Consider the following 72,089-nt stretch of genomic DNA (forward strand, 5'->3'; position numbering starts at 1 on the left):
TTATACAAATAGTTCAAATAGGGTTTCTTGAAACATCACCAGGAAAGCTTTTTTTTGTCTTCGATATCAAACTGCCAGGTATAGCATTGCTGCTAGTTGCTGGCAATTGTTTGGAAAAAATGCACCGTGGTTTGCACTTTGCAGCACAGATTTCTGTGAATCATGGATCTAAAAAATTATTTCTGTGAACCACAATTTGTTTCGTTTAACTGAGCCTTCTTCAGCCTGGTCGCTTTTGTCAGTTGTCACTCCTCTTTTGTGTAGTTTTCACTGCTTGTACTCTACTGTCCCTGATTTACAAGCTTTTGTTTGTGGTACATTAAGAAGCTTGACACAATGCTGATGTAACATCATTAACTTGGTGGTGAAATAATTAGTCAGGAATCGGTAGCAATCCTTGCTTATTACTTGTGGATTTTAGTGTTTTTTTTTTAGATCCTTGTGGATTTTAAGTTGTGCATGGCTTGTCTCCTTCATTGCCTAGTATGCTGGTGTGTAGGTTTGGTCCTTGTCTGATACATGTGCCCTTTTTCTTGCAGGAACTGCTTTGGTTTCTGTTGGGGATGATCTCCCCGCCTCCCCCCCCCCCCCCCCTCTTCGGAGGATAGCTCGAAGTCTGCTGAAAGATCCGCATGCTTGTCACTACATGTTCGTTCCAGAAACTGCATGTGAAGGTTACGAAGATCGCGAAACACCATCGGTTGAAGGAATAGGCGCGCCCCCAGTCCCGGCTTCCCGTATCGGCGAAGATGGTGGCGAGCCTTCGGCCGAACGCTGAGGTCTGTGCCAGCAGTTCTGATTGACCGCAGCGGGCGAAGGTAGCAGCCGGTCTTCGCTCTGAAGCTGAATGCCATCCACAGCAATGGAATGGAGAAGACTTCGGCAGATCTCCGGAGCCGAAGATCACGACTGGATAGCAGGGCCCGCTTTGGTCGCCCGGGGCAGAGTTGTGATTATGTAAATATGCTTAATTGTACCATAATGCCCTCGAATATTCTAAGAATGTAGCAGGTAAGGGGGTAGGAATTGTAAACCATATCTGGGGTGGTCGAGTACGGGCTATAAATAGTGTCATCCTGTACCCGAGAGGGGGCATTGAAATAGTTCCACCCCAAACACGTGTCACCCCGAGGACCATTCGGCATTTCCGTAAGCGAAGGTCCACCTTGTCTGGGATTTCGGTACCAACAGTTGGCGCCGTCCGCGAGGACCGAAACCTTCAACGCCATGCCACCTAAGAAGAAGACGAAGCCAACTGGTATAGTGGAGGCGTTGCTGAAACCTTTGGTCGTGGTCGGGGCTTTGGTCGAAAGACCCCCTTCGGCGCTGCCAGGGTCGAGCAATGCTTCGGCTGACGAAGCTTCGGGCGGACACGAGCAATGCTACAGCGTTGAAGTAGCACCACCAAGAGGCAATGATGACAGACACGGAGAAGCCGTCTAGATAAATGCGGAGCCGGTGCGGGTCATGGAACCAAGCGATCGCGCACACTTCGAGCCTTCGACAAAAGAATGAGGGAAGGTGCGAGACGAAGAGTGGGAAGACCTCAATGACTTCTCAAAATATGAAAACGAAGATGAAACACAGGAGGAAAGGACAGCCAGGCTAGAGGCCGAAGAGCTGGAAAGGCAGATTGCGCAGAAGAAGCGCATGTTAGATAGACTGGCAGCGAGCCGAAAAGACGCAGAATATCACAGACGGGCAGATAAAGCTAGGAAAACATTGGAAAAAATCCAAGAGGAAATCGTTATGCTACACCAAGCGGAAGGAATGTCTCACCAAGTGACACCTCCCGGAGACACGGCACAAACTTCGCAGGACCTGTGGCAGCGGTCGTTCGCGGGAGACCCAGAATCTCTGCTAGCCATGGATCTGCAGAACCAGCCGTGGCCACCGGGCTTCAAGATGCCCAGAGTGGTAATGTTTGATGGGGAGTCAGAACCAAGGGAATTCGTAATGAGCTTCGAACTGGCTGTCAAGTCTGCCGGAGGGGACGGTGCAACATTGGCGAAGGCCTTCGTATTGGCCGTAAAAGGGATAGCAAGATCTTGGTACTCCGCGTTGCCCCCGGGATCCATATACTCATGGGAGCAATTGCGTTATGCCCTGTACAGCAATTTCTAGGGAAATCGGGCAGACAAGATCACCGCGAGTGTCCTATTCGCACTGAAGCAACAGCCAACAAAAACATTGCAGAGCTATATGCGCCGCTTTGTGCACATACGTTGCCAAGCGAAGGGGCTGAGCGAAGATACAATCATCAATGCGGCAATACAGGGCATCAGAGGAGGATTATTAGCAGGAAAGCTCGCAAGAAAAAGACCCAGGAGTATACAAGAGCTGCTTAATAAGATGGAAGAATACGCGAGATCTGAGCTCGATCATCTTCAAAGGAAAAATGAAATGGTAGCCTCCAAAGTAAAAACAAATACATCGGCCAGAGAGGCAGGTACTAGCAACCCTAGAGACAAATGCCTAGAGTAGTAATGTTTGATGGGGAGTCAGACCCAAGGGAATTCGTAATGAGCTTCGAAGCGGCTGTCAAGTCTGCCGGAGGGGACGGTGCAACATTGGCGAAGGCCTTCGTATTGGCCGTAAAAGGGATAGCAAGATCTTGGTACTCCGCGTTGCCCCCGAGATCCATATACTCATGGGAGCAATTGCGTAATGCCCTGTACAGCAATTTCCATGGAAATCGGGCAAACAAGATCACCGCGAGTGTCCTATTCGCACTGAAGCAACAGCCAACAAAAACATTGTAGAGCTATATGCGCCACTTTGTGCACATACGTTGCCAAGCAAAGGGGCTGAGCAAAGATACAATCATCGATGCGGCAATACAGGGCATCAGAGGGGGATTATTAGCAAGAAAGCTCATAAGAAAAAGACCCGGGAGTGTACAAGAGCTTCTTAATAAGATGGAAGAATACGCGAGATCTGAGCTCGATCATCTTCGAAGGAAAAATGAAATGGTAGCCTCCAAAGTAAAAACAAATACATCGGCCAAAGAGGCATGCACTAGCAACCCTAGAGACAGATTGCACCACACGTGGAAATCCGAAGCATCTGACTATACAAGGCAAAACAAAGTCAATCAGATAGACTCCAGCGCATTTGAAGTCACTCAAGTAGCAAGCGAAGCTCATAGTGCGGCTACTTGAGGAGGCCGAACCAGTAGAGGAAGGAGCCGCGGAGGCTGAGGTGGACGAGTCCCGCAGGACCCGACAACGTTTTACTGCGAGCTGCATGGTGAAGGATCCGGCCACAGGACCAAGCAGTGCCCGCAGGTGGTGGCCATGAAAGAGAGCTTGGCGAAGCAATCTCTTGATCACGCAAGAACCATACACTACGTAGTAAGTTTCAGGAGAAGCAATGCGTGGAAAAACCCCAATCAGAACATGGTGTTTGCCAACCAGTGGCGACCGATGCTGGCACCACAATATGCACCTACAGCCTCGGCTCCGCTGGATCAAATGAGGCAAATGACCCTCCAAGGGGAGCTACCTCCGCCACCACCAAGGCCTGTGATCGAAGCACCACCAGAGAGCAGTAAGTCCATGAACACGGTAAATCACAGATACAATGTGGTGTTAGCTATCTCAGGGGGATCAAACCAATAGACAGAATCTAAGAGACAGCGGAAAGAATAAATGCGAAGGGTCAACCACATCGGTGTCGGACCAACGTACATCCATTCAAGGTGGTCAAATGTTCCTATTACATTCTCGCAAGAGGACATGAGGGTCTTAGATTACCCACACACAGATTCCTTCGTTATCAGAGCAAACATCTCGAGAAATGAAGTGCATAGAATCTTGATAGATGGAGGAAGCTCAGCGGATATCATCTTCGCCGATGCGTTCGACAAAATGGGTCTGCGTCGAAGCGACCTGAATCAAGCTGGATCACCATTGCTAGGCTTCGGCGGGAATGCAATCAACGCTCTGGGAAAGATAACAATCCCAGTGTCGTTTGGTGAAAGGATGAATTTCTAGACGGAAGATATTACCTTCGATGTGGTCAACATTAATTACCCATACAATGCAATATTTGGTAGGGCAGTCTTGAACACATTTGGAGCAATACCGCACCATGCGTATTTGTGCATGAAGATGCCTGGTCCTAAAGGCGTCATAATGGTGTTTGGAGACCAGCAAGTGGCCCAACGAATCGAAGTGGGAATCACTCCAGGACGGCGAAATGTCCACATGGTGACAGAACCTTCGGCAAATCGAGAGGAAAGTGATATCCAGCTGAAGATAAACAAAGCAGCGAAGGTCGTACCGGAGGGAGCAACCAGAATAATGCCGTTACATCAAGAAAAACCAGATAAAAAAGTCACCATAGGAGCGAAGGCCCCAAAGGAGGACCAGCAACAACTCATAATGTTTCTCCGTAGTAATGAGGATGTCTTCACTTGGTCTCCGAAGGACCTACAAGGAGTAAGTAGGGAAATCATTCAGCACAGCTTAAATGTAGATCCCAGTGTGAAGCCAAGGAAGCAAAAGCTTAGAAAAGCTTCGAGTGAAAGGGAAGAAGTAGCAAAGGCTGAGGTAAAAAAGCTGCTCGATGCCGGAGTTATACGTGAACTATTGCACTCAGAGTGGCTAGCTAACTCAGTGTTAGTCAAGAAAAGCAACGGAAAGTGGAGAATGTGCGTCAACTTCACAGACTTGAACAGGGCTTGTCCGAAGGATGATTTCCCATTACCTAGAATCGATCAGCTGGTGGATTCCGCGGCTGGTTGCGAGATGTTAAGTTTCCTAGATGCATACTCGGGGTACCATCAGGTCTGGATGGCAAAGGAAGATGAGGAGAATATGAGTTTCAAGACCTCCTTTGGCATATACTGCTTTGTGAGGATGCCCTTCGGACTCCGAAATGCTGGCGCAACCTTCACTAGGTTGGTGCAAGCAGTGCTAAGTTCATAGATAGGGCGAAATGTCCTAGCTTACGTTGATGACATAGTGGTCAAAAGTGCCAGAAGAAGCTAACATCTTGAAGACCTGCGTGAAATGTTTGGAAGCTTACGAAGGGCGGGACTAAGATTGAACCTAGAAAAGTGCGCCTTCGGAGTACAATCCGGAAGGCAATTAGGGTTCTTGGTGTCAAAGAGAGGCATCGAAGTGGAACCCAAAAGATATATGAGATAATAGATATGAAACCTCCACAAAACAGAAAGCAAGCACAACGCTTGGCAGGGAGGTTGGCGGCACTAAACAAGTTCATTGCAAAATCTGCAGAGTGAAGTCTACCTTTCTTCAAAATGTTGAAAAGCTCCGACCCATTCAGATGGGGCGTGAAGCAACAAGAAGCCTTCGATGAATTGAAAAACTATCTGACGAAGCTCACAGCACTTTCCAGCCCCGATCCAGGCGTAGATTTGTTATTATACATAGCGGCATCCCCTTCGGCAGTGAGCGTTGTACTCGTGCAAGAAAGACACGAAGATAACAAATTATGACAGTTCCCAATATACTATGTGTCAGAAGCTCTCGCAGGCCCGAAGAGGCTCTACACAGAACTGGAAAAAGTAGCATATGCACTAGTCATGGCATCTCGCAAGCTTCGCCATTACTTCACAGCTCACAAGATCGCAGTACCAACTTCCCTGCCCCTTCACGACATGTTTGATAACAGAGAAGCTATAGGAAGAATGGCGACATGGGCAGCGGAAGTCGCCCCATTCATGATTATTTTTGTGGCAAGAACATCATTAAAATTGCAAGTGTTAGCAGACTTTGTAGCATAATGGACTCCGCTAACCAAAGCCCCAGAAGAAGAACCGTCAGAACCGGTCTGGATCGCAAATTGCGATGGGGCTTAGGGAGCTACAGGAGCAAGCGTGGCGGCGGTATTATCCTTACTTTTGGGCGCAAAGCTGAGATATGCCGCCAAATTAGAATTCTGGTCTACGAACAATACCGCGGAGTATGAAGCCGTCCTCCTCAGACTTCGCAAGGTGAAGGCTTTGGGCACCCGAAGGGTGCTGGTTAAACCAGACTCAAAGGTAATAGCAAGCCAAATCGACAAGACGTTTCAAGTAAAAGAACTAGAATTTGTTAAGTATAAGACAGCAGTCCAAAGAATGGAAAAGTACTTCCTAGTCAAGAGTATATCAAGAAATAACAACTTCGAAGCAGATGAGCTAGCCAAAGCCCCTACGCAAAATCTGCATATGCCATTAGATGTACTCTACCAAAAGCTGACTGAACCAGCCGCCGACAACACTTCGCGACCAACGCGTTCCGTTGCTATGATCGAAAGCGAAGATTGGCGCTCTCTGATATTGGCTTATCTTCGTGGTTATCACAAGCCCGAGGATAATGTTAAAGCGAAGCGTATGGCCCAAAGAGCTAGAAATTACAAAATTGTGGGAAACAATTTGTACAAGGCCGGAGTCTGTGCACCATGGTTGCGATGCATATCCCAGGAAGAAGGACAGAATCTGCTAAAAGAAATTCACAGTGGACTGTGTGGTTCACATATGGGTACACGAGCCTTAGTTGGAAAAGTATATAGACAAGGCTTCTATTGGCCGAAGGCGATCAGTGATGCGGATCACATAGTCCGAAGTTGTCAACAGTGTCAATTCTGGGCGAAGGGGTCAAACAGACCTTCGGCGAAAACACAGCTAATCCCACCAGTTTGGCCATTAAGGCGAAGATATCCGAAAAGAACTTCGTCCCCGGAGATTTGGTGCTGCGAAGACTCAGTAATGCCTCACCAGTGGGAAAACTACAGAGCAAATGGGATGGTCCTTTCTTAGTCAAAAGGTCATTAAGACCCAGCTCATATCACTTGGCTAATATGGAGGGCAAGGAGCTTCCACATACTTGGAATGCAGACAACCTTCGCAAGTTCTACGCCTAACAGCGATTGCGGCCAAAAAGAAGCTTATGTAATTTTTCTTTATACAATTTTTCTTTTCATTTAATCAAATTGTACGGGAACTGCACTCTTTTCCTCAAAAGGGGGACCTCTTCGTTAGGGCGTGAGGTTTTTAATGAGGTAGGAACCCTTGTAAACATCGATATAGTAGAAGTACCCCCTAGAAAATATTGCTTGTTCTGAGTATCGGTAACTTGTCGTTGAAGTGCGCCAGCCTCAGAGCAGGGTGGCACACCAATTGACGAGTGAAGGGTCCCAAATAGACGGCACAACAAGAGGTGCGAAGTGTCAATGAAAAAAAACGTACACTTTCAACCTTAAGGAAAAGATAAATAAAAAAAAGAAGCCGAAGTGTCGCTCGACCTAAGAGAAGGCGACGCACTTCGAGCTAAAAAGTCGGGGGCTAAGAGTGTTTGCCTTCGCACCGAAGGAAAAACAAACCTTCGGAAGAAAAGCTGAACTGTCGCTTGACCTAAGAGAAGGCGACGCACTTCGAGCTAAAAAGTCGGGGGCTAAGAGTGCCTGCCCCCGCACCGAAGGAAAAACAAACCTTCGAAAGAAAAGCCGAAGTGTCGCTTGACCTAAGAGAAGGCGACGCACTTCGAGCTAAAAATTCAGGGGTTAAGAGTGCCTGCCCCCGCGCCGAAGGAAAAACAGACCTTCGAAAGAAAAGCCGAAGTGTTGCTTGACCTAAGAGAAGGCGACGCACTTCGAGCTAAAAAGTCGGGGGCTAAGAGTGCTTGCCCACGCACCAAAGGAAAAACATACCTTCAGAAGAGAAGCCGAAGTGCGACCAAAAATCGAGGGGGGTGGTGTTCTCGAAAAAGCACTTCTTTGGAAGTCGCAGGTAGCTGCGGCAAAAAATTAGGGAAATGGTGTTATCCAATATTAAACATCCATCGTTGCCGAAGCGACGCCCCAAATAAATAATCGAGAATATCATTCGTCGAAGAAGGCTTCAGTCGAGTAAGCGACAAAGCGTTCCTAACATCCGAAAACATTGCGAAACGCCAATATGTCACTTCAAGCGTGATGCCGCCGAAGTAAGTGCCCAAAAAGCAAAGTAATAATATTGTAAAAGCAACCTTTATTCCGCAAATCGGTCAACATCAGGATCAATAAAATCCTTATACCATTGACTAAAAGCAAATTGAAAGGCTATGCCTTCACTTGCATGAAAATGCATGGTTGGGACCAAAGGGGACCCAATATGAGTCGCAGCCGATGGAGACACTCGAAGGGCATCTTCGCCTCCGGTGTGTTCAACTAGTTGCGAAGAGGGCCCACGGCGATAGCAAAGCTGCAGTTGGCAAAGTGGGAGCATGTCATCGTCTTTGGGCTCAATCTTCGGCTCAAGGAGCAAAGGCGAACGCTCGACATCTCCGCACACGGTACGGCACAAGTTGCACTTAGTTCGGTGGTTAACTAACGTCGAAAGGCTAAAAGATTTCCAAAATGCTTTAATCCTAGTATTCATGGCATCGTACGCCTTACACTTCGCATGCTAGTACCGCTCAAACTCAACATCCGGATGACGGTGGCGAAACGATTCCCAGCAAGACCAAGACACAAAAAAATTGTCCCTCATCATGGTAACGGGGACAGCCTCTTCGGCTACCTGCGCGGTGTCCGAAGGGATATCACACCCGATTTTAGAAAGGGACAAAACCAGATGTAAACCACATGTATGCCAGGATCAAGTTTCATACATGCAGCGACTTCATCAGTGTATCACACACAGTGTCATTATTACAATATTTAACTAGAATAAATAAAGAGACCAAAAAGTCTTAAACATAAGCACACAACTAAACTCCGCAAAATTCCAACTTCCACAGGCATTAGACCAGGGGAAACGCCAGCCTCGCAGTCTTCTTCTTCATCAACGAAGAAATCTGGATCTCCTTCAATGTCTGAGCAGTGCTTGAATGACATTTGGGGTAAAAAAACAACAAGTGTGAGTACAACTAGTACTCCGCAAGTGTGGGAAGATAAAATGCTATGCAAGCTTCAACAAGGAACAAGCTGTAACAGTTAAAGTTTTGCATAAAAGCCAACTGCACTAATGAAGTATTATGAAAGCATCCTACTTATCTAGGTGATTCATCATTAGATCTCCAACCCCTGGACAATTTTTACCATCCACCTGAATCCCACATTAGGCTCCCAACAGACCAAAACAACCCAAACCCATTTGGCTAATCATGTGAGGATCCAAGTCTCTCATAACCGTGAGCACGGCTGTTATAACAGTTTTACAATCTGCAGAGGCTGTCCAGCTTTCCCCACAAGTCGTGATTTTCCCTTATTGCCCGGAAAGTCACTACAAAGCCGTTACAAAGTTTCATCCAGTATGTACATGCCCGCTAGGTTTCACCGCCATCAAAGTGGCATTCACACCACCCAGAAGCCCCTTTTGCACCTTGTAGCTCCAGAAAGTTTTCACCCTTTCTTTCCACTATACATCCCATACCACTAACCAAATAGTTCTGGCTTTTGCCATCCCCACACATCCACTCTTCCATTTGGCACGCACAAAAACTGAAATCCACTAATTAATAGGCTAGGCCTATCCCATACCAAGTCTCGTGGTTGGTATGATATTTCTTGGGTTTTCGCTCTACGAACCGGTCCTTACTTAGGTTACTTGAGCAAACACTATACCAATATCATAACTTCATCATCACTGACCCAACTTTGCTCAAGGCCAAAGGTTCTATGTTGCTAATGCCATCATTAATACTCCCAGCTCATGATTGCATTAATTAGTTAATCATGTTTAACCCTTAACCCTTCAATCCCCTTGTGCGAAGCTAAGCATGACTACCCATCATATCCTCTACTATCAACATGGCGACAAGGAATTATATGGAACAGGATACTATAAGTACATAGGATTCAAGATTAACAGCATTCATGTTGGAAAAGAACACATTTTAAACAAAACTGGGATCAAAATGTTCAAGGACACTTGCCTCTCCCAACTTGCTGCTCAGACTCTTCAAAAACTTGGTCCTAAAGGTTCTCGAACTGCTCTTCGTCTGCTTTCGACAAACACCAGAAAAACATACAACAAAACCAACTAAGAATAGTATACCAAACAATAGCTAACATCTATTAAAAAGGTACTACAAGATAGTACACATTGCTACGAATACGTGAGTGCGAAAAATCATCTAAATCGGAGCTAAAACGAGAAAGTTATGCTATAAATAAGATTAGGGTTAAATCTAAAAATAAAAAGGGCTTAGTTTAAATAAAAACAAAGAGGTTAGGGGCCTTTTTGCAAAAATTGAGGGACCTATTTGTAATTAAGAAAAAGTTTAGGGGCTATTCTGCATAATTACAAGGGCTTTTATTTAAATATAGGAAAGTCCAGGGGCTTATTTGCAAAACTACCATTACTCCCGAATTAAATCAAATAGAAAAATATGACTGGAAAAGGTGTGCTGACGTGCCACTGCCACATGGGCTAAATCGATGAGGTGGCCGGCTTATGCAAGCGATGCCGTGGCCTGATTTGCTGACTAGGATTATGTGGCCATGTGGCAGCATGCGATTGGACGCCGAAAGGGTATGTGAAGCTTTTAATCACGGCCATCCAAAACAGATCTAACGGTTGATGGTGGCGGGCCTAGTTGACCGGCACCAGAGATGAAAGCGGCGGTGGACAGCTCGGTGCGGCGGCCTTATCTCCGGAGAGATGGCGATCCTTGTCGCCGGGCACGGGGGTCAACGGCGAGCGGGGACGGAGGGAGAAGTGGACAAGGGAATTCCATTTTAGCGCTTACCTTGAGCGGCGGGGCACCGAAGGCAGTCGGCGGCGGGGTAGACGGCGGCGGTCTCGGGTGAGTTACGGGGAGGGAGCTCCGGTGGCCAAAACTCATTGGTGAAGACAGCAACGGGTGCGGTAGACGGTGGAGATGCTCAGGTGCGGCTCAGCTACGGCAAACGGGTGACGGATTTCACCGGGGCGGAGTTGAACCGAGCAGCTATGGCGACGGCGGAAGAGCTCGAGTTGGCACGAATTTTAGATGGGAAAACCGAGGGTGCTCGGGTGCTTATATAGGCGGGAAAGCGGCTGCGGATAACCTTGAGTTGGTTGGGATTTGGCTCGGGGAAGGAGGGGAAGGCGTGCGGTGCACGAAGATGTTCGAGTCTGATACGGTTGCGCTCGGGGTGGCTACGAGAGGAAGAAGGGGACCGGGGGCGCTATCGAGCGAGCGGAGACGGTAACCGGCCAGGTGCCAATGGCCAAAGAGCTGCGCTGCTGTGCCGTGGCCTTCGACTGGCCCAGGCAGGAGTTGACTGGCGCTCGGCCCAGAAAGAAAAGAAGGCCGACCAGCTCAGCCCAAGAGAATTGTTAATTGAGCTGCCAAGGAAAAGAAAAAGGAGAGGAAAAGAAAAGAAAAGAAAGGAAGCCTAAGTACGAGGGAAAAAACTTTTCTTTTAGGAAAAAAAAATTGCAACATTTCCAAAAACTTAAATGGCATGCCTCGGGGTTTTTAAAACTTATTTTTCGCACAGTAAAATCCCTAATGCAGCTATTTTGGTAAGAAAGCAATCAAACTATAATATAGCCTAGGTTCATTTTTCTAGCTTTTAGAAAATAATTTCTTTCTCCAAAGATTTTGAGGCCAAGAATAACACCCTATTCTATGGAAAAGGATATTTATTACTATTTCCAAAAAGTTGAAAAGTTAGGGTGTTACAAACCTACCCTCCTTAGAAGGAATCTCGCCCTCGAGATTCGGAAGGATTGGGGAAAAGATGCGGGAATTCTGTCTTCAGATATGATTCTCTTTCCCACATTGCTTCTTCTTCGGAATGGTGTCTCCACTATACCTTGCATATACGGACCTTTCTGTTCCTGGTAACTCTCTCTGATGTCTCTAGAATCTTGACAGGATACTCCATGTAGGTGAGATCCTCTCCAACTTCTACCTCCTCTAGGAGCATCTGCTCTTCAGGAACTCGTAGACATTTCTTCAACTATGATACGTGAAAAACATCATGAACATCTGTCACTTGAGGCGGTAGTTCCAACTTATATGCCACCTCTCCTCGCTTTTCCAACACTTTAAAAGGTCCTATAAACCTGGGTGCAAGTTTTCCTTTTACTTTGAATCTGCGAAACCCTCTTATCTGTGACACTCGTAAATACACAAAGTCACCTGCTTCGAAGGACAATTCACGACGTCGATGATCTGCATAACTCTTCTGTCGTGATTGAGCCATTCTCAAATTTTCCCTGATCTGTTGTACTTGTCTTTCTGCATCTCTAAGAATTTCTGGGCCAAACACTTGATTTTCACCAGTTTCATTCCAGTACAGTGGTGTTCTATATTTTCTTCCATACAAAGCTTCAAACGGTGACATCTTCAAACTAGTCTGAAAGCTATTGTTGTAGGAGAACTCTGCATAGGGAAGATTTTTATCCCAACTAATCTTATTTCTCAAGGCACAAGCTCTTAACATATCTTCCAAAATTTGATTTACTCTCTCGGTTTGACCATCTATCTACGGGTGATATGCTGAACTGAAGTTTAACCGGGTGTCCAATGACTCATGTAGTTTTTGCCAAAACCTAGAGGTGAACTGGCTTCCTCTATCAGACACTATCCTCTTGGGTACTCCATGCAGACACACAATTCTGGCAATATATAGTTTAGCAAGTCTAAGTCCTGTGTAGGTGGTCTTGACTAGGATGAAATGAGCAACCTTTGTCAAACGTTCCACTATAACCCAAATAGAATCATATCCATTTTGAGTTCGGGGCAAACCAACAATAAAATCCATACTGATTTCTTCCCATTTCCGCTCTGGTATTTTCAAAGGTTGAAGCAACCCTACGGGCCTCTGATGTTCAGCTTTGACCCTTTGACATATATCACATCTTGCTACAAATTCCACAATTTCTCTCTTCATTCCATACCACCAATATCGATCCTTCAGATCTTGATACATCCTGGTGCTCCCGGGTGAATTGAATATGCAGACTCATGTGCTTCTCGAAGTATAGTTTCCTAGATAGGTTCGATATCCGGAATACAAATTCGTTTCCCAAACCATACCGTCCCATTCTCATCCTCGGTAAAACCTAGGGCTTTACCCTCCTTGATACGCTGCCTGATTTCCATAACCTTCTCGTCCTCAAGTTGTCCTTTATGAATTTCTTGTTCCAAAGTCGAATCAACTTCCATCACCACGGCTTCTGCGCTATTTACCAACCCCAGATTAAGTCTCTCAAAATCTTTGCTTAGCTCGAGGTGTCTATCTTGTAAGGACATTAATCGGAGATGAGTCTTTCTACTCAAAGCATCAGCGACTACATTCGCCTTTCCGGGATGGTAGTTAATTCCTAAATCATAATCCTTGATAAGCTCTAATCATCTACGTTGTCTGAGGTTGAGATCAGGCTGAGTAAAAATATATTTCAAGTTCTTATGATCCGAATATATCCCGCACCTTTTTCCAATTAAATAGTGTCTCCATATCTTGAGTGCGTGAACTACACCAGCTAACTCTAAATCATGTGTTGGGTAGTTCTCCTCATGCTTCCTTAGTTGTCTTGATGCATAGGCTACAACATGGCCTTCCTGCATTAGCGCACATCCTAATCCCTGACGGGAGGCATCATTATAAATGGAGAACGGTTTCTGCGTATCTGGCATGACCAGTACTGGCGCAGATGTAAGTCTTTCTTTCAACTCTTCAAAACTTGCCTCACAAGCAGGAGTCCATTTAAACGTTTGTCCTTCCTCAAGTAATTTGGTGATGGGCTTCGCAATCTTGGAGAATCCTTCTATGAATCGGCGGTAATATCCTGCCAATCCAAGAAAGCTACGGATCTCGGAGACATTCTGGGGAGATTTCCAATTCAAAACATCTTCCACCTTTCTTGAGTTGACTGCTATTCCTCCTGCGGAGATAATATGACCGAGAAAAGAGACTTGATCTAGCCAGAACTCACATTTGCTCAACTTAGCATACAACTGATTATCCCTAAGCTTATGTAGGACGAATCCTAGATGTTCTGCATGCTCCTTTTTATCCCTTGAGAAAACTAGGATGTCGTCAATAAAAACTACTACAAACTTATCCAAAAACTCCATGAACACTTTGTTCATTAGGTACATGAAGTAGGCAGGGGCGTTGGTCAATCCGAAAGACATAACCGTATACTCATATAATCCATAACGGGTGATGAAGGCGGTTTTAGGAATGTCCGAAACTCGAATCTTCAACGGATGATATCCTGAGCGAAGATCGATCTTGGAGAACACACATGCACCTCTAAGCTGATCAAATAAGTTATCTATTATGGGAAGAGGGTACTTATTCTTGATGGTCACCTCGTTCAAGGCGCGATAATCTATACACATCCTTTGGGTGCCATCCTTCTTGGGTACGAAAATCACTGGTGCACCCCATGGTGACGAACTAGGTCGGATATAACCCTTGTCTAACAACTCTTGCAATTGCTCCTTAAGTTCCGCTAACTGATTAGCAGCCATTTTATACGGCCTCTTAGATATAAGAGCTGTATCAGGTATTAGTTCTATAACAAACTCGATGTCACGGTCAGGTGGCATACCTGGTAATTCTTCTGGAAAAACATCCGGGTAATCACGAACAACTGGAATGCTCTCCATTGGTGTTCCATCATCTTGATTAACTGTTCCCCTAACCATTGGTGAAACTTTTGCAACGTATTCCACTTCTTTTCCTCCTCTCGTAGACAGACGAACGGCTCTTCTTGCACAGTCAATAATCCCATTGAACTTGGTTAACCAATTCATCCCTAGTATGATGTCTATTCCTTCGGATTCCAAAATGATAAGGTTTGCCAGGAAATCTACCCCCCTTATCTTAATACTAAGGTTCAGGCATACATGCCTTGCTTTTATTTCTCCACCTGGAGAGCTAACAACCATTCTATTCTTCATAACAGATATAGGGCTTGCTACATACTTGGTTGATATAAAAGAATGCGATGCTCCAGAATCAAATAGTATGGTAGCAGGGTTGGAGTTGATAAGAAACATACCAATCACAATATCCGAGGCATCTTGAGCTTCGTCAACTGCCACATGATTCACACGGCCTCTTGCCACATTCTGCTTTGTTTGATTCTGGGGTTGATTCCCATTGCGGTTCTGCTGGTTTGCGCCTTGGGTAGGTAGATAATTCGAACGCTTAAGAGGGCATTGGTACGCAAAATGTCCCTCTACTCCACAATTGAAACAGGGTTTTCCTTTAGTGGAGGCTTGAGGGTTGTTGCCAGTGTTGTTGTTCCTTTGAGGGATCTGACTTAAATTGCGGGGAGGTTGAAAATTGGAGCGCTGGTTCTGTCCTGCATTCCTGGATGAGTTCTGATTTGTAGACTGGGCCCTGGGTTGATTGTACTGCTGACCTGAACAATTTATAGGTCCAGATTGAGAGGTGTCATAACGGGGCCTAGCATTATTGCCTGACTGACCTGGGCGGTCCATCTTGCGCTTGCGCTCAATATTGTTTCTCTTGTGCTCCAGGATAAGAGCACGATCTACAAGGGACTGAAAGTTATTGAATTCACGAGAAGCCAGAGAATACTACAGTCCATCATTTAGTCCTTCTAAGAAACAGTCTTGCTTTTTATCATCGGTATCTACATCCTCTGGTGCATACCGGAACAACTGGGTGAACCTAGTGACATACTCACTCATAGTCATTCCTCCTTTCTTGAGCGATAGGAACTCCTTTCTCTTAATCTTGATAGCTCCTTGGGGTACATGATGAGCTCGGAAAACGTTCTTGAACTCCTGCCAGTTGATGCTGTCAGGTTCTTCATGAGCAGCGACATAGGCATCCCACCAGTCCACAACAGGTCCCATCAGCTGGTGTGATGCGAACAAAACCTTCTCCCTGGTGTTGCACTGAGTGACTGAGAGTTTTTTTTCAATGACCTTGAGCCAATCATCAGCGTCCATAGGTTCAACAGCATGAGAAAAGGTAGACGGTTTAGTCCTTTGAAATTCTTCGAGCTTGTCACGGGATTGATGTGGTGGTGCTAGGACGGTGACGAGGGGATTCTGCTGCATTTGGGTCATGGTTCGAGCCACTCCTTGTAGAATCTGCGTTTGCACTGCCAAAAGCTGCTCGAGGGATGGCTGTGGTGGTGAGGAGGGATTATCATTGTCTTGCCCATCAGAAGTATTGCCATTAGCGTTGGCGCGGTTCCTTAGGTTCACCATCTAAGATAAGGGCAGGTAGATGAGGAAACAAGGAATTTAAGAAGAACAACAAAAGGAGAATAAAGGTAGACTCCCAAACTAACTAATATATTAATTATAAGGATGCATTCGTGAAGAGAAACTTCACAAAACATCACTCACTCAAACAAAGATCCAAATCATTACATAACACACCACCAGATCAACCTACTCTCTAACACACGATTTGCTAACGACTCATAACCACTAAGGGGCAGCCTCCTAAACAATTCCTAACTCTACCGAAACCTCAGGGTGCTGGAGTTGGACGACGTCGAGCCTAAAGACGGTGCAGTGAACGGGGAGTCTCTTCCTCAGATCCAGAGTCAAATGCAGAAGATTCCTAGCAGTCCGGGTGGTGACGCTTCTTGTTGCGTAGCTCACTCTATGCTTGAGCTACTTGCCTCTGACGTACTGTAGCTCCTCGGTGGTTCGATCCAACTCCTGACTCAGCTCCAAGGCCAGGGCGGTTTGCTCTCCAAGCCTAGTGATACCTTCCGCGACGACGGGTGTAGCGGTGATGTCGGTGAAGCCGCTAATGCGCTGAGGGTAATGGCTGTATTGTGTGAAGATCAGGTCATCGCTGTGGCGGTGGCAGAGGATCGGCAGGGCTTGGTGCGCGGCGTCTCGTATTCCAGCCTCGAAGGTAGCTCTTGGTGAGATGGCGTAATGGATGCTCGTCACCTCATAGGCTCCACGCTCCGGTAGCGAACTGTAGATCACCACTTCGACTTTCCACTCAAGAGGGGCATCGGTGTACTCAGTCTTCACTCCTACATATTCTGGTGCCTTCTCGGATCCCAAATAATGAAGTATCTCCCAAAGCTTGGCGGGGATCCATCTGGCGTGACATCCGTCGGAGTGGTAGACATGGCTCCATTGCTGAACTCGGGGTGGCTGCTGTCTTGCATAGGCCATGGCACGAGTCGGGGTCAAAGGTCGAGCAGGAAAGCGGCCGTTAGTACTCTTACGCGCAGTCTTACGTGTCCGGGCCATCTAAAATCATTTTAAAAATAAGGGGAGTCAGCAGCATGGTTTTAAATAGGATCAGCAAGGAAAGTATGAAATAAGACAGAGCAGATTTTTCAAAATTAGTTTACTTTAACAAAATAGTCCTTAGAAACTTGTCCATTCTAACTAAGCTTGCGACCTACGGTCAACACGGCTCTAATACCACCTCTGTCACACCCGGTTTTAGAAATGGACAAAACCAGATGTAAACCACATGTATGTCAGGATCAAGTTTCATACATGCAGCGACTTCATCAGTGTATCACACACAGTGTCATTATTACAACGTTTAACTAGAATAAACAAAGAGACCAAAAAGTCTTAAACAAAAGCACACAACTAAACTCCGCGAAATTCCAACTTCGACAGGCATTAGACCGGGGGAAACGCCAGCCTAGCAGTCTTCTTCTTCATTAACGAAGAAATCTGGATCTCCTTCAATGTCTGAGCAGCGCTTGAATGACATTTGGGGTAAAAAAAACAACAAGTGTGAGTACAACTGGTACTCCGCAAGTGTGGGAAGATAAAATGCTATGCAAGTTTCAACAAGGAACAAGCTGTAACAGTTAAAGTTTTGCATAAAAGCCAACTGCACTAATGAAGCATTATGAGAGCATCCTACTTATCTAGGTGATTCATCATTAGATCTCCAACCCCTGGACAATTTTTCCCATCCACCTGAATCCCACATCAGGCTCCCAGCAGACCAAAACAACTCAAACCCATTTGGCTAATCATGTGAGGATCCAAGTCTCTCATAACCGTGAGCACGGCTATTATAACAGTTTTACAATCTGCAGCGGCTGTCCAGCTTTCCCCACAAGTCGTGATTTTCCTTGTTGCCGTGTCCGCGAAACACTTAACACACACCAGTGGTGTGTTGCCCGGAAAGTCACTACAAAGTTTCATCCAGTATGTACATGCCCGCTAGGTTTCACCACCGTTAAAGTGGCATTCACACCACCCAGAAGCCCCCTTTTGCGCCTTGTAGCTTCAAGAAGTTTTCACCCTTCCCTTCCACTATACATCGCATACCACTAACCAAATGGTTCTGGCTTTTGCCGTCCCCACACATCCACTCTTCCATTTGACATGCACAAAAACTAAAATCCACTAATTAATAGGCTAGATCTATCCCATACCAAGTCTCATGGTTGGTATGATATTTCTTGGGTTTTCGCTCTACGAACCGGTCCTTACTTAGGTTACTTGAGCAAACACTACACCAATATCATAACTTCATCATCACTGACCCAACTTTGCTCAAGGCCTAAGGTTCCATGTTGCTAATGCCATCATTAATACTCCCAGCTCATGATTGCATTAATTAGTTAATCATGTTTAACCCTTAACCCTTCAATCCCCTTGTGCGAAGATAAGCATGACTACCCATCATATCCTCTACTATCAACATGGCGACAAGGAATTATATGGAACAGGATACTATAAGTATATAGGATTCAGGATTAACAGCATGCATGTTGGAAAAAGAACGCATTTTAAACAAAACTGGGATCAAAATGTTCAAGGACACTTGCCTCTCCCAACTTGCTGCTCAGACTCTTCAAAAACTTGGTCCTAAAGGTTCTCGAACTGCTCTTCGTCTGCTTTCGACACACACCGGAAAAACATACAACAAAACCAACTAAGAACAGTACACCAAACAATAGCTAACATCTATGAAAAAGGTACTACAAGATAGTACACGTCGCTACGAATACGTGACCGCAAAAATCATCTAAATCGGAGCTAAAACGAGAAAGTTATGCTATAAATAAGATTAGGGTTAAATCTGAAAATAAAAAGGGCTTAGTTTAAATATAAAAAAAGAGGTTAGGGGCCTTTTTGCAAAAATTAAGGGACCTATTTGTTATTAAGAAAAAGTTTAGGGGCTATTCTGCATAATTACAAGGGCTTTTATTTAAATATAGGAATGTTTAAGGGCTTATTTGCAAAACTACCATTACTCCCGAATTAAATCAAATAGGAAAATATGACTGGAAAAGGTGTGCTGACGTGCCACTGCCACGTGGGCTAAATCGATGAGGTGGCCAGCTTATGCAAGCGATGACATGGCCTGATTTGCAGACTAGGATTATGTGGCCACATGGCAGCATGCGATTGGACACCGAAAGGGTATGTGAAGCTTTTAATCATGGCCATCCAAAACAGATCTAACGGTTGTTGGCGGGCAGGGGAGGAGGGGGGTGGGGGCTTAGTTGACCGGCACCAGAGATGAAAGCGGCAGTGGACAGCTCAGCGCGGCGGCGCTATCACCGGAGATATCGCGATCCTCGTCGCTGGGCACGGGGGTCAACGGCAAGCGGCGACGAAGGGAGAAGTGGACAAGGGAATTCCGTTTTAGCGCTTACCTTGAGCGGCGGGGCACCGAAGGCAGTCGGCAGCGGGGTAGACGGCGGCGATCTCGGATGAGCTACAGGGAGGGAGCTCCGATGGCCAAAACTCATCGGTGAAGACAACAACGGGCGCGGTAGACGGTGGAGATGCTCAGGTGCGGCTCAGCTACGGCAAACGGGCGACGGATTTCGCCGGGGCGGAGTTTAACTGAGCAGCTATGGCGACGGCGGAAGAGCTCAAGTCGGCACGAATTTTAGATGGGAAAACTGAGGGTGCTCGGGTGCTTATATAGGCGGGAAAGCGGCTGCGGATAACCTTGAGTTGGTTGGGATTCGGCTCGGGGAAGGAGGGGAAGGTGTGCGGCGCACGGAGATGTTCGAATTTGATACGGTTGCGCTCGGGGTGGCTACAGGAGGAAGAAGGAGACCAGGGGAAGGCGCTATCGAGCGGGCGGAGACGGTAACTGGCCAGGCGCCAACGGCCAAAGAGCGGCGCTGCTGGACCGCGGCCTTTGGTCGGCCCAGGCAGGAGTTGATTGGTGCTCGGCTTGGAAAGAAAAGAAGGCCGACCGGCTCAGCCCAAAAGAATGGTTGATTGGGCTGCCAAGGAAAAGAAAAAGGAGAGGAAAAGAAAAGGAAAGAAAGGAAGCCCAAGTAAGATGATAAAAAACTTTCCTTTTAGGAAAAAAAAATTTGCAACATTTCCAAAAACTTAAATGGCACGCCTCGAGGTTTTCAAAACTTATTTTTCGCACAGTAAAAACCCTAATGCAGCTATTTTGGCAAGAAAGCAATGAAACTATAATATAGCCTAGGTTCATTTTTCTAGTTTTTCGAAAATAATTTCTTTCTCCTAAGATTTTGAGGCAAAGAATAACACCCTATTCTAAGGAAAAGGATATTTATTAATATTTCCAAAAAGTTGAAAAGCTAGGGTGTTACAAGGGAGGACCTGCGCAGGGAGCGCAACAAGTCAAGAATAGTTCGTAACAAATATAATATTATATATTGCATCGTTAATGTATAATACATCACCCCATCATATAAGGAAAACTCAATAAAATGACGCTTTGCGCTGAGTCATCCCACCTTCATGGTTTCTTCGACCGCCGCAGTTGTAGCATTAGACGAGGGATCATCCCTCGCCTTCACTTGCAAAAGAAGTATTTTTTAAAAGAGTGCACGACCAAGAAGACAGCAAAACCATTGATATGAAGCAACATACTCGCTGGCGGTTGATCTCCGCCTCTCAGAGGGCGAGCTCGTGACTGTGTCTGCACCAATAATTGGTGGTAAACGATCAGGCGGTGGTCTTTGACGCCCTCATCACGGCCAAAGTGGACATGTACGTCGGGTACCGGAAGGTAGACTTTTGAAGCGTAGTATGATGGTCACAGCCCATCATTTCAATTGACTCGACAAGGCTCCGGGCGGCAACCATTGCGCAGAAGTCACCATACAACTGAGCGGCTGGGAGAAGGCTCCCGCTGGTTTCACTAATCCAACTTACAAGTCCGAAAATGTTGAGTATTGGGGGTGTCGCCGAGGCACCAATACCTTCAAAGGTATTGCTGATAGCTTCGCATGCAGCAACAGCCTTCGGCTCAAGCTCCCCAAGCGCGTTTAAAGCATCTTCGGAGAGAGTCTTCGCCTCGCTCAGCTCTCCTTGCAGCCGCTATGTCTTAGCGCTCACTATGGCGCATAGCGCTTGCAAGTCACATACTTGCGCTTCAGAGGATTGCAGGTTTTGCGCAAGCAGTTGACTTCCTCTTCGGCCACTTGTTTCTCCGAGCGAAGGGCGCTGAGTTCCTTCTCAAGTTGTTCCAAGCGCGACTCAGCTTCCCTCGCTCGGTGCAAAAATTCACGCTTCTAGCCTTTGGCTTTTTCAGCACGTTTCTGTAGCATATCAATCTGCGCATCTGCGCTCCGGGCATAGGCTTCAGAATTCTCACCTATTTGCGCTAAGCCCGCGATATAAGCAAAGCCTGGGACGTCGCACGGATATGAGCGATTACCATAAGGACAAAATAATGATGATAATAATGGAACATACTGGTATACCTTCACAATCGCCATATCAGAAGCGTCGAAAAGTTCGCTGACGAGCTCGAGGAGGACGAAGGTACTAAAAATTTCAAGCTCGGGGAGGACGAAGGTACTAAAAAATTTCTTCACGTCATTGACCTCCCCGGTGCTTGGTTCGAAGGAGGAAACCTTGAACGCCTCGGGCGCTATGGCCTTTGCATCAAGTAGCCCGCTGTGGCCCATCAACGCTTTTCCGCCACGGTGGGGCGCGCTTGGAGTTGACACCTCAGTCCCGGAGGAGGAGCTCGAAGGCGACGAGGGCGAAGAATAGGCTACCACTTCAACATTTTCGGCTCCTTCGATCTCGGTTTACCGGGTGATAGCCTCAATGATGGTTCTCGTCTCTGCTAACTCCTCGTCGTCGCTCAAAATTACTGTGGGAAGGTCCACGTGAGAGCAAAACCCCGACTTCAGAGGATGAGGATCCTGGGTGCCTTCTGGAGTCTCTCGCCTTGGCACGTCACGCAGCGCGGCCGAACACTCCGGAGACGCTTCTTCGCGGGCAACATCGGAGGCAACTTCGTGTGGCCTTTTCTGAAGGGCAAGCACCTTCTTTTTTCGGCCTCCCTGCAGCGATCGCTCGAGCTGTTTTCTTTTCTTCAGGGTGCCTGTGGGAACCTCTTCGCCGGTGTCTTCTGCCGGGGAGCCCTCTCCGGGACCCTACAGCAACGCGCTAGCCTTCAGCATTTCCCGGTATGAAAGGCCCCTATATTCCAAGACTCGATTGAGTCTTCGAACAAGGCCTTGTTCAGTGCATAGCTGGGCTTCGCCTGGTGTAAATTTCCCAACAAGCATTGTAGCCTTGGCCTCGACTTCAGACACCGACAAATCTGGAAAAGATCAAGACACGTAAGCAAGTGCCAGCGAAGTTAATATATATATGTGTGTGTGTGTGTGCGCGCGCGCGCGTGCGCGCTCGTGTGTGTGTGTGTGTGTGCGCGCGCGCGCGCGTGTGTGTGTGTGTGTGTTTTAAAGGCAGAAAAATGTATACCCGTGAAGCCATGCACGGAAGGATGAGGTCGGCAAAGCCCCTCGGGCCCTTTCTCCCCAAACTCCAAGGTACTCCAATCCCGGCTAAGGGGCCACACCCCAACAGTTATAAATTCCTCTACCAGGTCACGGGTGGATAGATACTTCGCACACCTGGCGAAGGCTTTGAGAGCTGTTTGCTGGGATATTTTCAAGTGCACATCTAGCGCGCGGTTTCCCTTAACTTCCTCACATTTCGAGACAAGAAACTCTTCGGGATCTACTTTGTGGTAGAACCACCACTGCGTCCAGTTGCTCGGCCATTTGTTCTTGTATACAACGACGGGTGTGGATAACCCAGCGCGGTACGCGAAGTTCAAACACTCGTAATGCGCCTCGCTCTGGACGCCCCGAGCGAAGACCGGTTTTGGCTGGTGATGAAGGCGATGAGCAGCAGCGAAGGCCCTCACGGATGCCTACGCTCCCTCTGACCGAGTGGCCCACACGAAAAGCCACATCCTCACTGTGGCATTGGGCGTGAGCTGGTGAAGATAAACTTCGAACAACTTCAGCACTTTAACAACCATGTCATCGCATGGCAAGCAAAGACCTGCTTGAAAATAATGAACGAATACAACTGCTTCGTCGTCAGCAGGCTTTGGTATCTCCTGATTGCCGGGGAGCCGAACTTTGGAAACATCGTTGATCAATCCCTCCTTCACGAGGCTGGCCAACACTTTTTCATCCACCTTAGACTACCCAATCCAGTATGTCTTCGGGCGAGAAGACCTGGCCTTCAGTGCCATTGGGATGAACCAGAAGCCTTGAACAGGGAAGGACTCAGAAAGCTATAAGGGGCTTCGTCCGAGAAGGACTCAGAGGGCTGTAAGAGGCTTCGTGCAAGAGCGAAAGCATGAGCAAAGACGCACGGTAAAAACAAGTGACTGTGGGGCAGTATTTATAGCAAAGGGGCCAACAGTTAAAACGATGTGCATTGGAACTTGAACCGACGAGGAAAATGATGCTTCGGTATACATCGAAGGCATTAAATGCATGTCAACAATACAGTTACCCAGGAGCTGCATGGTCATGCTATAAAAAAATAAAAATACAAAAAACTAATAAGAAAATTTGAACGAAGTGCATCCGCCCCAGTAGAATTCGACAGGTTGAAGGGGAGATTCATCTTAAAGACTACAAGTTGGGCCCATCGAAGATAAACCTTACCCGTAGGGGGCTGCTGTTGGGGATGATCTCCCGCCTCCGCCCCCCCCCCCCCCCCACCATGGCTCAAAGTCTGCTGGAAGGTCCGTGTGCTTTTCACTACATGTTCGTTTCAGGAACTGCATGTGAAGGGTTGCGAAGATCGTGAAGCACCATCGGTCGAAGGATGTAGGCGCACCTGCAGTCCCGGCTTCCCGTGTCGGCGAAGATGGTGGCGAGCCTTCGGTCGAAAGCCGAGGTCCGTGCCAGCGGTTCTGATTGACCGCAGCGAGCGAAGGTAGCAGTCAGTCTTCGCTCTAAAGCCGAAGGCCATCCCACGGCAACGGAATGGAGAAGACTTCGGCGGATCTCCAGAGCCGAAGATCACGACTAGATAGCGGGGTCCACTTTGGTCGCCCGAGGCAGAGTTGTGATTATGTAAATATGCTTAATTATACCATAATACCCTCGGATATTCCAAGAATATAGCAGGTAAGAGGTAGGAACTATAAACCACGCCTGGGGTGGTCGAGTACAGGCTATAAATAGTGTCATCCTGTACCCGAGAGGGAGCATCGAAATAATTCCACCCCAAACACGTGTCACCCCGAGGACCCTTCGGTATTTCCGTAAGTGAAGGTCCACCTTGTCTGGGATTTCGGTCCCAACAGTTTCTATCATCTCACCCAGCCAATATGGTTGAGGTCGCTTCAGCACTTCAGTTGCTTGATCAAGCTCCCTGGAAGCCAATGAACATTCCGTTGTTTCTTCCCGTGATTTACACTTTGTGAAGGTCGTCTTTTCGTTGCAAAAATTCTTGAGCTGTCTACATAGATCAACGTAGTGTACTTTATCATGGAAGACGACCAAAGTTGAGCATCAGACTGTCAGTTTGGCTTCACTGCACCAGTTAAAAATTGCAAAATGCGCAACTTCACATTGTCAATTCCAGAGCCTTGTTCCTCTTGTACATCTTATTTTTGTTTCCTGACCTGCAGTATAAGTAGTCTGTAGATGCATGTGGTTTCGGTTCATGGAATCATTAAACAGCCAAGTCCTCTATGGTTAGCACGCATGAACTCCTGGGAGTGGCACACTGGAGATCAAGAATTCAGACATGTTTTGACTGGAAATTCCGTTGAAATCTAGTACAGGTTAATCCATTACAGGTTCACATCAAGAAATTCGTCTTTCCCTAATTCTTGTATCAATCGGGAGATTTGGTCCAAGTTCTTAGAATTTAGTGATACAAAGCTCCCAGAGCAGTACCCCTTTCGTACACAATCAATGTTGGTTATCCAAATTCTCCGGATTATTCTCGAATGGGCCATCCAAGATGAATATGCAAATTCACATTTTCTTTATGCAGATGGGCGATTGCAGACAGACCTCCAAGCCCTCTTGTATCCAAGATGTTCACGGCTTCATGACCCCTAGAAACACCCTACAAACGCAGAAACCAGTTTGATGCGTCGAAACTGTGGTGTTTACCATCAGCGCAACAACCAACATCGCATCTCAAAAGTACATAGGTCAAAAATTGCAATCCATGTACAGAAATAAAATGACATATTGAGCGGCTCCCTAAATCTATAACTGCCAGACCAACTGAAACAAGCCATGTCTATTCACAGCCGCGTATCCATGGACAACCTGTAGCCCCACCAACTGAATGCAATTGCCACTTGCGAGTCATCCCCAAAAAAAGAATACCACAAGAGTCTGAAGATAAAATTTTGAACTACACAATCAGATCATAACTTACAAGGAACAGCATCCTTCAGACCTTTCGCTGGCCAGTGGGCAAAAGTACAATCAAGCTTAGTCAGGCGGTTAATGCAAGTATGTAACACAAGACTATTTCTATCACCTCGAATAAGGAATGCATCTTCAGTAATTGGCCATTCCACAGAACATTTATGCATACAGGCAGTACAAACGAACAACTCTACACAGGTCATCATCTAGCTAGTGCTTCCAGCCTTTAGAAAAGCCTTCTGGGGTGTAGGGCTCCAAGAATCCGATAAACTGCACGTGGCAAGCAAGTAGTTCAATGATTGAACATAATCTGGAACTGTTGCAATGTAGAGCTTGCAAGACAGGTGTTGATTATAGAAATCTTGTTGGCATCAAGTCTTTGACTTCTCATTAGCTGTCCATGAATATCTCACAAGACAGAAGGAATCCACCTCAACAGAAAACCTGCCAAGGGCGTCACGTATAATCTATCGGCATTACTTTATTACTCAATTTGTTGCTGTTTATATAAGATCTGGTCTCTTGTTTGGGTCCTTTCTTGGAATCTTCCTGAACCACAGATCAAGAATATTTGTTCTTGCAGCTCATTGATGAGTTTTCTTCAGTATCTCTAGCTCAGTAACATTGTGAAGATGTACACATGGAATATAACCTAGAGCAGCTTATCGGTGAGCCATCGCTGTTATTTCCTAGCTTATTCTTTGCCGTGTCATAATTTATGAAGCAAAATTTTCTGCTAGTTTGAAGTACACAAGTCCCTAAACAATTTGAAAATGTGCCAAAAATTTCTCAGCATGACGAATGCAATCCAAGTAGCCTTAACTGCAGTTAAGCGGCGTCATTACATATGAACCAAAAGGTACTGCAACTGGCTAACTAGCAAAACATTTCCTGATTAACTAAATGAACAGGTGACATGGTAAATTATGGACTGCCCCAGCATTTCACTGAAAATTTTTACCAATGATATAGGTAAGTACAAACTTGTGTTGTTGTAACTTCTCCATGGTTTTCAATTTTCCGGTTAAAGTTTGTACTATGATTATCTTCATATTTTGGCAGTTTAGCAAACCAACTTCCACGTATTTGCTTCGTTAGCACAGCATGCCAAAAAGGGCCAGCTAATTTTACGGAAACAGCAAAGAATAGGTCATTTGTACATGACATTGGAATGCTAAAATTTGAAAAGAACAATTAGGAGTTTGAGATCAGCCATTTATTTACATCAGAATACAGAAGAATCATCAATCGTCTAAATAAGGAAACTCGTACCTTTGAACCATCTTGAGACCATCTGGCACCATAACCTTCATGCGCACGAATTTCAAAAACAGGGCCATAGGACTGAATCAGATGAACATTGATCCAACAACACTCACGTAACAAACAATCAATAGCTTCAGATGCGAGTTGGTTCTTGCTCGAATCTGAAGACAAGTAACGCAACAATGAACCAAATAGACCATAACGGTAGTCTCCAGCTGGATGAGTATCAAGCTGGAACATATCTTTACCGCTTCCATTAAAGCTGCCCCACCATCCTTTCGTACTCCTGTGAACATGTTTGGCCAATGCCCTTGCAGCATCAGTTAAAGAACAGCCTTTCACCTCCATTAAAATAAGACAATACCAGTCTTAGGAGCTAGGTGCAAGAGAAATTTTAAATGGTAGAGGTTTTGTAAGATTCAGGAACAACAGGCTGTTTGGACTTTGGATGGGACATGGAAATAAAATTGGCGGAGTTATAAAAGTTGAACTTACATTTGGTTGGTGTAGTTTCATACAAGACGATTTAAGTACAGATCTTGGAGGAGGTAGTCCATCTGGAACTGTTCCTGCTGTTTTTGACATACCGAGGAGTCTACCCAATCCATCATAACCCAATCCCTGGGAAATAACAGAAATGAAGCAGAGTAAAAATCTCTTAAAATATTGGGCAAATTGCAAGTGCCCATATTATTATGATAATTCAAGATGATAAAAACAAAAAGGGCATAATACGGTATCGTCTGGTAAGTTAGAAAGAGAACCAATTACAGATATAACTGGTAACGAAAGTGACTATTGTGCTTTCTACCAACATTCAGCGAACTCCAACCTAATTTTTTTTAATTAATATGCAAAGAGGAATGTGAGCTGGGTTATGCTGAGTGCAATCATCATGATGGTCAGTGTAGTTAAATTATCAATTTATTCTCAGAAAGCACATCCATAATGATAACGAATAAGATAGGGCAGCTGTTTTGTTGTAAACACCATGAAAAATGTTCTGGCAATAAGATAACCGGAAGAAAGTTTGAATCAAATTATGACGTGTGGCACTCACAGCAAGAATAGCAGTCATGGTTATGTAAGGTTGAGCTGGTGGCTTTGAAACAGATATCGCTAAGACTCCATAAGAGTTCTCCTTTTCCTCTGTATAGAATTTCCTATATACTTTGACACCTGTATAGACAGAGAGTTAAACCAAATATTCAGGAGTCATTTGGATCTGCACACATCATTTCTTTAAAAAAGTAGTAGGTACTCATACCAGAACCAATGATCATTCTTTAATCCCAAGATACACTGTGTTGGACTTGAGTTATTTAATAAATGAGTACCCATCTACACAGTCTAGCTAAATATCCAAAAGATTGCAAGACACTAACTGTGTTATTGTTAACGCATTAAATATTTTCTGAAGATTAATGATGGTGCATGCATACCAGTGACCCTTAGAGCAAAATTAAGTTACTAACACTGGTACTTGCTAAACCAAGCACAATATGGTCTTGGTTCAAGGCAACCTATCAAGGGTCAAGGACTCAAGGGAACTTTAAATTACTCTTAAAGAACCATGTACAAACTAGTGACTTCCCAGATATACAGGATAGTAACTCTGTTATTTTTGGCAATGTTTCAGAAGACAATGCAAATACCACTTCAATGATATTGAACTAATTACCTTCTTCAATTGATGAAATACCAGGAAGAAGATTTGAGATTATCTCTGCTTGCAACATCTCAGAGAATGAACTGTACTTCCGAACTGCCTGAAAAGAAAACTCCACTATATGAAATGTCAAATGGACCATTGGTATTAGCTAAGAGATTAATTATCCAATTAAGTATTACTGAAATATAAAATATAATCTAGTATTCTTCATAGTGGAGTTTTCTATAAACATTTATGTTAAAGACAAAGTAACAAACAGTAACATGAGATCCCCCCCCCCCCCCCCCCGGGTTTATTTTGCTGAAGTATAAGTTACTTATGTGATAATAATGATGTAAACATACAAGCAAATGTAACAAGAGCTAGTTATGTAGAAAATAATGCTACCTCAACATTAAGCAAGAGGCATTTATTGAATAGCAGCAAAGAACCTTGTGTAATCCTGAGACAGAGAAACAGCAAAGCATGATCAAATGGATAGCTCTACACATTTGAGTATTAAGTAATGCCTAACCATAAAAAAAAAGATACATAAGTGGATCTACAGTAATACTAGTCAGCAAGTTTAGGGCAAGGACCAGATAAGTCTCCAAGTAGTAGGTTTTGTTGGATAATTGTTTGGGCATTTACAAACTAAGTAAAAAGTCCTTGAGTTCACAAATTATACTACAACATCTATTGTATCTGCAATGTTTTAACTGTGCAGAATGTGAGATTCCCCTGGACCACAACCTGAATATAGCACTAACACAAAACCAGAACAATTTAAGGAACTATAAAACTAGACTAGATTTGCTGCCATTTCCATATATCATAACTCAATTGAGTATATCAATATACTTTTGATTCATCAACTTGACTGTGAGATGTTGGTGGTGATAGGCACTATGAGTCTATGACTGTAAAGTTGTTACACCATATATCCACCTTGAATTCCATAGCCAACTTATAGAACCAAATATGCGTACCGGTTGTAATTACCAGTCGCTAATCTCCCTTCAACTTTCTTGGCTCTAGCTACAGGAATACATGCTTCAAGTTAGACAAGGTGGTTCATGTACCCAGAGGTCAAAGGAAAATGTTATTAAAATGTAAACTTCAATCAAAATCAATTCCTTACAGCTTTTCCCAGAACCATTAAACATAAACGGTCCTCCACAAGTTTAATAAAGAAAACAGAAATGTAATCACTTCACCACATGCACTCTCTGGGTTTAATTTGAACCATTCAATATAGATTGACACAACTTAACTTATAAAAGCTCTGCCTCACAATGGACTGTTCAAACTATTAGTCAGAAACTGTACATCAAGTTTCAAGCAGATGAGAATGCAAAAGTATTCAGGGCGTCACTCAAATGAAATTTAACATCCAGAGCTTAAGTGGATATTATTGGTTGTGTATAGTGCACAGAAGGAACAGAAAAGGACAAACATGTTTTGACAGTGCAGAAAGAAGCACCACTGGTGCATACATGATTAACGATACATATAAGGAAAAATATTAATTTGATGTTTTGAGGTGAAAATAAGATATGCAGGTCATATTTAACTACAAGATGAAGATTCAGAGTTACCTCTGAGTTGAGTGAAGTATGGTTCCTGAACATGCAGCTCAAACTCAACAGAGTCATACATCTAATGCATAAAGATGTCAAATAATCAGTCACAAACAGAACGAAAAGAGTTGCCTCCCAGTCAGGCATCCATATTGTCTTTTTTTTAATTAAAAAAGGTAAAGAAAAAAAGGCATCCATATTGCAGGAACGTAGGAAAACTATCCTTTTGGTATTATGTTTTTACTATATTGGTAGAGCCTCCAGTTGAGAGGCCGCCGACTAGGGCTCGAACCCGAGTGCTCGCAAAAAATGGGTACCTCCCTGAGAACTGGTTTCAACGAGTTTTCTGACCAGCTAGGGTTCATGCTCCCCTCCTTCAAGATGAAGTCAGGGGATGTCTTATCCCTGTGGTTGAGTGTTTTTTATGTTTTTACTATATTGATCAGCTAACAATTACACCGCCCCCTAGGAGACAGAATGTGCAATATACATGATTTAATGCCTACAAAGAAACCATGTGCGCTGGAGAGCATTACGTTTCTCATCCTGTCTAGTCATAGAAAATTGATGCTAAATGTACCAAAGTTAGTCTTAAACATTGAAGCAAATACATGGCTGACTCCTCAAAAAGCCTTGCAGCCATCCATGGTTCCCATGATTCTTGACATACTAGATTTTCCGTCTGTCATCTAGCTACTGTTTCACCAAATTTAACCAAATACAACATTCATGGTCCATCTCCCTTAAAAAAAATAAATTCACAAAACTACAACTATTTGTACTATTGTAATACAAAACTACAATTTTTAAAGTATATTAAAACTACAATTTTTAAAGTATATTTCACTACAACTATTTCGATCCTTGGTAACAAGAAACTACAACTTTTGACCTGAACCCACCCATCAGCTACACATATGCTACGTAGTCTAATCCTACCCGTCAACTACACATGTGCCAAAACATTGTAGTTTTGTTACTAAGGGTCGAAGTAGTTGTAATTTTATAAAATAAACTTAAAAAATTTATAGTTAAACACAATAATATAAATAGTTATAATTTTATGAAATTTACTTAAAAAGAGAGACATTCAAGGTTCATGCCACCACAACACAACTGGAATCCAAGCAACCCGACGCAACCAACAGAAACAAAGAGAAGATAGCTTTACCTGCTTCAACTCGGTGCCCTTCTCCAGCAGCAGCACCTCCCACTCCCTCTCCCTCTCCTCGGACCCCTCCTCCTCCTCCGCCGGCGGAATCCCCACCGCCCCCGCCGTCGCGGGGGGTCCCGGGAGCCACCCCTCCTCGACGCACCGCGCGAGACCGGCCGCCAGTTTCCCGAAGAGGTCGTTGCCGTCGCCGTCGAGGAGGAGTCGGGAGCAGTATGATGGGGAGATTGGGAAGGCGGGGTCCGGGGCGGCGACGTGGGAGGAGAGGACGAAGCGGAGGAGATCGACGAGCGCGGAGGAGAGGGGCACGCCGCCGACGCCAGGCGACGGCGAGGTGGCGGGTTGGGAGGTCGCCATGTCGGTGCTCCGGTCAGGTGAGATGCGCGGGCTGCGAGTGCACCCACCGGCGAAGTTGTTTATTAGCTAGTTATCTACAAGACAAGACTTAGGGATTAGGGATTCGATAATTTTCGTTAGGTTATGTTGAGATAGTACCAAGTTGTCATGTTTTTTTTTCATTCATGACGCACATCCCATTGACACCTCACACATGTATGTGCGTCTATTACAGATGTTAAAGAGAGATTGAAAGACTTCATACTATTAGTGTGTAGAAAATCCGTAACCTATTCAGGATCTAATCGTACTTGAGAATAAATCCTAGACAGAGCTGTGCATCTGCGTCGAGCGAAACTCGAACGTAGACAGACAGCTCGGTCGCACACCTGGCGACGTTGCCAATTGAGCTACTGCTCGATCTCCAAGTTACCATGTTCTTGGATGTGTATCCGGTAATGCCGTATTTTTTTAGTGTTCTTGCCAAGCATATTTATCGGAAGATTAACTTCTGTCGCAGGGATTCCGAGAGATCTTTTTTAGAGATTCGGTCAGAGATGATTCTGAATAAGTTTGTCGGAAAAATAAATGGGAATGAATGCAACGGCCGGTGGGGGTGTCGATCTAGTGTAAGAAGAAGTAAATGCACCGAAATTTAGACAGGTTCGGGCCGCACGGGGGAGTAATACCCTACTCTTGTATGGATGCTATAACTGTCCTGAGGAAGCCCCTCAAGGATGTTGCTGGTTACAAGGATGTTGCTGGTTACAAAGATGATGGCCTAACTAAGAGCTTGAGGCTCCTTGTTCTTTGATTGGAACTGTGTTCAACCTTGCTCACAGTGTCTCTCTTTCTTGGTCTTGTTCGTCTTGTTCTTCAGGATGGCTCCTCGCTGTGGTTGGACTGTTTCTTGTTGGTTCGTTATCCTTCAGGATGGCTCGATCATCTTCTCTCTTCTGTGTTGCCGGCTATTTTAAGTACTCGCCGGCCACGACATGCCTCGAATGGAAAGGAGGGGGCTCGGGTTCCGAGACACCATAAATGGAAAGGGCGTCATCATTTCTTCTGGGTGAAGTGTCCGGAGGTGGAAAATACGTCGCACGCCCGGTCGCTCGTCACCATAAATGCCCTGGCAACGGGAGCCGTGGAGAGGACCCACCAGGCAGCCGTAGAGCAACCCGGCGTGCTCGCCCTGTCTTGTTCCCCTGCCACAGCAGTGCGGCAGATGGAACGCCTTGATCCTCACGATGTTATCCCGAGACAAGCCGGATGGCACGGGACGGGACCTGTGCAATTAATGACCCCACGCCTCTCTGCCAAAACGTGGCAGGAAATGACGCTGAGCGCGGCGGGAGCAGTTGGAGGTGTCAGGCCACGCATGCTCATTAAATGCGGCATCGGACCTCTGGCTGGTTAACACCTCATCGGCAGGCCCCTCGGGGGCCTTTCTGGGTTGTCGGGGTACCGAGTGCTCGGGGGGTACTGTTCACATCCCCGAGCACACTCTCCCGAGCACTCTTGCACGAACCTTCGGGGAACCGAGTGCTCGGGGGCTGCCACGTGCAGCCCCGAGCACTTTCTCCCGAGCACTCTTGCACGAACCCTCGGGGAACCGAGTGCTCGGGGGCTGCCACGTGCAGCCCCGAGCACTCTCCCGAGCACTCTTGTACGGATCTTCGAGGAACCGAGCGCTCGGGAGCTGCCGCACGCAGCCCCGAGCACTCTCTCCCGGAATTTAGCTCTTTTGATCGTCGGGGGACTAGGGTGCTCGGGGGTGACCGGGCACCTCCCCGAGCACTTTCTTCCCGGTACTCGGATTCCGTGGATCATCGGGGAACTGGGGTGCTCGGGGATCACTGACTGTGGCCCCGAGCACCTTCTCCCGGGACTTGAGCTTTTCTCATCCTATAGGAGAGACCTCGCGGGGTGGCACCATGTGGTGGATGGCTGGCCTGGCCTCAGGATTTAGGGACCCCTGGTTCCTGATACACCGACAGTAGCCCCCGGGCCCATTGGCAGGCGATGGCCCAGAGACTGCGGATGGGCCCTTCGTCGCGAACGAGGCTGAAGCCGGCGTGGACGTCGCGTGGCAAGCTTTCAGAAGGCGGCCCCATCGGTCCGGGCCTTTGGTACGGCCCAACGGGGAGATGAATGGACACGCATCCACACAACTCCCGAAGGGCATGACAACGGGACGGGCGGTATGCGCGGCAGCTGCGCAGATCGAGGAAAATACGCCTGGGAACCGCTGACACCGCACGACCTGTGGGAGATTCGCCTGGCAGTTGCGTCGTTCGAGGAAACCGTCCCTCCGAGTGTGCCGTGGCAGGAGACGTTTGAATTCTCTGAGATATAAAAGGGGGAGGGGAGCAAACCGCCCTCCTCTTTACGCCATCTCGCGATCCAGCCCTTGCTTCTTTCACGCTCTTGAGCCCTTAGAATCTCCTAGGCGATTAGAGCACATCTCTCTCTCCACCACCCAGACCACCTCCCCCTCCGACGAAATGCCGATAGCTGGAGGAAGCCACCGCGATAGGACTCCGGACAGCATATTGCCGGAGTCTCGCCTGACGAACAAAGAGGCGGCGAGGAAGATCAGGAAGTTGCTGGTCCCCGAGGGCCAGCAGGGGGCCCTGGTGGTGACGCCGGCGAGCTTCCCGCCGGCAACGATCCGCCACGGGTGCATCGTCCTGTTCACATCTTTCGTGGCGGCAGGGTTGGTGCCGCCGTTCTCGACGTTTTTTCTTCAAGTCCTCGACACCTACGGCGTTCAACTGGTGCATCTGAGCCCCAACTCGGTCGTCGTCCTGGCGGTGTTCGCCCACTTCTGCGAGATGTTCGTGGGAGTGGCGCCGTCGGTGACGCTTCTCCGGCATTTCTTCGCGCTGCGATCTGCCGGGAAGAAGAGGGGCTACTCCATCGTGGACGTCGCGAGCTGCTGCAATCTCCGGCTGCGGGACGGCATGGGGGAGCGATACATCCCCCAGGTGCTGCGAAGCAGTGGGAGGAGTGGCGGCGAGACTGGTTTTACGTCGACGTCGACCCCCACGACCATCTCACCCTGCCAGAGGTGGCGGCGGAGCCCCACAAAGCGACCTGGGAGGTACCACCGCCGTCGGATGCGCGGTTGGAGCCGGTCTTCGAGCGCATCAGGTTCCTGCGCGACGCCGGGCTCACCTCGGTGATGGTGGTGGCGGACTTCCTGCGCCGCCGCCTGGTGCCCCTGCGGGAGCGGGCCCGGCCCTGCTGGCTCTACACCGGGCCTAAGGACATCACCCGGAAGCAGATCAGCGCGAGCTGGGACCTGGGCCCGGCGGAGTTGAGGGGCATGATCCGGGTGGTGACCGGCGTGGAGGAGATGAGCTGGGCGGAGCTCCCGTGAAGAGAAATGGCGCTCTGCACCAATCCCGAGCGTGTGGCGATCCAGGCGAAGCTGCCGGAATTCGACGCCCAGGGGTTAGTCGACCGGCCGAGGAGCCGAAGTTCCGAGGTCGCGGAGATCCCAGGGTTGGATGAGGCGGCCGGCGAGGGGGCCGCCAGCGGTCCGGCACAGACTGGTGGCCTGGGCGCCGCGAGCGGCGAGCCTCAGGCCAGCAGTGGGGCCGCTACGGGCAGCAGCCACCGCACCGGAGGAGGAGGCACCGACGGCAGCGGAGCGACGGCGGCGCCGGAGGACCGGGGGAAGCGCCCCCGGCTCTTCACTCCCGCGCCGGAGTCCCCGCCGTCGCCATCAGCGGGGGCGGCATTCCCAGTTCTGGAGGCGCACCTTATTCGGATGGGGCCCGACCCGGCGCCCGGAGACCACGCGGCGGCCCCGCAGAACCCCCGGTGGAAGAGGAGGGAGGACTCCGGCCGGCGCCACTGAGCCCGGAGTTCAAGATTCCGGCGGCGAAATGGCAGTACCGAAGGCCTACAACCGCGTAAGTTCTATTCCTTCTCGGGCGTGCTTCGCCCGAACTAAGCTCTGGATTTTGGTTTTGATCTTCGTCCTTCTCCTGCAGGCCGCCTACGGGCGCCGCTGAGGGCCAGGGGCGGCCGGAGGCACCGAGGCCGGCACCAGCCCCCGAGCCGAGCGCGCCGGCGGAGCCAGGGCTGGCAAGTGCGGCGGCGGGGCCGAGGCTAGCGGACACGGCGGCGGAGACGGGGCAGACGGACGCGGTGGCGGTGCCAGGGCCGACGGACGCGACAGCGGTGCTGGAACTGGCGGACGCGGCGGGTGTGGCGGCCGAGAGGGTGCCGGCGGACGCGGCGGCCGAGACAAAGATGCCGCAGCCGCCCGAGCGCCCGGCGCCGTCTGAGCCCGCCCCTGGCGCGCCGAGCGCGAGGCTGGCGACTACGCGGCAACTTTCGGGGAGAGGTGAGCGCAGGAGTGGGAGGAGGCGGTTGCGAACCGCGAGAGGGCAGCAGAGGCCCTCCAGGCTGACCTAGCTCACCAGGAGGACGAGGTCGACCTGACCCGCGCCGATCTTCAACGTTGGGCAGAGGAGCTCCAGCACATCGAAGGGGATCTCCGACGCTGGGAGGAGGACATCGCAATCCGGGAGGTCGACGCCGAGATAATGGCGGAGGACCTGGGCGCCCGAAAGGAACTGCTGACCCGCCGGGAGTCGGAGGCTGCTGAGGCGGCGGAGACCGCTGCTGCTAGGGAGGAGCAGATCGCCAAGTCCGAGGCGGAGCTGTTCGCCCGCGAGCGGGCCCTGTCCGAGCTGGCGGGGCAAGTGAAGCTGGCCGCCGGCTCTTCTGGCGCGGTCGGGGGCCAGGGGCTCGAGGAACAGCTGCGGATCGCGAAGGAGGAGCTCGAGGCTGCCTTTGTCGCGTGGGCCAGCCTGCAGCTAATGCTGGATGACATCCTCCGGCGGATGCAGCGGTCCATGGCGGCGGCCGGACTCGGGCAACTCGTCGTGGAGACGAAGGTGGGAGGCCCTGGCCGGCACGCCCTAGGCTTCCAGCAGGTCTGCGAGCACCTCGAGGCGCTGCCCTGGGCCGTCCAGGAACTCGCCGCCCGGGAGGGGCGTGGTTTGGCCCAAGCAGTGGCCAAACATGTCCTGGCTTGCTACCGGAGCCGAGACCCGAACTTCCCGCTGGAGCCGGCTCAGGAAGGGGTGGTCGAAGCCGAGGAGGAGGCTGCCCGGGAGGCAGTTTGGAGCCCCGCCACCGTGGTGGCGGCCGGCTTCAAGCGGGAGGTGCCGCCGCCTCCGGCCCTGAGGAGCGGCCATGAAGGCTCGGACTCCAACTCCGACTAGGCTTTTTGTAGTAGCTTTTTCCTTCTTCTTTTCTTTTTGACTTGATGTAAATATGGGAGTGATCCCTCAGAACAGCTATCCTTCTTTGTGAATATAATGGAAGCCTTCCTTTGGGGTCGCAACTCCAGTATTTTTGAGTGCTTGATGTTGTTTCTGATGTTTTCTCTTGGTGCCCCGAGGAGTACTCAGTCGGACCGATCCCGACCTTTCCTTCCCCGAGAACGAAGTCATCCCGATCGTCCTTCTCGGTGCGTTCAGCCCCCGAGTCCTCGCGAGTCCGCATTGGCTAAGTCAAAAGACAAAGACACGAACTTCCTTGCTCGGGAGATAGATCAATCCAGCACGGAGCACGCCATGACCGGTGAACACTTTTCCACCTTGCGACCACTCAGTTAGCAGACCGGAGACATGCGCGGGCGGGAATGCGACCAAGAGTCCCCATGGTTCGGTGGTGTCCAGGCTTAGGACGGACCGAACCGAGCACCGACAGCCCGCCCCTGAGGCCTAGGCTCCGGACTACTCGAGCGGCTCGAGCGATAGGATTACCCAGGGCACCCAGGGACTCAGTAGTGCTCGGGGCCCTAAAAGCGGACCGAACACCACGACCACCATGAAAGACTTTGATCGGACATTACCGCACGTGCGGTACACCTTTCTACGGACCGTTCTGTCGTTCTAGAAAAAAGTGGACACACGGTAGGGTTTTGTGCGCGAGGAGACCATCTCACCAGGCGGATTAGAATACGAGGGCCCCCGAGGACGACTCGAGAACAAAATATTCTTGAACGTAAATTCGTCTGAATTTAACCACTCACCGGACAGCTGTCGGCCTTTCGGCCAACCGATCCAGGAGGGGTATGCGCTCTGAGCTCAGGGTGCCCGGGGACTTGGTTCCCACTGTCGGGGCGCCCGAGCATCAAGGGGCGCGTGAGGAGCCCGGGGTCAGGTGATCTCGACCACTCATGCTCGAGCGGTAGGACCACCCGAGGACCCTTGGGGCCGAGCAGCGACCTAGGCATCGAGGCCCTCGCGGTCGAGCTGCTTTTGCTTTGATTGTCGATCTGTGACTTAAGAGAAAATGGAGAAATTCCTTGTTTGGTGCGCTCTGTTAGTGCGGTACTTGTTATAGACTGCCCTCATTTTCGACCCGAGACCTCTCGAATGCCCAGACCGGCGGACAAGAGCAGGCAGAGGCATAACCCAGAGGTCCCATGGTTCGGTGGCACCCGGGTATGACAGACCAGACCGAGCACCGATAGCCCGCCCCTGAGGCCTAGGCTCCGGACTACTCGAGCAGCTCGAGCGATAGGATTACCCAGGGCGCCCAGGGACTCGGTAGTGCCTGGGAGCCTACCACGACACCGAACATCACAGCCTACCACATCAGACGTAAGTCAGCGGCAACTGCCCACGCGCATACCGATCGGGATTCTTTTATCAGCGGGGAAAAAGAGAGAGCGAACTTTTCTCGCACAATCGAGCATCTCACCAGACAGATTAAACATATGGAATCCAGAGAAACGAAATTGACACATGATTGCATTTTAACATTCATACTGAATTGATAATTTTTTACAAGGTTGGGTGACTTACCCAGTTAGTGGTAGCCCCCGGTCAACTTGGGCCGGGGGGGGGAGCCCCCGGCCTGGTTGACCTGAGCCGCGAGCATGGCCATCTACGGGTAGAACTTGCGCAGGTGCTCGATATTCCATGGGTTGGGGAGCGGTTGCCCGTCTTCTGCAGCCAGCCGGAAGGAGCCTTCTCACGGGACCCCGATCACGGTGAAGGGGCCTTCCCACATAGGGGACAGCTTATTCTTTCCTTCGCATGACTGAACGCGTCGGAGAACTAGATCCCCCACCTCGAGAGACCGGGCCCGGACGTGGCGCTGATGGTAGCGCCACAGACTTTGCTGGTAATGAGCCGCCCGGACGGCGGCACGCCGCCAGTGCTCCTCCAAGTAGTCGACGTCGTCGCGCCTCTGCTGCTCTTGTTCGCCTTCAGAATAGGCATGCACCCGAGGGGAGCCTAGAGTGAGCTCGGAGGGTAGGACCGCCTCAGCGCCGTACACGAGGAAGAAAGGAGTCTCCCCGGTAGCGCGGCTTGGCGTGGTCCGATTGGCCCATAGCACGGCAGGCAGCTCGTCGACCCACCCCTTCCCGTGCTTTGCGAGCACGTCATAGGTCCGGGTTTTGAGCCCCTTTAGTATCTCCGCGTTGGCGCGCTCAACCTGCCCGTTACTCCGAGGATGAGCAACGGAGGCGAAGCAGAGCTTGATGCCGAGGTCCTCGCAGTAGTCCCCGAACAGGGCACTTGTGAACTGGGTGCCGTTGTCGGTGATGATCCGGTTCGGGACACCAAAGCGACTGGTGATGCCGCGGATGAACTGGAGCGCCGTGTTCTTGGTCACCTTGATGACTGGGACCGCCTCCGGCCACTTGGTGAATTTGTCGATGGCGACATAGAGGTACTCATAGCCCCCGATTGCTCGGGGAAATGGACCCAGAATGTCCAGCCCCCAGACCGCGAAAGGCCATGACAGGGGGATGGTGTGAAGAGCCTGAGTTGGCTGGTGAATCTGCTTTGAATGGAACTGGCACGCTCTGGCTCAGAAGCATCCTGGAGGGCTGTAGGCCAGTAGAAACCTTGTCGGAAGGCCTTCCCGACCAGAGTGCGGAACGATGCATGGCCACCGCACTCGCCCTCGTGGATCTCAGCGAGAAGCTCGCCGCCTTTTGCCCGGGAGATGCATTTCAGGAGAACACCGCCTGCGCTACGCCGGTAGAGATCCCCATCTACTATGGCATAGCGTTTGGACTGCCGAGCAACTCTTTCGGCAGACGCTTAATCCCCGGGGAGGAACTTTTCCTTCAAGTACCCTCGGATGTCGCCCATCCATGAGGCATCTTGAGAACATTCAGCAAGTCCACCGCACTCACCGGACGGCGGCACCCTGACGGGGCTCCCCACTGAGGGCGCCGCCGGGGTCCCTTGAATTGAGTTCGAGGTTTCCCCTTCGCCATGTTCGGAAGGCAGGACAGAAGGCCGTGTGAGTCTTTCTTCAAAGTCTCCGGCAGGGACGTGCGCACGGGAGGAGGCTAGGCGGGAGAGGTCGTCGGCCAGAGCGTTGTCGCGCCGAGGGATGTGCTGCAGCTCCAGGCCATCGAAGCGCTTCTCCAGCTTCCTGACTGCTGCCACGTATGCCGCCATTTGAGGATTCGTGCACTGGTACTCTTTGGATACCTGGTTGACCACCAGCTGGGAGTCTCCCTTGACTAGGAGGCGATGAATCCCGAGGCCCACCGCGGCCCGGAGGCCAGCGATGAGACCTTCATATTCCGCCATGTTGTTGGATGCGCGGAACTGTAGCTGCACGACGTACCGGAGTTCTTCACCCGTTGGGGAGGTGAGAACCACTCTGGCCCCCGTGCCTTTCAGCGAGAGGGAACCGTCGAAATGCATGATCCAATATCCGGGCGCATGGTGCCCGGGATATGCAGTAATCTCTTCTGGGACGTCCTCGGGGACGGGTGTCCACTCTGCCACGAAGTCAGAGAGTGCCTGGCTTTTGATTCCCTGGCGACTGACAAAGTGCATATCGAATTCCGCCAGCTCCACCGCCCACTTGACAACACGCCCGGTGCCTTCTCGGTTCCGAAGGATATGTCCCAGTGGGTACGTGGTAACCACCGAGATCTTGTGCGCTTGGAAGTAGTGGCGCAGCTTCTGGGAAGCGATGAGCACAGCGTAGAGCAGCTTCTGAGCCTGGGGGTACCTTGTTTTGGCCTCCTGGAGGACTTCACTGGCGAAGTACACCGGTCGCTGTACTCGACGGGCCCGGACCGCGGCCTCACCCGAGGGGCTGTCGCAGCCCCCAGGCTCGGCGGCGCAGTCGGGGCTAACTGGGTGCTCGGGCTCTACTCCCTGGCCGGGAGGAACCGAGTGCTCAGGCTCGACCCCCTGCTCGGGGGGAGCCAAGTGCTCGGGCTCGACCCCCCTGCTCGGGGGGAGCCGCGAGGACGGGGGAGTGCCCGGGGGCGGCCGGGAGCTGGGACCCAGCACCTGGCCCCGCGCACTCATCGCGCTCCAGCACCAGCACCATGCTTACAACCTGAGGAGTGGCCGATACATAGAGTAGTAGTGGCTCGCCTTCAGATGGAGCCACCAGCACGGATGGTGAGGTGAGGTAATTCTTCAGATCGCGGAAGGCCTACTCGGCCTTCGGCATCCAGTCGAAATGACCGGTCTTCTTCAGAAGCTTGAAGAGGGGGAGCCCCCGCTCCCCAAGTTTGGAGATGAAGCGCCCGAGGGCTGCCATGCAGCCAGCGAGACGCTGAACCTCCTTGAGTCGAGCCGGGGGTCGCATCTGCTCGATGGCCCAGATCTTCTCTGGATTGGCCTCGATCCCTCGGCTGGAAACCAAGAAACCGAGGAGCTTGCCCGCAGGTACCCCAAAAACACATTTCTCGGGGTTGAGCTTCAGGCGGGTAGTGCGGAGACTGTTGAAAGTCTTGGCAAGGTCCTCGAGCAGGGTGGCGCGGTCTCGTGATTTGACCACGAGATCATCGATGTAGGCCTCGACGTTGCGGCCAACCTGCGAATCAAGGGTGATGCGAATAGCGCGCTAGAAAGAAGACCCAGCGTTGCGCAAACCAAAAGGCATTGACATATAACAATAAGTCCCCACCGGGGTGGTAAAAGCAGTTTTTTCTTCATCCTCTATGGCCATGCGAATCTGGTGATAACCAGAGTTTGCATCTAAAAAACACAAAAGATCACATCACGTGGTTGCATCTACAATCTGATCTATGCGGGGCAAAGAGAAAGGATCTTTAGGGCAAGCCTTGTTTAGATCGGTGTAGTCCACGCACATGCGGAGCTTGCCGTTGGCCTTCGGGACGATAACTGGATTCGCCAGCCACTCGGGGTGGAGGACTTCTCGAATAAATCCGGTGTCAAGGAGCTTGCTGACTTGCTCCCGGATGAACTCCTGGCGCTCAGGCGCCTGCCGCCGGACCTTCTGCTTCACCGGGCGTGCGTCCGGACGCACAGCCAAGTGGTGCTCAATCACCTCCCTAGGGATCCCGAGCATGTCGGACGGTTGCCATGCAAACACGTCGGTGTTAGCCCGGAGGACGGTGATGAGCACGCTTTCCTATTTGCCGTCCAGGTCACTGCCGATTTGGATGACCTGGGAGGCGTCTTCGCCCACCACGACCTCCTTTGTAGGAACGAAGGCGTCGGCAGCGAGTTGGGGTTTGGATGAAGAGGGTCCCGGGCCCCCTGGACAGCCTTCGACCTCGGCCTGAGCTGAGACCAAGGCCAGGTATGACTGCTCGGTGTAGGAAACGGCGCCGCTGGAGTCGGCAGTCACGGAGATGGGGCCTGCTGGGCCCGACATCTTGACCGTGAGATACGCATAATGCGCAGCCATCATGAATTTGGCGAGCGCCGGAGGCCCGAGGATGGTGTTGTAGGGGAGGGGGAGCTCCACGACGTCGAAGAGGACGTTCTCCGTGCGAAAGTTGTCCCGACTCCCGAAGGTCACGGGTAGCTCGACTTGCCCGAGGGGCAGGGAGTGCCCGGGTGTCACTCCACAGAATGGAAGCGACGGCTTTAGGCGCCTGGAGGGCACCTGCAGCTTCTCGAAGGCCTCCTTGGAGAGGAGGTTGAGGCCTGTGCCCCCGTCGATCAGCACTCTGCCGAATTTTACATTGCAGATGGTGGGGGACACTACCAAGGGTAGTCGCCCCACGCCTGCAGTACTGGCGGGGTGATCTGAAAGGACAATGATGTCGCCTAGAGGGGGGGTGAATAGGCGTTTTTACAAAAATTCAACCCTTTCTACCGTTGGTCTAAACTTGCAGCGGAATATAAACTAACGAGTTTTTCACAAGAGAAAAATCTAAATATGCTAGGCTCAACTAGTGCACAATCACCCTAAATAAGTGTGGAAATTACAATCCTAAGGTGACAAAAATTACTCAATTCTAGCAAGAGATATGCAATAAAACTTAAATTGAAAAAGGATGAAAATACTGTTCATATGCCTGAAATTACTGTTCACCGGAGACTCCGGTGTAGTCCGGATACTCCGGTGTGTACAGGTCCGGAAACTCCGGTAAAGGCCGGATTCTCCGGGTTCTGTACAGAACAGAGCCCGAAACTGAATGAAATGGATGTGTAGAGAGTTTTAGCTCAAACCAAGTGATGTCGTGTGTTCCCGGAGATGATTCCAAGTAGATCCACGAAGAACCTACACTCAAATACACACAAACAAGTAGATCGAGCAATATGCACAAAGATTTGAACAAGAACTCAAAAGTAAAGAAACAAGAGAGGAGACACAAGATTTGTTTCCCGAAGTTCAGATTCACCACCGTGAATCCTACGTCTCCGTTGAGGAAGCTCCAACGAGCCGGGTCTCTTTCAACCGCTTTCCTCGATCCACTCTTGATTTCTTCCCTTGCGGAGGCGAAATCGAGCCCTTCACAAACTTTCCCGCGGCTCACCACAAGCACGGGAGCTCACCGGCGACACCTAGCCGGCTAGGAGGCTTCACCTCCAAGAGTAACAAACGCTTCGAGAACTTCTTGTCAAGAACTCAAGTGCTCAAGATTGGATTTTAGCTCACTTGCACTCAATCTTCCAATCTCTCAACCCAACTCACTTTTCTTCTCAAATCACACACTAGAATGGAGTGGGATGGAGTTCTTTTGGCTCTAAAAAGTGTTTCTTTCGTGCCCTTTCAGCAGCCCCAAAGGATGGGGTGAGTGGGGTATAAATAGCCCACTTCAAAAAACTAGCCGTTGGGCTCTTTTCTGGAACTTACCGGAAAATCCGGCCTACACCGGAGTCTCCGGCCACTCCAGGTACCGGAGAATCCGGTCTTCACCGGAGTCTCCGAGTACAGCACAGCTGACCTCCGAAAAACGGCGATAACTTTTGATTCCGGAGTCCGATTTCGATGATTTTGGACTCTATGGAAAGCTTATTCAGAGGGCTACACATCCCAACTGAATTCATGACCTAAAACACATAGGATCAAATTAGGAACACTCCAAAACCCATTTTGGACACTTCCGCACTTTCCGCTCCGGACTCTTAACAACAAACTCTCACTTTGGGTTTGGTTGGGAACTCTTGAGCACTGAGACGCGACAATTAGCTCACGTTGCATCCCTCTCAATAGTGCGGCATACCTGTACTCAAATTCAAAGATAAAACTCGTTTGAACCACTTTGAGCATTTGAAAACTTTCAAGTACCGCTTCTTTTTCTTTCAAACCTTGAGGGTTGCCAACTTCCATATATTCTTCACTCCATCTCTTCTTGATTCTTCATATGATTGATGTGAATCATCCATAGCTTCCCATAGCCTCGCACGGTCCATCGGCGCAAAGCCTTCACTCGCTCTTCACCACCGCCTTGGTCCTTCGGCGCCAAGCCATTTGCTTGCCCTTCACCACGGATGGTCCATCGCAGCCGAGTCTTGCTTGCCCTTCACCGTCTTGCCATAGAAAACCACTTTGTATTCGACATCTTCAATGAATTCACTTTTTCATATATGGAGTCCACTCTTGTTCTTCACTCTTGGCATATATGATTTCAATTCAACTTATGCCTTTTTATGGATCCTAACCCCAACTCACTCTCAAGCACAAAGTACATGGGTTAGTCCATAAAACCTAAATGACAATATTTATACCTTAAGTTACTTGATCTCCACAAGTAACTTATTAGCCTTCATGCATATTGTCAATCTTCATATAGAACCTAACCCCACTCATTCTTAAACACATAGCACACGGGTTAGTCCATAAAACTCTATTGACAAGTCATACCTTTAGTTACTTGATCTCCACAAGTAACTTAGCATTCAAGCTTGTTGCTAATCTTATTGAGCTTATTCTTCTTCTCATGAGCATCACTAAAAGCTCATTTACTTTTGATGCAATTCTTTGAACTCATGGCATTTCTCAAAGAATCCATGCTTCATCATTTATGCATATCCTATGGAATAACCTAATAGCAATTCTCAATATGATTGTTAGTCCATAGGCATTGTCATCACTCAAGCTTCTTCTTCTTTTTATGAGCATCACCAAGAGCTCATTTATCTATATGCATATTTTCAATCTTCCCATTCACCTAGAGTTCATGCATGTCTCTTCTCCATGCATCACCTATTGAATAACCTACTAACAATCTCAACAACATTGTTAGTCCATATGTATTGTCATTAATTACCAAAACCACACATAGGGGGCTAGATGCACTTTCAATCTCCCCCATTTTGGTAATTGATGACAATCTCACTAGATGATTATATTTGACAAAATTTAAAGTTCTAAGTATACATATAGTCCGAAGATGAATGTATACAAAGAACAAGTTTTGGAAATACCAAATATCACAAAGATATTTGAGATTGCCAAAACTAGTTTTACTAGCATCAAATACCACAAAGGTTTTGATGTTAGTAAAAACCAACATATGTATATAATAAACTCCCCCACAATCTATGCATGTGTGAATGAATTTTGAATTTCATTTGCATATATTGTCTATCTCAAAATTTGGACGGAGTTTACTTTATACATATCAAGCAAGCATAACAAAGTATGTATGAAGATGAATATGCTCATGCAAAGTAAAACTTTCACCTCATTTCTCAAAGGCAATCATTCAAATTCTCCCCTAATTGACATCTTCCCCATATAAGCAAATTATTCTCCATATGCAAAGCCCTCTTACAAAATATAACATCTAGTCCAAATTCTCCCCCAATTGACATCAATGCCAAAATGGAATCATCGAAATGAATTCTCCCCCAATTGACATCAAATTGGTAAGAATTAAGGAAGACTTGCTAAAAGAGAAATTTTCCTAAAAATCATTCGAAGCACATTAGCTCTATCCCACAAAAGGAATCATCGAAAGCTAGTGCAAGACCATGTATAGTGTAAACTCCTCAAAATATGTGTATTTCTCATAATTTGAGTTAAACCAAATACACTTATCCAATTACGAGTATGTGAGGAGAACAAGCTATACAATAGGTCAAATGGGTTCAAGGAGATGCCAAAAGAGATTTCAAAAGGAAATATCAATTAAAACTTCAAAGATATCAATTAGATACCTACAAGAGATACCAATTGAAAAAGATGCCAATTAAAATTCCAAAATATATCAATTGAATACCTATAAGAGATATCAATTGAAAATTCAAAGCATACCAATTGAAATAATTGAAAGAGATACCAATTCCAATTGAAACTAATTCAATTGAAGGCAAAACAAGCACGAGTCCGAAATAAATATCCAAAGCACAAGTGCAATGGATTATGCTCTAAGTTGAACATAGCAAAATTATTGACAATATAATGAATTTCTCGTTTATCACAAGGTGTCTACATCTCATAAGCATATATGTCCAAAAGAGCAATTTAAAGCGGACTACAAACCTCCAGCAAAAGATTTTGCAATTTTCATCAATATTGCATATAGCAGCAACTCAAGCGTTTGATTTGAAATCTTTTGCATATATGGGATTGGATGAATCATAAACATGATTATTGAGTTCCCACAAAAATATGCTACTTCAAATTGCTCATATTTGCAATAAAGAGGTTTTAAGCACTTGCAAGAAACACAAATTTTTGCAAGATATTTTCATACTATGATGCAATATACACAAGATTAAATCTTTGAAATTAAATGCATAAATCAAGAATAATTACTTGGAATGATATTGAATTGCTCACTTTGATATGGTCCTTCTCTTGATTCCAATTGAAATTGAAGGAGATGATCTTCTTTGTAGATACCAATTGAAAGATAAAGACCTTCTTCATGAAAAATCCAATTGAAAGGACAAAATTATCTTCATTAATTTCAATTGAAATGAGCTTATACTTGAAAGGACCTTCATTATGATTAATTCAAGCATCCAATGCATCTTCATTGTACCTAAAAACTCATTCAAGTATAATTTGATCCCCAAACTCATTGGGTCCGAAGAGGTTAGTGAACTCATCACAAAGAGCACGCTCTCTCATAGATATGTGCATGTTGATATGACATAGATATGATAATAATTGAAGTTCATACCAATAGATAGAAACCAATTGAAAATATATATCACATGAAGGTATATACCAATTGAAGTCAAATGAAAGCTTTATGCACATTTTAGATAATAAAAATACTTGAGAGAGACTTACTCTAAATATAGGATCAAAGAAAGCAAACATGTTATCGATTTTAATATTTAAGTCAAACAAGCATGCTCGTCACTTTCAAGATCCAATAAGATATAATTTGGACAAAAATAGCATATGAAACTTGAAAATACCAAATGAAAGACAAATATCAAAAGGTTGTCCAAATTACATCTAAGACAAAGATCAACAAATGATCGCTCTCAAAGTTCAACAAGTGAACTGAGCAAGATTTGAGCATATGGAGACATGAATAAGTTCCAAACATGCTCAAAAATTTATCTCAAGCAAGTATATTGAAAATAATTCAAGCATTGAGATAATAAGCTTCCAAAGACTCCAAAAAGGAAAGTTTCCTTGAAGAAACCAATATTCCTAATATAGGAGATAAAAGAAATCTTTCACATAGAAGGAAGTCACTTGAAAGCAAGAATTGAAACAAAGATGATCAATAAGGATTACCACTTGTATTATTACCAATTGTAAGAAGACAATGGTATATGGAGATATCATAAGTCGGTAATTGCAACAAGGCATGGATCAACTTTTTTTTTTCAAGAAGCATGAAGGAAGGATTTTAGAAATTAAACACAAGATTCCTCACAAAGTCAACTATTATAAGAAAATACAAATAAAAATAATAGTTGATACAGTTCTGTTGAACTGACCCGGAGTATCCGGTGAACACCGGAGACTCCGGGTGGCACTCAGTCGCTACACAGAAAAGACTCGTTATCTTTGCCGGACTCTCCGAGTTCTCCAGACACCGGAGTATCCGGTGAACACCGGAGACTCCGGTCCTTTTTATCAAAAGAATAAATATTAACCGAGACTCTCTGGCGGAGTCTCTCTCGGAGACTCCGGTAAAAATATTTTCTCCTACCGGAGTATCCGGGGAACACCGGAGACTCCGGTCTTTTTCAACAAAAATAAATGCTTAACCGAGACTCTCTGCCGGAGTCTACCTCGGAGACTCCGGACTAAAAACACCAACTACCGGAGTGTCCGGTGAACACCGGAGACTCCGGACAATGAAAACAATTATTGATATGATCCGAATGAGAAATGATTCAAATTAAAAATCTTGAGATTGAAAAGGTCACTAGATAAATACCACGAATCTCAAGTTTCAATTTAAACCAAAAGCGGATCAATTAATGGATTCTTGCAAAAATGAGCTTTATATGAGCTTGACATACCACATAGATGCTAGATAAACAATAATATCAATTCTAAATGGTATTGCTCAAATGTTCACAAATTATGGGTATTTAAGATGCATAAAGCATAATACTCCCCCATAATGTGAAAATCCATTAATATCTCTAAAAGAGAGCCAAATAGAATTCAATAAGACGAGTAAGATCAAATAAGGCTCCAAAACCACTATCAACACATGAAAGTGGAATGCATCCTACACATACTAGTTGACAAGAGAAGCTAGATGTACTAGAAACAAATTCATAGCACACTTAGCAAGCAATCAAGACATGTATAAATATGAAACGAGTAAGCATGGCAAGATTACAATAAAGTCTACACATGCTAGCATAAGCATAAGCTCCAAACAAGCATAGATACATAACCTACACATGCAAAGAGCTAGAAACTTCCAGAAAAAGTGTAGAACAATAAATCTAACACAATGAACAAGAATATGAATTTAAGGCATTGTGATAGAGAGTTACCTCCATAGAGTGACATTGGGCAATAATAAACATAATTCCACAAAACTTGACTCTTTAATCAATTAGATAAATTTTTAAATAATTAGCCAAGTCTCCAATACCCTCTATTTTACCAAGAGACTAAACACAAATTTTACTTGAAGAAATATTAGTCTCAAAGCACAAAATATAGGATGAGCTCCCCATATATATGTGCATCCAAGTACTTGAATTACTTGTAATATGCACTTAGTTCATTCAAGAATCTAGAGGAGTTTACCCTATATTTTGAGTTAAGGTAAAAAAAACTTTACAATGGAAATACTTGTGCTAAGAATGAACTTACAACCATGCAATCATGTAAATTAAGTTCATCTTCCATAACCATCACAAAGTATCCATCACCTACATTATTAACAAGATCTTGCTCTACTAGAGAGCCGTTAAAAGCATCATATTACACAAAGTATAAATTTTGCTCAAATTTTACCTAGCCACATTCAAATGCTCACGACCATAAAAAAACGTGAATCTTTGTATCTATGCTAAGCTAAGTGGCTAGATAGTTCAAGTTAGATACTTGTTACCGAGATGTCATTGAAGATAGAAATAAAGCAATAATCCACACTCTTGGCACTTCTTTCCAAATATCATGAGAAAGCCCAATTTGAACGATTCTTGAGATGAGATATTCAATATAGTTCTTCTCAAGTAAGCCAAGTCTTCAATACATCTCCAAGTACCTATTTAGCAAATTAAGTACTTTGTGGTACCCAAACCATGTTGGGTCCTTTAAGGTTAGTCATGAAAGATTTAGGCACCCAAATGGTTTTTGCATTAGCATGAGATGAACTAATCACCTTAGCAACATAAGTACCATTTTTAGCCTTCCTAAGCAATAAATCATTATCAATTGAAGAGTTAGGCTTAGGAATGTTACCAATAGGACAATTTTTACCAATATGTCCCTTGGCCCGGCAAATGTAGCAAATGCGGTGCTTATCCTTGCAAGATGCCTTCTCATCTTGCTTCTTGCTTGCTTCCTTGCCGGTGAGCCTCTTCCTTGATGACATAAGACCTTCATTCTTCATGTAGAGGCATGATGCAATTTCATGTCCCTTCTCATTGCATCCATAACACTTCCTCTTGCTTCTTCTTGTTTTCTTCTTTGGAAGTGTGGTATTGTCATCAACCTTGTTGGAACACATAGAGGCATAGTGTCCCATGCTTGAGCACTTGAAGCACTTGATATGAGCTATCTTCTTATTGGATTTTGCTTCAAGTCCATTATCTTTGTGCTTCTCACTTTTCCTTTTGCTATTAATATTACAAGCAACACTAGGAAAAATATTAGCTTTAGAGCAACAAAGATTAGTAGGCAATTCATCATTGGATATAGAATTGTCATTAAATGAATTGCTAGAACTAGCACATGTTAAATCGATATTATGCAAAGAATGTGTGCTAATGTCCACATGAGGTTTATAGGATTTTACCGTTGTGATAATTACCTCATGAGCTATTTCTAGCATGGCGTGTGAGTCCACAAGATTTTTATGAGAGCACACAAGCTCATCATAACTTTCTTGCAAAGCCACATGCTTGCTAGTAAGCTTTTCAACTTGAGCCTTTAGCTCAATATTTTCTTTCTCCAAAGATGCTACATAAGAATTAGAGTTAGTAGCACAAGCACTATCAATAGGAGAAATAGTGGATTTGTCCTTAGATAAAATATTGCAATTAGGACATGATTTTTTTAAATCCACTAGAGGCATAGCATCTAATTTATCAATCAAAGAAATATGCTTAAATTTAAGATCCCCATAAAGATTAGATAAAGAACTATAGGATTCTTGAAGTTTTTCATATTTCACATTTAAGGTCTTAAGCTCTTCTATTTTCTCAATGAGGAATTCCTCTTGCCTCTCGAGGCTTTCCTCATGGCCTTCTATTATACGCAAGAGCTTGATCATTCTAGGCATATTCTTTTTGCTCAAAAGATCAAATCCAAGCTCATCACTATCACTAGCACTAGAACTAGCATTAGCATTATTAACCTTACTTACCGCTCTCTTTTTACCTTTTGCCATAAGGCATAATGGAGAATCGGTGTAAAGGGATGAGCATCTTGAAGAGGTGGATGCTTCTCCACCTAGGCTTTGTCTCTCATAGACTTCTATTTCCTTCAAAAAGTTAATCTCACAAGTACTAGTGGAAATAGATGCATCGCTATGAGGACCAAGAATTATATCATCATGATAAATAGGAATTTTAGCAATAGATGATATACAAGGTTTAACAACATTACTAGATATGAAAATTTCATTGCAAGTGTTGTTAAAGTCCAAATGAGAGATTGGGCACTCACTTATCACACTCACCATTTCATTACCTTGCTCATTATTAAATATTGATGAAGTGGATGACGGAGTGACATCCTCTTGGACAAAAGAGAAAATCATTTGGTGCTCTTCATGGTGTGATGATGAAGTAGAGCATTCCACAAATGACGTCTTTGGAAGAAGTTCTTCTTCATCACATTTGGGCTTGTCATATCTTTCTTTAAGAGTAGTCCAAATGAGATGAGCGTCCTCAAGCGGCAAGATCGATTCAATAACATCTATGCTCAAATCATCAAATAAGGCATTAGTAGCTTGAGCATTAAGATATATGCATTTCTCTTCCTCTTCGGGTGATATGAGTTTATCATTAGGAGGAGAAATGCTCACATCTACAACACGCTTTATTTGAGGACCCATGGCCCTAAAAATATTAAGCATGCGAGTACTCCAATCAAAATAATTAGAACCATCTAAAAGGAGTGGCTCTACGTGCACTAATCCACTAGTCGACATCTTTACTCTCTAGGCGGTAAAGCCCAAAAAGAGAGACTTGGCTCTGATACCAATTGAAAGGACAATGATGTCGCCTAGAGGGGGGGTGAATAGGCGTTTTTACAAAAATTCAACCCTTTCTACCGTTGGTCTAAACTTGCAGCGGAATATAAACTAACGAGTTTTTCACAAGAGAAAAATCTAAATATGCTAGGCTCAACTAGTGCACAATCACCCTAAATAAGTGTGGAAATTACAATCCTAAGGTGACAAAAATTACTCAATTCTAGCAAGAGATATGCAATAAAACTTAAATTGAAAAAGGCTGAAAATACTGTTCATATACCTGAAATTACTGTTCACCGGAGACTCCGGTGTAGTCCGGATACTCCGGTGTGTACAGGTCCGGAAACTCCGGTAAAGGCCGGATTCTCCGGGTTCTGTACAGAACAGAGCCCGAAACTGAATGAAATGGATGTGTAGAGAGTTTTAGCTCAAACCAAGTGATGTCGTGTGTTCCCGGAGATGATTCCAAGTAGATCCACGAAGAACCTACACTCAAATACACACAAACAAGTAGATCGAGCAATATGCACAAAGATTTGAACAAGAACTCAAAAGTAAAGAAACAAGAGAGGAGACACAAGATTTGTTTCCCGAAGTTCAGATTCACCACCGTGAATCCTACGTCTCCGTTGAGGAAGCTCCAACGAGCCGGGTCTCTTTCAACCGCTTTCCTCGATCCACTCTTGATTTCTTCCCTTGCGGAGGCGAAATCGAGCCCTTCACAAACTTTCCCGCGGCTCACCACAAGCACGGGAGCTCACCGGCGACACCTAGCCGGCTAGGAGGCTTCACCTCCAAGAGTAACAAACGCTTCGAGAACTTCTTGTCAAGAACTCAAGTGCTCAAGATTGGATTTTAGCTCACTTGCACTCAATCTTCCAATCTCTCAACCCAACTCACTTTTCTTCTCAAATCACACACTAGAATGGAGTGGGATGGAGTTCTTTTGGCTCTAAAAAGTGTTTCTTTCGTGCCCTTTCAGCAGCCCCAAAGGATGGGGTGAGTGGGGTATAAATAGCCCACTTCAAAAAACTAGCCGTTGGGCTCTTTTCTGGAACTTACCGGAAAATCCGGCCTACACCGGAGTCTCCGGCCACTCCAGGTACCGGAGAATCCGGTCTTCACCGGAGTCTCCGAGTACAGCACAGCTGACCTCCGAAAAACGGCGATAACTTTTGATTCCGGAGTCCGATTTCGACGATTTTGGACTCTATGGAAAGCTTATTCAGAGGGCTACACATCCCAACTGAATTCATGACCTAAAACACATAGGATCAAATTAGGAACACTCCAAAACCCATTTTGGACACTTCCGCACTTTCCGCTCCGGACTCTTAACAACAAACTCTCACTTTGGGTTTGGTTGGGAACTCTTGAGCACTGAGACGTGACAATTAGCTCACGTTGCATCCCTCTCAATAGTGCGGCATACCTATACTCAAATTCAAAGATAAAACTCGTTTGAACCACTTTGAGCATTTGAAAACTTTCAAGTACCGCTTCTTTTTCTTTCAAACCTTGAGGGTTGCCAACTTCCATATATTCTTCACTCCATCTCTTCTTGATTCTTCATATGATTGATGTGAATCATCCATAGCTTCCCATAGCCTCGCACGGTCCATCGGCGCAAAGCCTTCACTCGCTCTTCACCACCGCCTTGGTCCTTCGGCGCCAAGCCATTTGCTTGCCCTTCACCACGGATGGTCCATCGCAGCCGAGTCTTGCTTGCCCTTCACCGTCTTGCCATAGAAAACCACTTTGTATTCGACATCTTCAATGAATTCACTTTTTCATATATGGAGTCCACTCTTGTTCTTCACTCTTGGCATATATGATTTCAATTCAACTTATGCCTTTTTATGGATCCTAACCCCAACTCACTCTCAAGCACAAAGTACATGGGTTAGTCCATAAAACCTAAATGACAATATTTATACCTTAAGTTACTTGATCTCCACAAGTAACTTATTAGCCTTCATGCATATTGTCAATCTTCATATAGAACCTAACCCCACTCATTCTTAAACACATAGCACACGGGTTAGTCCATAAAACTCTATTGACAAGTCATACCTTTAGTTACTTGATCTCCACAAGTAACTTAGCATTCAAGCTTGTTGCTAATCTTATTGAGCTTATTCTTCTTCTCATGAGCATCACTAAAAGCTCATTTACTTTTGATGCAATTCTTTGAACTCATGGCATTTCTCAAAGAATCCATGCTTCATCATTTATGCATATCCTATGGAATAACCTAATAGCAATTCTCAATATGATTGTTAGTCCATAGGCATTGTCATCACTCAAGCTTCTTCTTCTTTTTATGAGCATCACCAAGAGCTCATTTATCTATATGCATATTTTCAATCTTCCCATTCACCTAGAGTTCATGCATGTCTCTTCTCCATGCATCACCTATTGAACAACCTACTAACAATCTCAACAACATTGTTAGTCCATATGTATTGTCATTAATTACCAAAACCACACATAGGGGCTAGATGCACTTTCATGATCGGCCATACTGAACGTGATCGGAGCGTCCGACCATCTCAGGGTCCTTGTGGCCTCTTCGCTCGGGGTTGCCGAACACACCTCGCGACGCATGGTCTTGATGCCACGCCGCGAGGAAGGCGTATAGGCGCCTCCGTCGATGAAGGCGACGGTATGCTTGGGCTCCTGAAAGCCGAGCTCTGCGTTGCCGGGGGTGGCCTCGGCGTCGCCTCCCCCGTGAGACTCGTCGCGCTCCCTCTGGCGCTGCTCGACAAGGCCTTTGACCGTATGACACTCTGTAAGATCGTGCCATCTGGTCTGGTGGATTGGGCACCATTTGCCTGGCTCGGGCCCCGCAGGAGCGGGGGTCCTTGCTGGAGCGAGAGCCCGGGCGGGGACCGGAGCCCTTGCGGGAGCCGGAGCCCTAGGAGGGGCCCTGGCCGGGGCTCTCGCGGGCGTAGGCCGTCTGTCAGCAGCAGCTCGGCGTTCTTGTCGGTGATCGGGCTCTTGGGCCGGCCTAGGGGTGAGGCCCTGGGCCGGTTCGACAGGAGCAGCCTCGCGCCTTCTTCTCTTTTTCTTTTCCCGCCTGTCAGAGCGAGAAGAACTTGGTTGGTCTGCGGCGGGGCACTCGGGGCGCAGAGCATGCCAAGCCCGCGCCTCCGCCGCCTTGGCGCACTTGTCGGCCAGCGCGAAGAGTTCCACAGTGGTTTCGATTTCATGCATACCTAGCTTCTCAAGCATCCGCTCATCGCGGACGCCGTGCCGGAAGGCAACGATTACATCGTGGGGGGCTATCCGTGGGATAGTGTTGTGGACCTGGCTGAAACGCTGAATGAAGCGCCGTAGCGTCTCCCCCTCTTGCTGCTTGACGGCATGGAGCTCGCACTCCAAGCCGGGGCGCGTGAATGTGCCCTGATTATTAGCCACGAACTGGTGGCAAAGGTCATCCCAGGAGCTAATAGATCCTGGGGGTAAGTTCATGAGCCAAGAACGGTCAGAGCCCCTCAAGGCAACATGGAAATAATTTGCCATCACCTTTTCACTGCCACCGGCCGCCTGGACGGCCGTAGTGTATATCTGGAGGAACTCAACAGGGTCGATGGACCCGTCGTACTTCTCCGGCAGCTCAGGGCGGAACTTGGAGGGCCATTTGACCCGGCGGAGCTCACTAGTGAAGGCACGGCAGCCGGTGCCGTACCCTGTGGCGCGGGTGGCATTCCTTGGCGGCGAACGCCGGCGAACCGGGGAATCCTGGCGATCGTGGGCCGGCAAAGAGGAAGCCTGGTCCTCAGCCTCGGCCTCCTGCCGGGTCTCCCGCTGGCGCTCGAGAGTGACACGCGCATCTTCAAGGCCCCTCCGCTCGTTGAGACGTAAGCGAAGGTCCTGGGCTCCGGACGCGGCCAGGGGGGTGGCGCTCCCTCTGGAGGCCCCCCGGCCAGTGCGAACGTTACCCGTTGATGGGCCGGTTCGGGCGGCGCCACGCTGGGTGGTGGCGCGAGAACTCTCGGCCAACACCTGGCGGCGGGCTGTGCCGACCAGGGCAGCGACTTCTTGGAGTCAGCGGCCTTCCGGGGTTTCCGCCGTCGCCTGGACAGGCGGATGCCTGAGGAGAGCATACGCCGCAAGCAGCGCGCTCTTGGGGCTAGCCTCGCCGAAGGCGAGCCTGCGCCGAAGGGGCGCCCGGCGCTATCCAGATGCAGATCTGGCGGCTGGAGTCTCGACCACCTGCTGGGGGTCGGATGGTGCACCAGCGCCTTGGTCCCCTTGGGAGGGGAATGCCGCACGTGCAGATCGCGGCTGCTGCTGGGACGCAGCAGCGGCTGGGGCCTCCTACGCGAGGGGCTGCATTTCCCCGCTGGAACTGGAGCCGGAACGCTGGAGGCGGTGACCACCGGCCATTTTTTCTGTGGAAGAAAACAAACAAATAGATTCAGGGATGCTTCCCCCCTACCTGGCGCGCCAGCTGTCGGAGGATTAACTCCTGTCGCAGGGATCCCGAGAGACCCCTTTTTAGAGATTCGGCCGGGGGGATGATCCTGAATAAGTTCGTCGGGGAAATAAATGGGAATGAATGCAACGGCCGGTGGTGGGGGTGTCGACCTAGTGCAAGAAGAAGTAAATGCACCGAAATTTAGACAGGTTCGGGCCGCACGGGGGAGTAATACCCTACTCCTGTATGGATGCTATAACTGTCCTGAGGAAGTCCCTCAAGGATGTTGCAGGTTACAAGGATGATGGCCTAACTAAGAGCTTGAGGCTCCTTGTTCTTCGACTGGAACTGTGTTCAACCTTGCTCACAGTGTCTCTCTTTCTTGGTCTTGTTCGTCTTGTTTTTCAGGATGGCTCCTCGCTGTGGTTGGTCTGTTTCTTGTTGGTTCATTATCCTTCAGGATGGCTCGATCATCTTCTCTCTTCTGTGTTGCCGGCTATTTTAAGTACTCGCCGGCCATGACATGCCTCGAACGGAAAGGAGGGGGCTCGGGTTCCGAGACGCCATAAATGGAAAGGGCGTCATCATTTCTTCTGGGTGAAGTGTCCGGTGGTGGAAAATGCGTCGCACGCCCAGTTGCCCGTCACCATAAATGCCCTGGCAATGGGCGCCGTGGAGAGGGCCCACCGGGCAGCCGCAGAGCAACCCGTTGTGCTTGCCCTGTCTTGTTCCCCTGCCACAGCAGTGCGGCAGACGGAACGCCTTGATCCTCACGACGTTATCCCGAGACAAGCCGGATGGCACGAGACGTGACCTGTGCAATTAATGACCCCACGCCTCTCTGCCAAAACATGGCAGGAACTGACGCTGAGCGCGGCGGGAGCAGTTGGAGGTGTCAGGCCATGCACGCTCATTAAATGCGGCCTCGGACCTCTGGCTGGTTGACACCTCATCGGCAGGCCTCTCGGGGGCCTTTCTGGGTTGTCGGGGTACCGAGTGCTCGGGGGTACTGTTCACATCCCCGAGCACTCTTGCACGAACCCTCGGGGAACCGAGTGCTCGAGGGCTGCCACGTGCAGCCCCGAGCACTCTCTCCCGAGCACTCTTGTACGGATCTTCGGGGAACCGAGCGCTCGGGAGATGCCGCACGCAGCCCCGAACACTCTCTCCCGGAACTTAGCTCTTCTGATCGTCGGGGGACTAGGGTGCTCGGGGATGACCGGGCACCTCCCCGAGCACTTTCTTTCCGGTACTCGGATTCCGTGGATCATCGGGGAACTGGGGTGCTCGGGGATCACTGACTGTGGCCCCGAGCACCTTCTCCCGGGACTTGAGCTTTTCTCATCCTATAGGAGAGACCTCGTGGGGTGGTGCCATGTGGCGGATAGCTGGCCTGGCCTCGGGATTTAGGGACCCTGGTTCCTAATACACCGACAATGTTAGGCTCAGTAGCCGTCTAACGGCTATCCAAAGTTAGGAGAGATAAATGAGTAAATTGCACTCAATATATAACAACTTCGTAAGGCGGATGTGTGAAACTTATAAATTGCTTGTTTAGATCATTGATCTTTGTTTAAGTGGTGTGTTCAATGTCGCAGGTTTCTGAGGCAAAGGAAGCTTTAGTAGGTCCAAATCACATTCGTGGCAAACGAAGGCAAGCCTGGTACTGGCTAGGCTACCATGTTTCTATTTTTCTTGTCGTGGAACTCCCCCTCATCTTTCTGTCCGGACAACAAAATGCAGTCACACCGCCATACACAAAATGATTTATGAAAGGCGATGTAACTTTAATCTTTTGGACTAGTCTGGCTACTTACCATAGTTTTTCGTTTTTAAAATAGAAAGATAGAAGAGGACCGTGTGAATGCACCATTACAGGCAACTCATATACAAGTTTTGCTAGATCTAAGATTATTTAAATCTTGCAAAGCGTAGAGATGGTTAGGTTTTTGGAGAGAGGTAGGAGTGAGGGATAATCTAGGCTCTTGGATTTCAGATGCAAATGTTTAGATAGTAGTTTACTTACGGATACAAATTCAATACTCAGAAGAAGAGGAAAAAGGATACGAGGCGAAGTTGAGCCCTGTTTGGTAGGACTCCAATTCACACTCCTCTAATTCACACTCCGCCTCATATCCAGAATTTGTATGTTCAAATAAAATAAAATAAAATGTCTTTTAAAATGAAAATAAAATATGTGACCTAAACATCCATGGCATACCCATGTCTTCGGCTCCAAATCTGAAACTCTAACAAACATGCTCTTAGTTATATTAAAAATCTAATTTTGTCACCCTAGCCTATACTCATACTCAAGCCCGTCGATTAGCATGTTCAGAGTGGGTGACGGCACATGGCCCCGCTGGTTTTGGGCCCAATTTTCTGGCTAGATCAGTAGTACTAAGTTAAATCATGTTTATTTTTTATTCTGATTATGGATTCTAATCCCAAAAGTAAAAGCAGAAACAAACAGGCGTAATCTGAAAACTGATTCTCACAATCTACAATCCATATTATACTACAAAATCCCACAATCCAAAATCTAGTGGTAAGGAGCTTCTCTAGATTCTACGGTGTCGAGATATGAGAACCCCACAAAAGTTTCATCATATTTACCCGCCTCTACCATTTATATACCCCTCTGCCCATCATGCCCCAGCCCAAGTTGGCAGTTCTCTCTTGTCCCTCTCCTCTCACACATCACACAATGTCGAGATCAGTCTAAGAATAGACCGATACCCACACCATATATTGAGTCAGAAATCAATCTCAATATAGGTCGACTTCATAGATAATAATTAAAGCACAATATCACAATTTAATGTTATTATCCACGATTACAAAGGAACCTTCGAGGGTCGAAAAGAAGCAAATAAAACCATCACAGCTAGCGTAGAGTCTTTATTCTCCATTCTCTCATGCAGTCGACGGAGAACACCACCTCAAAACACGTCATCCTCTAAGTAGTCCTCAGAATATTCCCTGATTGAGCATTATGGTTATAGCAAGTGTGAGTACGTCTCGTACTCCGCAAGTTGTGGTAAAGTAATGAAATAAGGGCAATTGCAATAATAAAACTTACAGGGGATTATTTGCATAGAGTCATAATTTAGTAAAAAAATTATAAAAGCAGAAGTAAATGCTGAAAGTAAATAACTTGAAGAATTAACATTCTTGACATCAACCGAATTTGAACACCTCAAACATGGTTCCAATAACCATGAATGAACCACCAACCCAAAGTTTTCCAAACATTTCCAAAATATTCTAATTATGTGTCGCATTCCTTACCGCTCATGACTGTAAGCATAACTAATATATCAGTTTTACACCTTGCAAACGTTGTACATTTTACCCACAATATGTGATTATATGTTATGCCCGTGTTAGATAGACACTTACACACTTCTGTGGTGTGCGGCTAAGATTATCACTGCAAGACATTTACAAAGTTTCTTCCAACAAGTGTATTCCCACTAAGGTTTCACTGTCACATGACACAAATATCCTCAACAACGAAGCCCCCTCTTACGTTGAAGTGTCCCGAGTTATCCTCGGTGCTTAAAACCATTATTATACCAGTCCATGGATCAGTCACTGGTAAATAAAAGTCTTACAATAGGTATTACTAATGCCATACAGCTCGAGGGGTGGTGAGTATAATCCACCAGCCTAATAAAGCATACAGCACTAAGCCCAAGTGCATTATTACAAGGGTCCACAACAACAGAGTACACAACAGAGACAGCATGGAGAATACGCCACTCCACAGGCAACTCGGGTGCGAACACGATCAAGCCTACTCGTCTGCCTCACCGTCTGCCTTGGTGAAGTATGGGTCATCCTCTGAAAGTACAAGCAAGGGTGACTATAAGAGTACTCAACAAGTCTCAACCCTTGCCCTACGGCAGGGGTACGAATACGTGCATTAATAGATGACAAGGATAAGCTGTAAGGTTGAATTTTGCAGAAAGCTAAGTTTTACACATGCATGGTTCATTTTATATAAAGCGATTTATGAAAATGACATCAATAATAAAAAGGGGTTGTCCAAGTTTTATTGTTGCTGGACACCCCATCCACGGCAACCCATGGCACACAGCCGGACCTATATTCCAAAACAGAGCACACCTTGTCCACTCACTCACAAAGAGAACATACGCAACCCATGCTAGTTGCTGCGATCGAACCGTAGTTTGTCCATGACCATGGACATGCTTATTCGAATAGTTTTACCTCTACAGAGTTGTACACTTTACCCACAAGCTGAGTTCAACAACATTCCACTGTCTTGGAAGCGCGACTCAATAAAGTCATTACCCACCATAGCATCATCACACTAACCACCTACGGGAGCTAATCAGGGGTTCATGACCTTTATCTGGGCCTCCAACCGGGTCGCCAAGCCTGCACCGCCTGCACCTGCTCCATGGTTCCCCACTGCACACCTACCTCCGGACGATAGTAGACTAGCTGGGGGGATTTAGACTAAGCCCTACCCATATAGGGTCGAGTAGTTGTACTGTATAGACTAGCTAGGATGTCACATCAACTCGGTCCTTAAACGAGCCAAGGCAAACATCTTTACATGGAGCCTGCCACCCAGGCAGCACTCCCCCCGAAGTTTGTCTCATGGATAGCGCTTCTACTCCCTAGGCATTCCCGAAGGAACCCTAATTTTGCCCAGCTCTAACCCCATCTCAGAAATTAACATTATCATCCAATAAGGTTTTACCCGACCATAATCCACACAATACCAACACCTAGTTTTACACCTTTGAAAAGCTAGATATGATTAAGCATTAAGTAACAGTAAGATTATCATTCCTAAGCATATTAGTACAAGGTAATCGCCTAGGCATAAGTAAATTAGCTATGGCGAGATCCTAGGTTTACCAAGATTAAGCACACAGGATAAACACAAATGGCTGGCTAAGCTACATTAGGTTATAACTAGATCAACAGTTTAAAATATGCCAACTAGTAACACTGCATGCATTATATCGGAGTAAAACGGCTACTACGGGTTGTGTTGATAAAACTGGATTCAATATGGTCAAAGGGAAATGGATTGAGACTTGCCTTCGTTGATGTCCTCGAGGGGGTCCTACTGGAACTCCTGGGTTCCTGGCACCTCCTCCTCCTGCTCAACAAACTCTCCGACGTCTAGTCGCGACACATAATCAAGGCAACACACAATTAAAACACAAATAAAAATATAAATAAATTTTAAATAAATATGAAAACGGTATGAATAGATTGATCTTGAATTTAGATGAATTTTGGTGGGAGAATCGTCGAAATCGGAGTTAAAACGGAGGAGTTATGGGCTTTGAAAGTTTGCTGGGAATTTAAATCAAGAAAATAAAAAGAAAGGAATATTCCTGGAATATTCCCTGTAATCTGATTTTTCAGAAAAATAGGAAACGGTACTGTGCATCACTTGTTTAATGGGCTTCGGTATTTGGTCGGTGGGCTAGCTTTGTGGGCTGGTGGATTAGGCTGAGCTGGTACGGCCTTGCAGACCATCTGACTAGGGCGGTCCAAGCGGCTCGAGGGGGATTCGGCGCCCAGCCGAGCGAGCGTTGGGTGGCACCACCGCTCTGTTCGTCAGACCATGGTGGCGGGGTCACCGGAGGATGGCCGGAACGGCCTTTTCGGCCGTCTCTGGCGACGGTGAGCACACTGAGAGAGAGAGAGGGGGGGGGGATTCAGTTTTTGGTGGAGTTTGGGTTGGGGAGGCAATGGAGACGGCCGCCAACTTGCGGCTGTAACGGCGGCTCGGTGAGCTTGGCGTGGAGCTCGGTGAGGGCATGGGAGGGAGACAGGAGTGAGGGAAGGGGTAGAGGTGCTCGGTGCGGTTCTGGGCAGTCAACAATGGCAGTGTTTGGTAGCTCGACCGAGGAGATCACCGGGGAGGTAATCTCAGTGGTGAGAGAGAGAGTAGTGAGAGTTGGAGAGGATGGGAGAGAGAGAGTGGAGCTTGCCTCAAGGAGCTTGGGTGGGCGCGGTGAAGCGGGGCAGATCTCGGGCAAGGCTATTTATAGGAGGGGAAGGGGCGGGAGCTCGCCGATGAGAGGACGATAGCGAGGACGGCTCGCCGCGCTTGGTACAAGTGGCGTAATTGCAGTTGTAGCCAAGTGACTCAGCTCTGGCAACCCCGTATGCGCGTGCGCGGGTGTGTTGGCGGGGAGAATGGGGGCCAGGGGGCGAGCGGATGACACGGAGAGGTTGGAGGTGTCCGGCGACCGGCTTTCCTGGGCATGGTCGTTAATGGTACAGTGGGAGTGACAAGCTAGGGCAGGGGGAGAAGAGGGACAGCACGGCGGGAGGGCGTGCGCACCGTGGAGGCAGAGGGGGATCACGCGCGTACGCGGCTGTGCGCGCTCTTTGCACACACATACTGCGGGGGCGCGGTCGACGTGAGGAAGGAAAAGGGGGGCGCGGGCCGGGCTGGCGCTGCGCGGGGAAAGGAAGAAGGGAGAGGGAAGGTGGGCCGGAGAAGGAGGGGGAGTGAGGGCGGCCCAGGGAGGGAGGGAAGCGTCCGGGCTGGATGGATGGGAAAAGAAGGTTGGGCCCAAGGGAAGGGAAAGGGTTTGAGATTTTGGGATTTTTGGGAAAAAAGATTTGAGATGGTTTTGAATTGATTTGAAAGACTTTGTTTGAATAAATTTTAAAATTCAATTTGGCCAAAATTTGGGATGTTACATGCGTCTTACGGTTTCAAGAAAATCTCATCCATTCCCAGTTCCACCACCTGATCTACACTATGCTGGGAAAAAACTAATTAATTGGACAGGCCCATCCCATACTAGGCTTGTAGTTGTATTGTAAAGCTCAGTCTAATCGCACCATGAAATGATCCTTAATTGGATTGAGCAAAACCACCATCCACCTGCCCCTGGCAGCCAACCCAACCCAACCTCTTTCTCAATTTCTTAGACCATGTATCTAAAAATATTACCACAATTTTATCTCATGTTGCATAAAAACATTATCAAAATCATTGTTTTCTCCAAGCATAGCTAAGCAATACTACCTTTGATCCCATCAAAACTGAGGTGACAAGATAGGTATGAGAATACTAAGGTATATCACATCTTGGATTTCCCACCGACAACTACAAGCATGCAACTTTGTAAACGAAAACATTTAGAAACATTGGATCAAAATGCATCAAGGACAACTTGCCTTTACCCTATTGCTCAGTGGGATCCTCAAACTCCTAGTCCTAGAAACCTGCAAAATCCTTCACCTGGACGTCGGCATCTAATCGCAAAACAAACAAGGTATTAAACACCAAGAACCAAGACAAGAGCTAAAAACACATCAAACAACTTGATTTATTATTTCTATATTTTTTGGTGAATTATTGCCGAAGGAAACAATTAGACCGGAGTTGTAATGATGGAGATATGGCCTTGGAAGGGTGAAAGAGGGCATAGGAATTTTCTTGGGATTTTCTCGAGGTTCATGGTATTTTTTAGGATTTTTTAGCAATTTTTAGGAATTAAAAAGTATTTTTTGAATTAAAAAACTCTAAAACAAATTGTACATATTTATTTTACTAAAGAAAAACCTTTTTCATAATTAATTATCGATTTTCTAGAATTAAAAACATGAAGGAAAACAATTTATCATTAAAACATTTATTCCATATTTTCTAAATTATTTTCATAATTAAAGCATTTATTTTATTAAAGGAAACCTATTTGATGAATTAACAGAAAACATTTTTATCGCAAAGCAAAATCATGCGACCAACCCTTGCTGGTCATAGAGCGGGTACTCACCTAGCCAGTCAAATCTCATTTAATGTTGTTCACTCGAGTATTTTCCTTCATCAGGTGCTCGCTTTTGACAAGGCATGGTTATGGGGCGGTATGGTGTTGTAGTGACCCGTTCCGTAGCATTTAATATTGCAGAATGGTCTAATGAGTGAGCGTGATGGCGTTCAATGATGATACAAGGCATGTAGGATGACCAGAGCAGGGTGGTGTGCGTACCTACCATTATAATGAGCTAGGAATAGCTAGGCTTCATCAGGCATAGGTCTGTCACCTGTTTTGGCACGTTCCGTTTCTATGAACATCTTTTCCCTGTTATATAAAGGGGTAAAGACCTTGCTTGTAACAAGTACACCCAACCCATAAGACAATACACATGATGTAGGGCTATTATCTCATGGGAGGCTTGAACCTAAATAAATCGTTGTATTCTTGGGTCCAGTTCAATATACATCCAAAAGAAACGTAGATCAACTATACCCTGGATTCATTGTCAGGGATCATTCCCCGACACTCTCGAACTATGTCAGTGGTCCGAATAAGCTCATGAACTTTCAAATTATCCATTTTACTCCCCTGAAGTTTTGGTACCATATCATTTAACCCCCTGAGCTGGTTCCAATAGCGGTTTTAGTGATGTGGAAGCAGTTTTCGATGACATGGACTTCTTCAATTTGTGGTTATGGACTTTGAAACTAGACGCAGCTAGCAGCTACACAAATCATTCATGTCTACTAAGTCAAACGACTGTGGAGTGTATAGTTGCTAGTTTCAATGAGTTTTGAAGTCCATAACCAATAATTGGAGAAGTCTACATCATCGAAAACCATTGTGGAGAAGTCCATGTCATCAAAAACCGGTTCCACATCACTAAAACTGCTGTTGGAACCATCTTAGGGGGTTAAGTGATCCAATATTGAAACTTTAGGAGAGTAAAATGGATGGTTTGAAAGTTTAGGGGGTTATCCGGACTATTGCATAGTTCGGAGGAGTAAAGTGTACATTTCCTAGTTAAAGCATACTAAACTCTATTACAACCTTACAAAAGTTGAGGGCGACCTTTCTTCAAGAGAGAGAATGATGAGAATGATATGTGTTCATGTGCCGATTTGACATATTCATTATATGCCTATTGTAGCTTTTATAATAAATGTTATGTGCATAACAAGAAGACAGCTAGAACAAATGACAGTTATAGCATCTAGATCCTTAGGTAATTGGTAAGTGTTTCAGTGATTAATGACAACCGTATCATTGTGACTAACGCATATTTTTGAAGGGAATCAAAAACTTAGTTCACAGTGATTGTATGAGTTTTATTGATCCCTCTTGAGTTTCTATTAGACGATCAAAGTACATTTGCGTCAAAATTAAGGATATTCTAGTTCTAAGTGTCACAAGGTGATGAATGGCACTTAGAGTAGATATAGGTTCCTTTCTAGTCTTTTGACCATACTATAAAGGTAGACTAAGTGTTGTAGCTTACCCTAGTTAAGTCTAGACTTTGTTGGATACACACTTGTGGAAATCTAGCACTAGGTATCTCAAAGAAGCACATGGATGAGAAGTCAAGAAGTTAGTGCTCAAAGTTGATTGAATTGGAAGATCCTCAGAGTTTTTGTTCTCATCAGATTGTCTGGTGCTCAGGTCTTGTACTCAGTGGACCTTATTTCTGTTCTGAGAAAAAGCTCAATGACCTCATTGGATAGTTTGGTGATGGTAAATATGTGCACTGGAATATTTAACATAAGGGATTTTTTTGAGGAAAATTGAAGTTAAGTACACCGGATTGTCTGGTGTTCACAGAAGATGACCACCGGAGCATTTAACAGAAAGTTAGAATTTTCGGACAAATTGGAATTCAAGGCACCAGATGGTCCGCTGTTGAGATGTGTAACACACTAGAGCATTTTCAGACTTGGTGTCTTGGTACATGGGAAATGAACTCACCGGATTGTCCGGTGATGTGGTATGAAGAACTACGAATCTTTTCAGACAACGGCAACTGACAGCTGCCAGGTTAGCTTTTGGAAAAGGTTACTCACCGGATTGTCTGGTGTGTGCAATGGTGTGTGTATCATACCATTTGGTGTTCACAGAAATTGTGGGTGGTTGGGCAATAGCTAGATTTGGACCTCTAGCCTATATGTACCCCTCACTCGGTTTCTTTCATCTCTCTTACAGCTTAGAGGAGTTCATACACTGTGTGTGTCATCAAGAAGCAAGGGAGAGCACTTGAGTTGATTTCTAAGTCCCTAATTGAAGGTTAATGACCTCATTAGTGCTTCAAGAGTAGCGAGTGTGCATCTAGCTATTGTTTAGACTTGATAGGGATCAAGTGAACCAGTTAGCTTGTTACTCTTGGTGGTTGGCAACACCTAGCCGGTCGTGGTGATTGGAGTTGTTCTCGGTGATCTCTTGGAGTTCTTGTGGGAGCTCCGGGAAGAGCTTGTACTTGATTTGATACCCGCCAATACAGAGATAGAGAAGTGGCAATCACTAGTGAGCACTTGAGTCTTGGTGACTCAAGTGGACCTATATCCTTATGTGATGCTCCAATGAGGATTAGGGAAGAGTGTCAACTCTTTTATGTATCGAGAAAAAATCCTTGTGCTCTTTCCCTACTCTCTTTTTATTCTGTAATTTACTTTTAGCATCTACTTTAATGCAAGTTTCAATTCCGTAATTTACTCTTAAGTTATATGCTTGCATGTTTGTTCTCTATGTTCTAGCTTACTTGCTTGAGTAGTTGTATTTCCTTCTTCTAGGCTAAGACTGCTCCTTGTTCTAGAAATTGATAGTTGTTTTAAGATTTGATTAGAGCCCTACTCACCCCCTCTAGGGTTATTAGATCTTTTCAATTGGTATCAGAGTCTTGTGCTCTTGATAGGCTTAAAATCCTAGAGCAATAGCCTCGGAGAATGGCGATAGCATGCTAAAATTAGAGGGAAAGAACTTTGCTTATTGGAAAGTTCGTATGGCGAGTTATCTTCAGATGATTTCCCTAAAGTTTGTCTTGCAACCTCCATTGGGTTTGATCAACCATTTTTTGAGTAACAAGTTAGGTGAAATGCTAAAGCTAGAAATGTCATATTTGAGGGAATTAGTGAAAAGGTCTTTTTGAGAGTGAGAAGTAGGAAATTAGCTCCTAATATTTGGACCGGACTTTGTGAAATTCATGAAGGGTGTAAGAAAATTGGGGTGGTGAGATATCATGTGCTAATGAACACTCTCAATTAATTCAAGATGTTTCCTAATGAGCTATACAATGACATATACTCTCGCATGAATATGCTTGTGGAAAAAATCAATTCTCTTGATCTAACTCAATTGTCTCAAGGAAACATTATTCACAGGATATTGATGGTGCTACCTAAGCCATAATTTAATATTGTCATATCTCTTCTTTAAAAGCAGGATATCAAAAATATGAATGTTACTGATACCGTTGGAAAGATAAAAGCTCATGAGATATTCTTATTTGGTGATGAAGAAGAATCCTCTACCAAGAAAAACCTTGCTCTCAAGGCAAAAAGTGACAGGAAGAAGAAGGTCAAGCTCCCATCATCAAGTGAAAGTGATGAAGATGACGACTCCGACTCTGACACCAAGCTTGCTCTTCTCATGAGAAGAACTACAAGGATAATCTCCAAGTTCAACAAGAAGGGCTACAATTATGATCTAAAGAAGAACAAATTTCTTCCAAAGAAATTTGATAAGTTCGGTAGTAGAGAGAAAAAGATGTGCTACAATTGTGATGAACTTGACCACATGTCATATGATTGCCCTCATCCTAACAAGAAGAGCAAGAATAAGGGCAAGAAGATTAAAGTAAGTGAGGATGAGGACAAGCACAAGAAGAAGATCTAAGACAAGCACTTAAAGAATAAATTTTTCAACAAGAAGGGTGGAGACCGCAAGGCATATATTGTAGGTGAATGGGTTTTCGGTGAAAGCTCAAGTAATGATTCAAGTGATAATGAAGACAATGATTTTGCGGGCCTTGCCATCATCAATGAAGAACCACCACTTCCATCACCACCTATGTGCCTTATGGCAAAAGGTAACAAGGTGAGTAGTGATGATGATAATAGTAGTGATGATGATGGTCTATCTCCTAATGATCTATCTAAACTAATAATGACTATGCTACTATCATCAAAAAGCAAAAGGCTAAGATTAAGTCTCCTGAGAATGTCAATGCCAAGCTTTGCTCTAATCATGATGAATTGCTTACTAAGTACAATGATTTTCATAAGAAACATGATGAAATAGTTACTTCTAACAAATCACTTGATGCTAGTAACAAGAAGCTAAAACTTTAGCATATGGACTTAAAATGTAAATATCAAGAACTTGAACTTGCTTATGATGCTATTAGCCCTAGCTTAAATGAATTGCCTACTATTAAAGTAGTAAGGTCAATGCATCTACTTTTTATGATGATCTCCTTGAAATATCATGTTTGTCTTCATATGACAATCTATCATCTCTTAAGACTAGCCATGCAAGGGAGAAATAATTTAGGGATGAGATTGCAAGTCCCAACTCATTTGTGGCCTGGTTGACTAATAGGGAGTGTAAGTATAAGGAAATTTTCATCAATAATGCTATGTACTACAATAAGAGAGGCCAGGTGTAAAACATCATCAAGTCACCAGAGATCAACAACTGCTTAATCAAGGAAGTTGGCTCCTATTATCAATATTATGAAGTCACTGGTCACCACACAAAGGAGTGTCCAATTTCTTCCAAACCTCCCCCTACTTTGCCTTCTAAATATAAATCCACCTTCAATAATAGTAGGGATGTCAACGGAGAATTCCCCGCCGGGGAATGGTTCCCCATCCCCGTCCCTGAATGAAAGAAAATTCCCCGTCCCCGTCCCCGCACCCGCTCGCGGGGAATATTTTCTCCCCATCCCCGTCCCCACGCGGGGAATGGGGACCCGACGGGGTCCACATCCCTGCTACAGCTCTCATGTAGTAGCAGGCCATGCTCTGGGCCGCCTTTGCCCCGCAGCCCATGCGTCTGGGCCAACTCCCGTGTTGGACCGCACCACCAGTCTCAGCCTGCTTCCACTCCCGTATGGGCCTCGCGCCAAAACCAGCTACTCGGCCGCCAGCCGAACACCCACCAGGCCACCCGGCCTGCTCTGCTCCCGTGCCTGGGCCGGCAACCTCGGCTGCAATTGGGCCACGGCCCTGTGGGGAAACGGGGATGGAGGATGGGGATCCGTCCCCGTCCCCGCCATACCCGACGGGGGAAATTTTTCTCCCATTAAACCCCTCGTGGGGGGAAAATTGGTCCCATCCCCGTCCCCTAATAGGGGAATTCCCCGTCGGGGAACGGGGATCGGGGCCCCATTGACATCCCTAAATAATAGCCATTTCTTATTACATAAACTTAAAAGTAGAAAAGCAATGGTAAAATTCATTGGAATTCAAGCTAAGAGAAGGCTTTCTAGGAAACTATGGGTGTCAAAAGCTCTTGTGACTCACGTTAAAAGTACCAAACTAGTTTGGGTACCTAAAAAAGGCTTGATATCATGTGTGTAACTGACCTATAAAGCCAGTAGCAAGCATTAAGTGCTTGATAGTGGATGTACACAATATATGACCAGCAATGTAAATATATTCACCTCACTAGAAGATGAAGTAGGCAGACATAACAAGGTCATCTTTTGTGATAATTCAGACGCAAATATGGTAGGTTTGGGTAAGGTGGCAATCTCCAATGTATTATTTGTTGAGTCTCTTAGTTTCAATTTACTTTCCGTAGCTCAACTATGTGGCCTCCATATGTCTTTTTAGTGATATTGATGTTGTCATTACTATCAAGAAGCATAATGATCTAACCTTTAAAGGCATTAGACATTGACATATATATCTTATAAATTTTTCGTCTAATGAAGTGTCACACCCGATTTTAACGGATAAAACCAAATACGGCTTATGTGTGACTAGAAAGTTTAACACATATAAGGACATCACAGGTGAAGTAATAAAATCAATACTTTAACTTATAATCGTTTAACTTTTATACAAATACTTCACCTAAACAACTCTATTAGCTAAACGACAGTAACTAAACGATAGCAACAGTACGAAAGCATCGGCGACCAAGCACTCCACATGCACCGACCGGAAGACACACTCCTAGATCATCAGGTCGTCATCTTGAAAATCTTCAAAGTCCTCCATTGAGCATCATATGTATTATGGGAGATAGCAATGGTGAGTACATGCAGTACTCAGCAAGTATAGGAAAATAATGATATATATGCTTTCAACAAGAATAGGTTAACACATGGTATATTTGCATAAATATGAGTAAAGAAAAGATATTTAGACTCAAAAGCATTCAGCAATTATTCAGTGAATGTAACACATATAGCCCAATAACTAGGTTAACTACCTTGCGAGCCATAACCATCTAGTATCACCAATACCATAACAAAAAATATTCCACCACCAACTAATCATGTGAGGATCCAAGTCTCTCATGACCGTGAGCACAGCTAATATATCATATTTTACAATCTGCAGAGGTGTACAACTTTTTCACGAGTCGTGATTTCATAACCTGCAAGCAGGTGACTAAAGTCTCCATGTTACAGTACCGGCCAAGCACTATACGCACTTCCGATGTTTGTTGCTAGGAGATCACTACAAAGCGTTTACAAAGAATACTCCCAGTATGTGTCACCATCACTCTATGTTTCACCGTTAGGATTTACGCGAGTCTAACTCCGACCCAGAAGCCCCCTCTTGTGCTGTGTGGATTCTGAGAATTAACTTCCCTCATCCACGTCTCCAATCTAGCCCACATAACATTGGGAGTACTCTAATTAATCGGCTAAGCCTACCCATATCGATCTCGTGTTTGTACGGATCTTCTTGGATTGTCGCTCCACGAACCAATCCTTATTTACATCACTTAGGCAAACACTAAATCAACAACATATCTATGATCACCATCACAACCACCTATTTGCTAAAGGCATAAGGTTCCATGTTTCTATACCATTAGAAAATTAACTTTCGTTGTTGCATAAGTTCATTAGTCAAGTACAAGACACTTCCCAATATCCTCAAAGCATGGCTAAGCACTTCTACCCACCAAAGACACCTAACCATAAACCACCTAGGTTCCAAGGAATGATAAGGGAAAAACTAGGGTAAACCCTAACGTAAGTGACTACTCGTCAGATTAATAAACACTGCATGCAATTTGTAAAACAAAACATTTAAAAACATAGATTCAAGATGATCAAGGACACTTACCTTCTCCTTACTACTGCTCAGTATACTCTAGCTCTTGGTCTTGATGTTTCTCAAATTTATTCGAGGCGTTGTCGACTAATCGCACAATAACCAGCAAAGCATATAAACAAACACAATAAGAACAGAGCACAGAACAGAAGAACAATAAGACAAAACCTATCTAGAAAGATAGAGCTCGGGAAAACGAATCTAACGACGTAAGAATCGCTGAAAAAGGACATATGACAAAAAAGATACGCTAAAAACAGGATTAGGGTTTAATTTGAAAAAGAAAAGGACTAAATCTGAAATAAATAGAAAGTTTAGGGATGATTTTGTAAAAATAGAGGGACCTATTTGAAATTATATAAAAGTATAGGGCTAAAGTGTAAAAGTATATGCTTCTTTTGTAAAAACAGAGAAGTTCATGGACCTATTTGCAAAGTTGCCAATTATCAGGATTATTTGGAAATATTTTTGTATTGAAAAACCTTCTTTACTGCATGGTTGCTGACTTGGCTGACACATGGGCTACACGTAGGCTAGATTGGGTGACATGGCCAGTGATGTGGATGTCAACGTGGCAAAGGTTGATGTGGCAGGTGGATTGGATCTAGACCATCGGATTTGAATTGAATGGCTCGGGATCATGGATCAGGTTCACACTTATAGTAGACCGGACTATGGACTCGGCACATAGGGCATATTGTGGACCAGAGGCGATGGAACACTTTGGAAGCGGCAACGGATGACCCGTCTTTCGCCGGAATCAGGCTCCGACGAGCGTGGAGCTCCGGCGAGTGGCGGAACAAGGACGCGGCGGCTCGGGCGACTCGACGATAGTGTCAGTAGGGCCGATGGACCATCGGGACGACCTGGAGGCGAGCTCCAACCATGGCGATGCTCGGAGCTACGACGCGAAGCTCTTTGGCGTCGAAAACTACTCAGTGAGTTGGGGAAAAGAATCGGCAGTTTCTGGGAGGGCATATGGCTGCATATATAGGTGTGAAGGCTCTAAGAGACCGAGAGAGCTCGATTAGGGTTTAGGGC

General features: G+C 46.5%; 1 protein-coding gene across 7 annotated transcripts; it reads right to left on the minus strand.

Annotated features, from left to right (window-relative positions):
* Nucleotides 1-25,471: 25,471 nt before the first annotated feature.
* On the minus strand, nt 25,472-31,680 carry LOC133900656 (uncharacterized). 7 transcript variants are annotated; one of them, XM_062341856.1, is made up of 10 exons: nt 31,197-31,678; nt 30,044-30,104; nt 29,435-29,483; nt 28,854-28,908; nt 28,476-28,563; nt 27,855-27,973; nt 27,290-27,415; nt 27,043-27,136; nt 26,801-26,955; nt 25,472-25,798 (listed from the first exon to the last, which is right to left on the minus strand). In XM_062341856.1, exons 1-10 carry the CDS (start codon nt 31,551-31,553, stop codon nt 25,739-25,741), a joined length of 1,164 nt encoding a protein of 387 aa, XP_062197840.1. In that variant the 5' UTR covers nt 31,554-31,678; the 3' UTR covers nt 25,472-25,738. The 7 variants fall into 7 exon arrangements, with proteins under 7 accessions (XP_062197840.1, XP_062197837.1, XP_062197838.1 ...); XM_062341853.1 differs by having other exon boundaries at nt 26,801-27,136; nt 31,197-31,677; XM_062341854.1 differs by lacking the exon at nt 25,472-25,798 and adding an exon at nt 25,819-26,286 and having other exon boundaries at nt 26,801-27,136; nt 31,197-31,679.
* Nucleotides 31,681-72,089: the final 40,409 nt, after the last annotated feature.

Source organism: Phragmites australis, chromosome 19 (assembly GCF_958298935.1).
Source record: "Phragmites australis chromosome 19, lpPhrAust1.1, whole genome shotgun sequence".
Taxonomy (NCBI): Eukaryota; Viridiplantae; Streptophyta; class Magnoliopsida; order Poales; family Poaceae; genus Phragmites; species Phragmites australis.

Coding starts and splice junctions, on each gene's coding strand:
- LOC133900656 (XM_062341851.1), bottom strand. CDS start 31,553: ATGGCGACCTCCCAACCCGCCACCTCGCCGTCGCCTGGCGTCGGCGGC. Junction 29,484..30,043: donor ATACTTCACTCAACTCAGAG/GTAACTCTGAAT, acceptor GTATTCCTGTAG/CTAGAGCCAAGAAAGTTGAA. Junction 28,564..28,853: donor GCCTCTTGCTTAATGTTGAG/GTAGCATTATTT, acceptor TTTTCTTTTCAG/GCAGTTCGGAAGTACAGTTC.